The sequence below is a fragment of the Balaenoptera physalus genome (assembly GCF_965194825.1).
Source record: "Balaenoptera physalus genome assembly, chromosome: 20".
NCBI classification, from domain to species: Eukaryota; Metazoa; Chordata; class Mammalia; order Artiodactyla; family Balaenopteridae; genus Balaenoptera; species Balaenoptera physalus.
In genome coordinates this window covers 35217096-35278043 of record NC_138901.1, presented here as the reverse complement: position 1 = coordinate 35278043, position 60948 = coordinate 35217096, and the positions used below count along the sequence as shown (strand labels likewise).

Below are 60948 nucleotides of genomic sequence, written 5' to 3'. Positions count from 1 at the left end.
AGTGAGAAATGTATCAGAAGCTCTTGAAGGCTTTTGGACAAGTGATTAATAGATTTGTTTTTAAAAGACCACCTTGGTTGCAGTGTGGTAAATATACTGTAAGGGATGGGACAGCAGCAGAAATGTGGAGAGAGAAGACTGTGGAAGAAGTTTCCATTAACCAAGGCAGGGAAGGGATTGAATTGAAAACTTGAGGGGCCCCAGAGGAGGAAGGCAGGAAGAGACTTCCACTTGGTCCCTCTGTGTGCTCTTCTCTGAGAGATGCAGGACAAGGCCTGCCTTAAGCCTCTCTTGATCCACAACTTCCAGATGGTTCAGGCATAAATTCATCTGTGACCATTCAAGATCAGGCAGCACAGCAGCATAATATTCTTCACCTCATTAAGGATGAATAAACAAACACAGATCAATATGAGGCAATGAAAGTACTCTCTGCAGAAAAGAATATATTTGTAAATTAGAAAGCAATTTGAGAAAGCACATACTTTCTGTTCTCAACAAAGTACCAGAAACAGGGAATGAGAGGTGCAATGGGAGGAGAATTTCCTACAGTCACGTGGTCATGTGGACAGGTGATTTCTTTAATAAGTAGGTGTTTGTTACTTTTGTTTGTGTGTTTTGTTTTTAGATTGAGGAAGGCTTTATAATTTAAGCACTTGAAACTTGAGGACTGACCATTTAACATGAAGTACTGGAGTCAGAAAGACCAGAATACATGTTCTCCCATCACCTGCACTTACTACCTATGTAATTTTGGACAAGTCACTTGACTTCTTTTTTCTTTACTCACTCAACTGTAAAATAAGAATTATATTAACCACCATGTAAGTACACGGAATTTTGTAAAGATCAATGGGATCATGTGACTGAAAGCTTTCTCTATTGTAAAAAAAAAAAAAAAATTGCTGCCTGTCAATATTATCACCTCCATCATTATAATTAATTCTAGGATTAATCATCTTAATGAGTATGAAAATTAAAAATTCAAAACTACAATGAGGTATCACCTCACACCAGTCAGAATGGCCATTATCAAAAAATCTGCAAACAATAAATGCTGGAGAAGGTGTGGAGAAAAGGAAACTCCTGCACTGCTGGTGGGAATGTAAATTGGTACAGCCACTATGGGAAACAGAATGGAGGTTCCTTAAAAAACTAAAAATAGAGCTAATATATGATCCAGCAATCCCACTCCTGGACATATATCTGGAGAAAATCATAATTCAAAAAGATACATGCACCCCAATGTTCATTGCAGCACCATTTACAATAGCCAGGACATGGAAGCAACCTAAATGTCCATTGACAATGAATGGATAAAAAAGATGTGGTACATATATACAATGGAATATTACTCAGCCATATAAAAGAACAAAATAATGCCATTTGCAGTGGAGTGGATGGATCTAAAGATTGCCATACTGAGTAAAGTAAGTCAGAGAAAGACAAATATTATATGATATCACTTACACGTGAAATCTAAAAAAAATGAACTTATTTACAAAACAGAACTAGAGTCACAGATGTAGAAAACAAATTTATGGTTACCAAGGGGAAAAGTGGGGGAGAGATAAATTGGGAGATTGGCATTGACATATACACACTACTATATATAAAATAGATAACTAATAAGAACCTATTGTATAACACAGGGAACTCTACTCAATACTCTGTAATGGCCTATATGGGAAAAGAATCTAAAAACAAATGGATATATGTATATTTATAACTGATTTGCTTTGCTGTACAGCAGAAACTAACACAACATTGTAAATCAACTATACTCCAATAAAAATTAATTTTTAAAAATGTAACATTGATGCAAATCATCTGGATGAACCAGCCAAGGTAACCAAAAACACTTTACATTTGTGTTTCTTCTGGAATGGATTTGAAAAAGTATATTTTTAGAAAAGTACTTTGCAAATAAGAGAACTTAGATGAAAATCATTTATGCATTCCAAAAACACTACTGAGTGAATACTGGGTGCTGGACACCATGCTAGGAAAGTAATAGTCACCAAGAAAAAACACGTGAGGATTCTTTATGATAGGGTGTACTCTGGTAGAGAGGTTGAGATACGTACATGAAAGAACAACATATAAGACATTGATGGTTGCCCTAAGTGAGGTACTGATATGAGTTATGCAGTAAGGTCCCATTGAATTGTGGCTAATTACAGACATTAGTACACACAGTGGGTCAAATACTATTCTTTGAAGTATGCTGTCTTCATAATTAACATGAAATTAATAAAATATATTAGTCCTTTTTCCTAATGCCTACAGTTTATTATTATATTACAGAAGACTCAGTAATGCTTGTTTGAGGACCTCAACATTGGTATTTTAACATATGTCATTTTCCCTATTACCATAGATTAGTGAAGACTCATTAGGACACACATACAATAAAAGAGTGATGAAAAGAACCAAAAATAAATAGATACCATGTGAAAAATGGATAATAATTTGAATAAAATATAGTTTTTTGAATGAAAACATCTAAAAAATTACAGATGTTTTTGCTTTCCTCCAATTTCCTCCAACTTCATCATCTTTTATGAGGTATGTCATCTTTTTCTCCACTAACTGAAATTCTGATCCCACAATCAAAAATAATAAAAATGTTTATTGACTTCAGCATTTAATGGTAGAGAAGGAAACTCTAAACTGAGTAAGTGGTGAATTGGAGGCTCACTGCTTCTTACAACAGAAAATAATGATAATGGCTCCTGAAGTTTCAAACTTTTAAAAAAATTTCCTTTAATATGAAGGTGGTCATCTGAATGGAAGTTTTTCATTCTCTACTAAATCATCTTTAGATAGAAAAGTCAAGGGAACTCAGAGAACTTTCTTTCCACTTTATTTTAGAACTGATAGGCACATACAAGACATCCTACTCTTGGCAGAAATCTCATTTATCAAGGCATCTACTACAAGCAATCAGAATATCAACTATTTCTTTCAGATCCTTCTCTTTCCTTGGATAAGAAGACATCCCAGGTACACGGAATTATGCTTTTTCTAGGGGCTTGGCCTTTTGTTCATCAGTTCCTGGTTCTCAGATCATCGTAATTAAAGTTAGGCATAAACAAATTCAGAACACCAGTATCACGAAGAGAGGACTATTCTTATTTGACTATTGCTAGTCACAGGTTGGCTTTGCTCACCAATCACCAGAGCTCTTGAATAGCTCAAAATGGAATACAACCTATTTCTCACAGAGGGAAATTTTGCATTTTGACTGTTTTTTTATTCTGACTATGGAACATAACTCAGTTTTTGTTTCCTAGCCATTAAGTTTTCTAAGCTTTAGAAATTGGAATTTCACATTGCCTGAGAATACACAATTTTGATAATGTGCAGAGAGTTGCTGTTGTCTCTCTTTTTCATTTTTTGTAATTTCTAATTTTGTTCCCTCACTTTCCAAGCACAGCTGATTTAAGATTTGGGTTTGTCTGTCTAATGGGCCAATACATCTAGTTTGCACTGAAGCTAGATTTGAAAGTTAATATGAAGATGGTATGGAATAGTAGGTGTATCCAAATAAGAACCTTCTTAGAGGGCAAGCATAAGTGTAAATTAATGTATAGAATTACTACTAGTTGTTTTTAACCAGAAAAAGCAAAAGAAATAACATTTTAAATGCATCATAAGAACTTTTTATGACATTGAATATTTTCCTAAGATAGAGGGCAAAATTCCCATATTTATTTCACTTAAATTTTCAGGACTTATGATTTGAAGATGATTAAATAAAGAAAGACATTTTTACTATTTCTACAAACTTCTCTCAAAAATTACCCAAATCCAACAGAGAATGATAAACAAGAACAGCCTAATCTTCAGTGAAACTGAGGTAAGAGGTAGATGGGCCCCTGGGCTGAACAGCTGGAGTTTGTCAAGCTGAGCAAATTGGAACTTGTCTCTCCCTGACATTTCAAGGAAAAGTTAATGGCAGGAGGAGAGAGGAACTAAGCTCTGCTGGAGTAAAAAGATAAGATGACCACATCTATCATTCTTGAGGTAAAGGAAACCTCCCTGATTGCACATGCAAAGAAAAGATTCTCAGGTTTAAAAATGGAGGGGGCATTATCCCATAATATGTGCTGTTAATCTCCCAGAGACCCTCATGCTGGAATCCATCTTGGTTAAAAGATGTATGTGCATATTGGGAAGGGCCCTGTGTCCAATCAGATATGGGAAATGAAACAAGATGATTGGCCAGAGGAAAAGACCCGGAAAAACTGCTCTTATACAAATGACTTAACCACCTCTCTAGCATACTCCTCATTAGCAAGAGTGCCCACCCTCTTCTCTGGGTGTGTATTTCTGCTTTGCTTCTGTTTAAAATAAACTGCTTCTCTGTGTGCTCTCCCACAGGTGCTGTGCTTCTAATAATAAATTCTGTACATGTTTTACAGCTTTGGTCTCTTTGTAAAGAATTGTTTTTTCAAAGAAGATAAGAGCCAGGGCTCTGCTTCTAGCCATTCACCACTGGTGGACTAGTGGTTAGGATTCCAGGTTTTCACCCAGGTGGCCAAGGTTCGATTCCCAAGCAGGGAACTGAGATCTCGTTTCAAGCCGCTCTTCACTGCTGTCACCCGGAGATCAAAACTTGGAGATATTGGTAAATCTGAAAGATAGTGTATGAAGATGGAAAGTACTTAGAGGAATGATAAATGATTTAAGAGGGAAAAAAGGTTAAAATATAATGCTTGTAATGATGAGAAATTCACATTGTAGCATCCGAGGACAAACTTAGGAATTGGAGGTACCTTGTAATTGAAGACTTGGATATAGATGGGGCTGGGGTTAAAAACAGGAAGACTGCAGATAAAGTTCCCTTGTGCGATCCAGGCTGCCAAGTGACTTTTCTTTCCTCGCCAGAGGTTTTCCAGAGGGAGGTCAGACCCAGCAGAAGGTGAGTTGGTGCCACTGTACTTAAACAAAAGAATGAGGTGAAAATCTGTATTCTGAGAGCTGATACACACAGCATCAATTTTAATTTATGGAAGCAGGCTGATTTTCTCCAAATAGTTTGATAGGTTAATATAGTGAGAAGCCCATCTTAATGTGGGTTCTCCTTTAGGAAGTTGCTTCCATGCTCTAGAAGAAATACTCAGGATTCTTTGGTCCAGGTGACACAGCAGTTGTTATGGTAACTACACTGCATTGAATGACAGGCAGTAAGTACACAGATCTAGCTTTGGGCAGATCCGCCTGTTTTCTTTTCCCCCAAACAAATGATCAACTTTCTTAAGTAAATAAATACATTTTTTTTTCACTAGAAAAATGCAAAATACACAAATAAAATCCACTTTCAGTTCAAAAATTTTCAGCAGGCTGAGTCTAAAAGCCTTCCAGAAGGGAATATTTAGTGAAACTTGGTTTGAATAAAAATACAATGTTCATAACCTAACAAACTCAATTTTTATCAACATTCACCAATGTCCAATGTCCTCATCTACTCTGCAAATATTTACTGAGCACGTACTCTGTATCAGGCATGACATATGCACATTCAGAGAAAATTGAGGCCAGGGGAATGAAAGAGAATTCCTTTTTGCAATATTTAGACTATAGCTACAAATGTCAGATAAATCTGCTTAATATTGTCTTAATCAGTTCATCATTAAAAATTTCATACTGATACTACATTAGTGACTAGAGCTTTTTATTAATTTATTTGAAATGCTTTATCTGTTTAATGTTTAATGAGATTTCAAGCAATCATACCAGCCAGATTATATTTTTTCAGTTCTTTATTACTTTATCAAAGAAACACAATCTTTGCTCTTTTGTGTAAACTTCTGTGTTTCCACAATTTTAGGATAAGAAAAATGGATTATGGGCCAGACGTAAGAGATCTTCTTAATGGAATCCACAAGATGCTGCACTGGAGATACTTTCATGGTGTGATGAGTCCTTAAGCACTTTCTTCAGTTTCATCTCTGACCTTTTCAGATTGTGATAAATTCTGATGGTTTATATTTTTTTATAAGGTAACATTTCCATCCTGAGAAAAATAAAGAAGAAGGAAGATAATTGATTTGAAAAGCACATCTTTCATCAAACCTGGAAATGCGTTGTGGCAAGGATAACTCAGAAAAACTGACGTGTCACAGGAAAGAGGTTATATCACAGCTTCCAAACACAAAACAAATGTCAAAAAATGCTGAGCCAAAATGTTAAATTGTCAAAAGAATGGTTTTGCTCTATGTATTTGAACCACGGGGAAAGCAGGCGCATTGACAACTACTGGTAGATAACATTATCTTTATTAATTATAAGCTACAAAAGAGATAAGAGTTTTAGCAGTTGATGGCTAGGAAATTTATTATAATTTTTTAGGGGCACTGAAGGATATTTTCTGTAGGTGAATCAGAGTATTTTCAGACCCCAGTTTACTCTAAAAATGCCTAACACATGACACAGTAAATCATGCCCAATTCTTTCTCTTTCCTCTCACCTCCCCACACATAGGAATAAGCATCGTTAACATTCAGTGTAAACTGAGCTTGCCTGAATCCAAAGAGTACTTGAATCCTTTTCTAAGTCAGTGGTTATCCTAAAGTGTGGTCCTTGGACCACTAGCAGTAATATCATCTGGGAACTTGTCAGAAGTTCCCAGAATCTCCTGGGAACTCAGGCTGCACACCAGAGTTTTACAATCAGAACACATGGGGTGGGATCCAGAAATCACCCCGAGGTGATTCAGGGTTATGCTAGAGTTTGAAAACTACCATCTAGGGAACTTGAGAATGAGCAAAAATATAAAGGGGGAACACAATTCAGCATTTCCAACTGAGACTCTGTCTCAGTCAGTGATCTTTGCAGCTCTCAGAATATTCATTTCCATGGCCTAAAAAAGTTATAATTGATCAATAATTAACTACATTGATTGGATAATTGAACACTACCTTTGAGTAAATTTTTCATAGAATTTATAGACTCTTAGACATGAACAATAGGAAAGAGCTCATTTAAGTTAACCCATTTCATTTATACGGTGTCCCATTTTTAGTGGTTCCAAATACCTTAGTACTTGCTTTACAGAGACTTTCATCCAAGCAAGGGAAATTGTCATGTTTTCTATCCATTCTTAGTGTTGAATCTACATAGGAATTTGGTTTTAAAACACTGTATAAGTTTCTAAAATCATCTTGTAAATTGAAAACTCAGATGTAAAACTTATGCTTAAATATCTTTTATGAAAGTACAGCAATGGAGTTCAACAGTCCATCTCAGAATATTCCCAGCACAGCCAGTTTTTTCCTCCATCATTAATGAAAATTTTGTTTGGACACTGGCTGACGCATTTGGCTGGAAGCCATGTTGTATGAAAACTAAACATATTTAATGCAATTTAACACAGCTAGATGCTTAGATTATAAGAGTATAAGAAAATTGATGCTAACAAAGAAACTAGGATATTGGCATTTCCATCATGCTTGTTTCAGGGAATATATTTATTGATTGAATAAATTCTTTCCTAGTGGGAAGAATTTATAACACAATTGAAATTATTATTTTTCTCTCTTGTCCATTTTAAACTGAGTGTGTATAGTTTAATTCAAATAAATAAACTGCCCATATGATATATCATTTTGGCCATATTATTTAACTATATGCTATATTAGAGTAAAATCTCTTATTAAGAATAGATTACAAATTAAAAAAAAAACCCTGAGACCCTGGGAAACTAGTGATAATTATAGTTTGAACAACATAACTAACTCCATGATTTGGGACAACATAAGGCCTCAATTTTCTCATTTATATTCCTCTACGAATGAATCTTGAGAACTGGTTTGGAGGTCAGTGTAGTGTGTGTGTGTGTGTGTGTGTGTGTACGTGTGTGTGTGTGTGTGTGTGTGTATAAAAGATTGTTCTCAGTGTAGAAAGGTTTTAGTCTTGCAAGAACATGAGCTCTGTTTTAGGAAGGATGTAATGTCTAACAGTGATTGGAGTTGGAGTCAAGTCATTTTCATATAACTTGTTTTGTGTATGAAAGATAGAGCCAGGATGATTCAACTAAATGACATCTGATGTATAACCTTCCATTTTTTTATAAAAACAAAAAGAAACTAATCATCTAGATAGTGTGAATTCATGATATAGAGCATCCTGGTATTTGCACATCTCTTAACAATTTGCTAAATATTTTCAACTGAATACTTGGTATTCTAGAGATCTTGAATTAAATTAATCAGATTTCAATTTAACATGCATTTGTTGAGCACCTATGAAATGACAGATTATATACTAAGTTCTGGGATTAAAGTGCTACAGGAGATAGAAATAGATTCCTAACTTCTTGGAGTTTGAATTCTAGCAGTTCAAGCAGACACTAAATCAATAATAACCAAATGGGTTAATTTTTAATTTAGATAAGAATCTGTAAAAAATGAATTAATAGAAAATTCCACTTTCCAGACACACAAGATTGAGAGGAGTATCCATCATATGCATCCTCAAATACCCTTAATTTATGCCATTATAACACTTACCACAAAGTATTACAGTCTCCTGTTTATTGGTATGTATGTCTCTCTCACTAGATTAAATGTCTTTGAAGGTAAACTCAAATGTCCTATTCATTCTTTGCTTTATAGGCTTTTTGTTTCCAGCTTTTATTGTAGTTACTGGTGAGATACTGAAAATATAATACTAGTAAATATTTATGTACACAGAAAGAAATAATGAAAAAAAAAAAAGAAGAAGAAAAATTGTCTTATCCCTATGTATCTACCCATACAATGAATTCTTGCAACCATCAAAAGTGCTTTTTTGAAGGGGGTCAAAAGGTAAAAACAAAAACAAAGCAAAAACAAACCAAAAATCTGCTTTCTTGGTGATCAGATCTTACTATGTTTCTGTTTCTTGGGGTTCTACTCTCAATGGCACTAACTGGCTTAATGTTAATGGAAATAGTAAAAGTACCAGAAATGGAGGTCAATGACCACATCTTTCTAGCCAAAGGCAAAATGAAGACAGTATTAGAGTGTGAGACACAGGAAGGACTTTTTCCTTTCATTTCAGTTTTTCTCTGTCTATAAGTTTTTAGCTCTGAATTCAGAGGACAAGGAAGATGATGAAATGGGAATGAGAAAGGAGGTGAGGGGTAGGAGAAAAAAATGAGTAAAAGTAAGATTTTTAAGGAAAAAAAACCCATAATAATTATAAACCAGTTAAGGAAAATGAAAGCATGAAGAAGTGGTCTACAGAATTCATGGAGATGGCCAACAGAACCCAAGCTGGTGACTTGAAATAATTAATCAATTAGAAAAACTCTAGGAATATGAAGTCAGAAAAAAGCAGATGGTGTTTCAAAAATTAGAAATTAGAGTACACAATAAACAAACTTTTTTTTAATTGTTTAAGTTAAATCTTGGGAATGCCACAAACAACTTTAGCACAATACATACAAGAATTTAGAACACATGAATCAAAATGGCGAAATCAACTTCAGAAGTAGAAATACTGAATAAGTCAATTATCATTGAATTAGTAATCCAAGCCTTTCTCAAAGGGATAAGAAAGTTTTACAAACATTTAAGTAACAAAAAAATCCTTTATCATAACTGCTTCAGAGAACAAAGAAAGAAGGAATACTACCCAACTTACTTTATGAAGCTAATAGAAACTTGATAGCATAATTGATCAAAAGCAGTGCAAGGAAAGTATAAACCAATTATATATATGAAATGTATAGATGTAAAATTCTTAAATGCAAAATGAGTGAATTAAATTTATGCATAAACTAAAAAAAATCCTGACAAGCAAGGTTTATACAAAGAATATGATCATTGAATTTTTGAAAATATATTTTCATATTAACATCACATTAACAGTTAAAAGTAAACAGGAAAATTTGCTTGCCTAAATACATGCAGAAAAATTATTTAATAAAAATTCTTAACAAACTGGGAATAGAAAAAAAAGCCATTTTGGTTTTTAACCTTATAAAGCGTTTCTGTGCAGGAAAAATGATAGCAAATATAAACTAAATGGTAAAACTTTGAAGTACCTCAAGTAAAAAGACAAATATATCCACCATTATTTCTAATATTAATATTGTACTAAAGGTTTTAGACAATGAAAAAGACAAGAAAGATACAAAAGAAAAAGAATGGAAAAAATGGAAAGTTGTAAAAATCTTCTTATTTTCAAATAATGAAGTTGTATACATAAAAATTCTAGAGAATTTGTAGGCAAATTATTACAAATAATATCAAGATCTTCATATACTAGATCTACATACAAAAACTAAAAGTATTCCTAATTCCAGTAAAGTGTAATAGTTAAAAACATTCTCATTCACAATAATAATAAAAACTTAAAAAACAAACCTAGGAATACACCTCTCAAATGATTTATATGGAGGGAAAATCACAAAATAGTGTTAAAAGAGACAAGAAAGAACTAAATAAATTGAGACATACTATGTTCATATATGGGAATCCTCAATATCACAATGATATTAATTATCCCAAACTTAATCCATAATTTACTGCTATTCTGATAAAAATCCCAAAACAATTTTTGTGGAACTTGACAGAGTCATGAAAATTTTGAAAAAAGAAAATGTATAGGAAATCGTTGTGACCAATATCAAGATTATTATAAATCTATAGTAATTAAGAAAGTATTATAAGTGACACAGAAATGGATAATTAGACAAATAGAACAGAGTAGAAAGCCCAGAAAAAGACCCAGACATATGTGGAACGTGATATATGGCAGCAATAGTATTTTACATAGTGGCAAAATATGGGTTACTCAAAAAATGGCCCTAGGACAGTTTGTTATTCATCTGGAAAAATATTTCAAAATCAGATTGATACTGCATATCACAATACAGTTGTAAATATAAAAAGCAAAATTTTATATATTCTGGAATAATACAGCAAAATTTTTTATTAGTACAGATTAAGAAAACATTTCTTAATGTAAAGAGAATAAATCAGATGTGAAAACACCGCAAGTTTTGAAAAATTAAAACAAAATTTCCATACAAATTACCATAAACAATGTGAAAATATGTCAACGACTAGAAAAAATACTTGTATATGGAGAATATACTAATAATTCCTAAAACGTATTAAGAAAAACACAATAGAAAACTGGGCAAAAGATATGAAGAGAAAATGTGATTTCCTATCCTCCTCCACGAAAAAGAAAATCTCAAAGAAAATATTCATGTCTGATTCTCATGATACTGACAAAATTAAATGCTTAGCTACATAAATTCTTGGTAAGAATATGACATAACAAGAACTCTTTATACATTCTAGTTGGGATAAACATTGTTATAGTCACTTTGGAGAACAATTTAGCAATATTTAATACATTTTTAAAAACGTACATGCATTCAACAACCTACAATGGATCACCACATGGAAGTAGAAATGGGTGAATGAGACCCATGTGTACTAACAAGGACAACTCTCACAAATATTAAATGAAAAGAAAGCTATATTTTGTTTAGGAACACATAATTATGTGGAGAAAATATAAGGAAATATGTGGGAATAAAACAATCTAATGGGGAGAGGATGTAGTCACCTTTGAAAACCCCTCTGTGTCATTATCAGACCCCCTGCCTCCAATCTCACTTCTCTCCAAACAATTCCAAACACCAGAGCCAGACCCATCTTCCTGAAACTGTTCTTTCCTCCTTAAAAACCTTCCATATTTTCCCTCTGACTCAAAATAATGCAGAAGCCACTGCACTGTAAAGTTATTGGGGGCAGAGAGAGTCAAATTCTCTCTGCGTTCCCAGCCCTCGAAACAGTTGCATACATGCAGCAAATGCATTATGATTAAAAAGCCCTGAAATGATTGGGTTTTGCTCAAATTATTCAGTTTTTGAGTTTTTTCAACAGTAAATCTAACTTGAATTTTTTTTTTGCAAATAACGTCAAATGCTTTGGAGGAAAATTAAAGTTATATCTTAAATTTAGCAAGATTAGATACAGAACATGAAGCATGAAGTAAGGCTAAAAGTATAATTTAAAAATTCCATATCTTATATGAGTATGTGGTTTAACACAATGTGTTCTACCAATAATGTACTAAGAGACTAGTCAGAATTGCCACAGGGAAATAAATAAAATGAAATAACATTTGAATAGCTATAGCAGACAAGATACATTAATTATAACATCAATTAAAAAGAAAGAACACTTGATGAACTTGGGATAAAAGTATTTTTCTCTTCCAACAGTATAAAGTAGCTTACATCCCATTAATGGATTACCAACTTTTGAGTGAATTTTTTCCAGAATGAGACAGACTTGTGGAGTAGTGACCTTCATCTTCCAGATGTGTGGGGATTCCAAGAGCAAAGCCAGAGACATCTTGGGTCTGCTCCCTTCAAAGGATCTGGCAATTCAGAATCATCTTCCCTGGCAGTGATATATTCATTTGACTATAAGGTGCATACAGAATGCAGAGGAGATATTTCCTGGTTGTTAGAATGGCATAGTAATGTAGGTGGTAAGAATCACAGGTGTGCAAGACACAAAACTTTAAAAAACTTTCATTAACTCAACTTCTTTTTTGACTAAAAGTCTCTATTAAGCTAGACCTTCAGAAAGTTGTCTCTGGGGATGTCAGTTCTTTCTGGGGTTTCTTCCTCCACCTTATAATCGTGCCAGAGTTCTAACATTTTAACCATTTGTCCTAGGAGGATAGGGGGAGAAATACGCAAAATAGCTCTTAATATACCAGTTGTGGCTGAGATATCCGGTCATCTTTACCCATCGTCTTTCAGCTCCCAGGAGCTTCTGCTCTCTGTGCTAAGCTGGAAGTACAGGAATCGTTTGCCATATTGCCTATGGTTTGGTCAAGCTGGATACATAAAGCAGACATACCTGTCTTGAGTCAGAAAATATCGTGGCAGCAAAACTTCCAGGAAAGGAAGAAGGTACTCTCAGTCCCCTGGATCCACAGACTTCTCTTTCTGTCTTGTCGAAACACTGCAGATTCTCATTCTATTTAGCCACTCTCCCTATTGCCTGAATAGCCTTGTTACCTCCTCCTGAGCATTTCTCACATTCTCCTACAAGCTCAGGCATGGGGAACTTAGAATCCTAATGACTCGCAGGCTTTTTCTCCTTTCTTCTCTGCACATCACTCCCCTGAGGTAATGAACCCAGAGCATTCTATCTTCTTGAATGAGAGAAAGGAAATGTGGCAAAAAAAAAGGAGAGAAATATAAAGAGTAATAGGTTAAAATAGTATCCTTTAAAAATACAGCATGAGACAGATATGAATTTGCTCACCAGTTCCAGTGATGTAGACAACTTGCCATACAGCAGTAATTCTCAAAAATTATTGCACATTAGAATCACCCAGGGAGCTTTGGGGAAAAAAATACTATTGCCAGACCCAGATTAATTAAGTCAATATATCTGGCAAATGGAGACCAGAAAATAAGGATATTAAAAGTGTTCTGGGTGATTCTAACATGCAGACAGACTTGAGAACTATGGCCTTTGAATCATGCTACTCAAAATGTGGTCCCCAGAGTAGCAGCTCAACATCACCCAGGAGCTTTTTAGTAATGCAGAATCTGAGGTCCACCTCAGACCTACTGAATCAGAATCTCTGTGCTTCAACAAATTCTCCAGGTGATTCTTATGTACATTCAAAATGAGAATCTTTTCATATTATTTGTATTTTTAGATTTATTTTTTATTTAAAAAAATTTTAATTTTATATTACAGTTGATTAACAATATCGTGTTATTTTCAGGTGTACAGGAAAGTGACACAGAATATTGAGCAGTGTTCTCTGTGCTATATAGTAGGTCTTTTTTGGTTATCTATCTTAAATATAACAGTGTGTAAATGTTAATCCCAAACTCCCAATCTATTGCTCCCCCTCTCTTCTCCCCTGGTAACCATAGTTCATTCTCTAAGTCTGTGAGTCTGTTTCTGTTTTGTAAATAAGTTCATTTGTACCATCTCTTTAGATTCCTCATATAAGTGATATTGTGTGATATTTGTCTTTCTCTGACTTACTTTATTCAGTATGATAATCTCCAGGTTGACCCATGTTGCTGCAAATGGCATTATTTCATTCTTTTTAATGGCTGAGTAATATTCCATCATATATATGTACCACATCTTCTTTATGCATTCCTCTGTTGATGGACATTTATGTTGCTTCCATGTCTTGGCTATTGTAAATAGTGCTGTAATGAACATTGGGGTGCATGTATGGTTTTCTCCAGATATATATCCAGGAGTGGGATTGCTGGATCATACGGTAGCTCTATTTTTAGTTTTTTATGGAACCTCCATACTGTTCTCCATAGTGGCTGTACCAATTTACATTCCCACCAACAGTGTAGGAGGGTTCCCTTTTGCCCACACCCTCTCAAGCATGTATCATTTGTAGACTTTTTGATGAAGGCCATTCTTACTGGTGTGAGGTGATATCTCATTGTAGTTTTGATTTGCATTTCTCTAATAATTAGGGATGTTGAGCATCTTTCCATGTGCCTCTTGGCCATCTGTACGTCTTCCTTGGAGAAATGTCTATTTAGGTCTTCTACATATTTTCCGATTAGGTTGTTATCTAATGCTGAGTGGCATGAGCTGTTTGTAAATTTTGGAGATTAATCCCTTGTTGGTCTCATCATTCATAAATATTTTCTTCCATTATGTGGGTTGTCTTTTTGTTTTGTTTATGGTTTACTTTGCTGTGCAAAAGCCTTTGAGTTTAATTAGGTCCCATTTGTTTATTTGTGTTTTTATTTCCATTATTCTGGGAGATAGATCAAAAAAAGATATTGCTGCGATTTATGTCAAAGAGTGTTCTGCCTAGGTTTTCCTCTAAGAGTTTTAGAGTGTCAGGCCGTACATTTAGGTCTTTAATCCATTTTGAGTTTATTTTTGTGTATGGTGTTAGGAAGTGTTCTAATTTCATTCTTTTACATGTAGCTGTACAGTTTTCCCAGGACCATTTATTGAAGACACTGTCTTTTCTCCAATGTATATTCTTGCCTCCTTTTCATAGATTTGGTGACTATAGGTGTGTGGGTTTATTTGGGGCTTTCTATCCTGTTTCATTGATCTGTATTTCTGTTTTTGCACCAGTACCATACTGTTTTGATGACTGTAGCTTTGTAGTATAGTCTGAAGTCAGGGCACCTCTAGCTCCATTTTTCTTGCTCAAGATTGTTTTAGCTATTTGGGATCTTTTGTGTCTCCATACAAATTTTAAGATTTTTTGTTCTAGTTTTGTGAAAAATGCCATTGGTACTTTGATAGAGATTGCATTGAATCTGTAGATTGCCTTGGGCAGTATAGTCATTTTGACAATATTAATTTTTCAAATCCAAGATCATGGTATATCTTTCCATCTGTTTGTGTTATCTCTGATATCTTTCATCAATGTCTTATAGATTTCAGTGTACAGGTCTTTTGCCTCCTCAGGTAGGTTTATTTCTAGGCACTTTATTCTTTTTGATGCAATGGTAAATGGGATAGTTTCCTTAATTTCTCTTTCTTATCTTTTGTTCTTATTATATAGAAATGCAACAGTTTTCTGTGTATTAATTTTGTATCCTGCAACTTTACCAAATTCATTGATTAGCTCTAGTAGATTTCTGGCAGCATCTTTATGATTTTCTGTGTATAGTGTCATGTCATCTGCAAACAGTGGCAGTTTTACTTCTTCTCTTCCAATTTGGATTCCTTTTATTTCTTTTTCTTCTCAGATTGCTGTGGTAGGACTCCCAAATCTATGTGGAATAAAAGTGGCAAGTGTGGACATCCTTGTCTTGTTCCTGATCTTAGAGAAAATGTTTTCAGCTTTTCACCATTGAGTATGTTGTTAGCTGTAGTTTTGTCATTTTTGGACTTTATTACGTTGAGGTAAGTTCCCTCTATGCCCACTTTCTGGAGAGTTTTTATCATAAATGGGTGTTAAATTTTCCAAAAGCTTTTTCTGCATCTATTGAGATGATCATATGGTTTTTATACTTCAATTTGTTGATGTGATATACTTCACTGGTTGATTTGGGGATATTGAAAAGTCCTTGCATCCCTGGGATGAATCCCACTTGATCATGGTGTATGATCCTTTTAATGTATTGTTAAATTCTGTCTGCTAGTATTTTGTTGAGGATTTTTGTGTACATGTTCATCAATGATATTTGCCTGTAAGTTTTTTTGTGTGTATGGTATCTTTGTCTGGTTTTGGTATCAGGGTGATTGTGACATCATAGAATGAGCTTGGGAGTGTTCCTTCCTCTGTAATTTTTTGGAAGATATTCGAAAGGATAGGTGTCAACTCTTCTCTAAATGTTTGATAGAATTTGCCTTTGAAGCCATCTGGTCCTGGACTTCTGTTAGTTGGGATTTTTTTAATAACAGTTTTAATTTCAGTACTTGTGATTGGTCTGTTCATATTTTCTGTTTCTTCCTGATTCAGTCTAGGGAGATGGTACCTTTCTAAGAATTCATCCATTTCTTCTAGGTTGTCCATTTTATTTGTATATAGTTGCTTGTAGTAGTCTCTTATGATCCTTTGTATTTCTGTGGTGTCCATTGTAACTTCTCCTTTTTAATTTCTAATTTTACTGAGTTGGGCCCTTACCCTTTTTTTCTTGATGAGTCTGGCTAAAGTTTTTTCAATTTTGTTTATCTTCTCAAAGAAACAGTCTTTAGTTTCATTGATCTTTGCTATTGTTTTCTTTGTTTCTATTTCATTTATTTCTGCTCTGATTTTTATAATTTTTTCCTTCTACTAAGTTTGGGTTTTGTTTGTTCTTCTTTCTCTAGTTACTTTATGTATAAGTTTAGGTTGTTTTTGTGATTTTTCTTGTATCCTGAGGTAAGATTGTATTGCTATAAGCTTCCCTGTTAGAACTGCTTTTGCTGTGTCCCATAGGTTTTGATCATTGTGCTTTCATTTTCATTTGTCTCTAGGTATTATTTTGATTTCCTTTTTGATTTCTTCAGTGATCCACTGGTTGTTTAGTAGCATACTGCTTAGCATCCACGTATTTGTGTTTTTTACAGTTTCTTTTTCTTGTAGTTGATTTCTAATCTCGTAGTGTTATGGTCAGAAAAGATGTTTGATATGATTTCAATTTTCTTAAATTTATGGAGGCTCGCTTTGTGGCCTAACATGTGATCAGTCCTGGAGAATGTTCCATCTGCACTTGAGAAGAATGTGTATTCTGCTGCTTTCAGATGGAATGGTCTATAAATAACAATTAAGTCCATCTAGTCTAATGTGTCATTTAAGGCCTGTGTTTCCTTTTTGATTTTCTGTCTGGATGATCTGTCCATTGATGAAAGTAGAGTGTTAAAGTCCCCTACTATTATTGTATTACTGTCAATTTCTCCTTTTATGGTTGATAGTATTTGCCTTATATATTGAGGTGCTCTAATGTCAGGTACATATATATTAACAATTGTTATATCTGTTTCTTGGATTAATCTCTTGATCATTATATAGTGTCCTTCTTTTCTCTTGTAAAAATCTTTATTTTAAAGTCTATTTTGTCTGATATCTGTATTACTACTCTAGCTTTCTTTTGATTTCCATTTCCATGAAATACCTTTTTTCCATCTCTTCACTGTCAGTCTGTATTAGCCCTTAGATCTGAAGTGGGTCTCTTGTAGACAGCATACGTATGGGTCCTGTTTTTGTATCCATTCAGCCAGTCTATGTCTTCTGGTTGGAGCACTTAATCCCTTTATGGTTAAGGTAATTATCAGTATGTATGTTCTTAATGCCATTTTGTTAATTGTTTTGGATTTGCTTTTGAAGGTCTTTTTTCTTCCCTTCCTCTTTTGTTCTCTTCTCTTGTGATTTGATGATGACTAACTTTAGTGTTGTGTTGGAATTTCTTTTTCTTTTTGGTGTGTGTATCTATTGTAGATTCTTGGTTTGCAGTTACCATGAGGTTTGATATAGCAGTCTATATATAAACTAGATTGTTTTAAGTTGTTGGTCTTTAATTTCAAATGCATTTCCAATATCCTGCATTGGTGCTCTCCTAACAATTGCTGGTTTGGATATCATATTTGTGTGTGGATGATTTCCTACCTTTATTGTATGCTTGCCTTTACCAGAGGGCTTTTCCATTTGTAATTTTCTTGTTTCTAGTTGTGGCCTTTTCTTTTCCACCTAGAGAAGTTGCTTTAGCATTTGTTGCAAAACTGGTGTGGTAGGGCTGAATTCGCTTAGCTTTTGCTTGTCTGATTTCTCCACTTAATCTTGATGAGAGCCTAGCTGGGTAGAGTATTCTTTGTTGTAGGTTCTTCTCTTTAATCACTTTAAATATATTGTGCCACTCCTTTCTGGCCTACAGAGTTTCTGCTGAGAAATCAGCTGATAACCTTCTGGGAGTTCCCTTGTATGTTATTTGTTGCTTTTCCCTTGCTGTTTTTAATATTTTTCTTTGTCTTTAATTTTTGTCAATTTGATTACTATGTGTTTCAGTGTGTTCCTCCTTGGGTTTATTCTGCTTGGGACTCTCTTCACTTACTGGACTTGGGTGACTATTTCCTTTCCCATGTTAGGGAAATTTTCAGCTATTATCTCTTCAAATATTTTCTCAGGTCCTTTCTCTCTCTCTTCTCCTTCTGGGACCCTTATTATGTAAATGTTGGTATTTAATGTTGTCCCAGAGGTCTCTTAGACTGTCCTCATTTCTTTTCATTCTCTTTTTCTTTATTCTGTTTCATGGCAGTTATTTCCACCATTCTATCTTCCAGCTCACTTATTCATTCTTCTGCCTCAGTTATTCTGCTCTTGATTCCTTCTAGTATATTTTTCATTTCAGTTATTGTATTGTTAATCTCTGTTTGTTTGTTCTTTAGTTCTTCTAGGTCGTTGTTAAACATTTCTTTTATCTTCTCAATCTGTGCCTCCATTCCTTTTCTGAGATCTTGGATCATCTTTACTATCATTATTCTGAATTCTTTTTCAGGTAGATTGCCTTTCTCCACTTCACTTAGTTGTTTTTCTGGGGTTTTACCTTATTCCTTCATCTGAGATATATTCCTCTGTCATCTCATTTTGTCTAAGTTTCTGTGCTTGTGGTTTCCATTCTGCAGGCTACAGGATTTCAGTTCTTGCTTCTGCTGTCTGCCCCCTGGTGGATGACATTGTCTAAGAGGCTTTTGCAGGCTTCCTCGTGGGATGGAATTGTTCCTGCACCCTGGTCAGTGGAGCTGGTTCTTGTCCCTCTGGTGGGCAGGGTTGAGCCAAGGGGCATGTTTACAGGGCTCTGGGCTCAGGAAGACTTTATGCAGTCTGTCCTGCTGATGGTTGATGCTGTGTTGCTGCCCTGTTGGTTGTTTGGCCTGAGGTGTCCCAGCACTGGAGCCCACAGGCTGTTGGGTGGGGCCAGGTCTTGGTAAGAAAATTGCAGCCTCCTTGAGGGCTCACACCAATAAGTACTCCCCAGAACTGCTGCCCCCATTGTCTTTGTCCCTGCAGTGAGGCACAGCTCCAACCTGCCTCCACAGGAGACTCTCCAATACTAGCAGGTAAGTCTGGCTCAGTCTCTTATGAGGTCACTGCTATTTTCCCTACATCTTGGTGCACACGAGACCTTGTGTGTGCCTTCCAAGGTGGAGTTTCTGTTTCCTCCAGTCCTGTGGAATTCCTGTGATCAAACCCCACTGGCCTTCAAAGCCAGATTCTCTGGGGGCTCCTCCTCCTGCTGCCAGACCCCCAGTCTGGGGAGCCTGTGTGGGGCTCAGAATTTTCACTGCTGTGGGAGAAATTCTGGGGTATAACTATTTTCCAGTTTGTGGGTTGCCCGCTGGCACGTATGGGATTTGATTTTATCATGATTGCGCCCCTCCTACCATATTGTTGTGGCTTCTTCTTTGTCTTTGTATGTAGGGTATTTTTTTGGTAGGTTCCAGCATTTTTTTTTTTTGTCAATGGTAGTTCAGCAGTTAGTTGTAAGTTTGGTGTTTCCATAAGAAGAGATGAGCTCACGTCCTTCTACTCTGCCATCTGGTCTCCATCTCAAAATTGAGAATCTTGATCACTGAGGAAGTTAACAGAGGTCAGATGTACAGCTATTACTTCCCTTGCGATTGATTTAGAGTCATGCATAAGGGTGTGATCAAAATGATAAAGAACGTGATTGACATAATCTTGTGTGGTTAGAGATATTTAGTAGCACAAAAGTGTTCCAGAGTTAGGTAAACTTTAAACTTTCTTGGATGCCTCATTCTTCCTCACAGATTTTTCATACTGTGCATCTAATGTTCTTCCATTACCTAGGTATGAATTCCTAGCAATAGGCAGTGTTGGCAACTGCAGCAACTAGTGTTGAGATAAGATATTTCCAATATCCCAGCTGTCACTTAGCAATTATGCATTTTGTCTCATAATAATGTCTCCTTACTTTCCCCTTACATTTCCTAGTGCTCTACGGTATAAGTTGCTTTGTATACATGATCTCATCTAAGCCTCAATACATCACTTAATAGATATTGGAACTGAGGCTATAAGAATCTAGTGACTCAACTTCTCTAAGACCTAGTAGTTGGTAAGACTCAACTTCTGAACCTAATTATAGAATTTTATCCCCCTCAACATACAAAAGTATTTTTGAGTTTAGCTAATTTCAGTTGATTCCTCTTGTTCCATTTTTATGAAATGAAAAAATCTTAAGTAAGGCATTCTTAGGCTGTATTGTTCATACAAAATACAGATATTTAGTGGAGTCCCACCTGATGAAGCCACTGAAAACAAATAAGCTTTCATTACGTGAAGAGCTCTGAACAAGGCAGCTTTGTTTTGTTTTGCTTTTAAAATGGTGGGAGCTTTGAGGGGGAAAGGGTTTGCCAGAAAAAGAAGAGGGAGCAGCATAAAAAATAGGCAAAATAGGTAAAAACAGGCAAAATAATTTTGAGATGAATAATTTTTAAAATTGAGATTGAGACTTATATACAAACATATGGAAAGAAGACCTGAGAATATTTCAAACCAAATATTAAACAGTGTCAATTAATACTATAGAACAGTACTACTAAGGTGCATTTAACAATAGGACAAAACAAAGAGTTTTCCCCAAAGTAGTATACACTCCCATGAAAGCTACCTTTTCCAGGTAAAAAAGCTCTATACATACCTGAAAGTAGAAAAAAGAAAGAAAAATACATTTTCGGGTTGGGAAGTCATTAGGATACCACTTGCTAAACTACTTCATATGAATTATTAACCTTAGGACACAGCTTTGAGCTTTTTCCACACAGAATATTGCATGTTAGATCTTTTCTTCAGGTCATTCACTTCAACTATATATTTGTTTTCTTTTTAAATTCACTGCCTTTGACAACTTTATATATTACTTGATTATTAAACTAGTATAGAGCATACAGTAGAAAGATATTGTGTTCTCTATCATTTGTTAATTTCTTCTGTGCAGCTTGGGTACTTTAAATCCTTCTAGCCTGAGGAATCTTCTTGGTTCTGTGTTACACAGGCACTTTCATAAAAATATAAAACCTTACAGGTTTTCAGAAAGCAGGTGTGTCAGAAGATAATATGCTGCCCAAAAGTACCTTAAATCACCCATCAGCTTAACTTTTAAAAATGTACTATACATTCACACATCAGGATATTTTATGATCTAAGACAGCAACTTTAATATTTAAAGTGTTACTTTTACTCTGGGAAGTCTAATCTAGTGTGGTGTGTTACTTCTTATTGCAGTGTTTCAAATTGTGTGTGAGTAGGGGACTAAATTTTCAGTTTGATTTATTATCTTGTGAGTCAAGTACTTTTAATTGCTCTCCTATAAGATAAAGGTTTACTCGTTTCATCTTCACAAATAATTCATGAGGGCTCATGAATATGCATATCCTGTCTTATGTAACATAACATTATTAATCAGCTTTTTCCTTAGATGAGAGTAATAGATTAAATAAAATGTGATTTAGAGTGAATAATGGATTATAAACAAAATGATTTACAGAAAATAACTTTCATCTTACTTGATTGTTTTAGAAAACACATTCTGATTGTCAAAAGAATGGTCAATTCTCTAACCTTAGGCATACTATATTATTATCCATCATTTTTCCCAACAGTACTTGTTGATTTGTGTACATGATAAGACTAAAGATATAAAATGGTCAAATATATGAGCCTAGAAGAAAATGAACACATTTATTAAGCATAATATTATTTAAACATCTATTTGTTTCATCTAAAATATACTACTACTCTCCAAGGCATCTATATTTACTACGGTATTAACATGTGTTTGTATTCCTAAAATGCATATTTGGAACTCAAAATTCACTTTTGAGTGAATTAAGTCATACTGACACCTGTAATTATAACATAAAACTCTTGCTTAGAGATAAAATTTGAATAATTTTTAGTGGAAAAAATTATTTTGGTGTTCTCTTGTGCCCTCACTGACTGTTCAGAGGTAAACAGTAGTAGAAAATTATTTTAGTTATTTTGCTTACTATTAGTTCTAGATACACCAACTTAAATGCACATAATAACATACAAACAGATTTGTTCAACAGTGCTGTTATTATACTTCAATAATTAGGAGAGTATAAAAATATTTCAATCTAATTTTCTGAGATGATAATTATATGAAGTTTATTTTATCTATGTTGGTGACCTTAATTTATTACCTTCTTTGAAGAACACTGCATTAATATCTTCTGTTCTGTCATAGGATAATGTAGTTGTGTTATTTATAGAAAACCCATTACTAGTTTACTTCTTAAGAAGTTAGTCTGTTTTACTAATTGGCCAAAATGGAATTATACAACTCAAAGGAGCTATCTTACATCTGTTTGTTCCTGAAATGAGAGAAATTTACCAGATAACATCAGCCATTTGGCCCTTCTCCTAATTTTTACCAGGCAAAGGAAGTTCTCCCAGTATATAACTCCTCCGTATGCAATGGTTAATAAGAAGTTCCAAGCAGAATCGCTGCCTGAGAACCTTAAAGGGCTAAACTCTCAGGATTCTTCAAAGTGTAAGATAAATAGGAACATAGAATTTTGTTTACATAACTAGTAAAATAAGGACCCTGTAGATAAATACACATGCACAACTTTCTTTTACTTTTTCCCTTCCCTTCTCCCTTCCTTTCAATCTTTCTTTTGTAAATTTCTCAAAAAACCATCAAAGGGTCACACATTAAAAAGCTGTTGCTTAATAAATGTCTTTAGGATTTTTTTAAAAGCATGGATTTTTTTTTTTTTTTCTGAACTTCCCTGGAATCTTTCTATGTTTTAGGATACAAGTAATGATTAAGCCAGTAGGTATTATTTTCAGGAAACCTTGAATACTAATGGCCTGTTAGAGGATTTTAAAAATCTGTGATGAGTCTACATTCAATATGTACTAGAGTCCTGGGTATTTATGTAAGAGTAAAAACAACCTTTGAAAAAGGTATTTAAAATACAAAAATAAGGCACACAGAGATTTAGAATAACAAGTATTAAGGAGTCAGTTTGTGGGAAAAAATAGCAAAGTCATCATTAAACTGAGGAATGCACAAAACCCAGAAAGGAATTCCTATATTCAAAGAGAATAACTATATTATTAAATAAATATCATATTAGAATTTTAGAACTGAAAGAGAACTTAAAGATTATCTGACCCTTAATTCTGGTCCTTGGAACACAAATTCTGCAGGGTTTCCTATTCAATTTGAAAAATATTGGCTTAAGAAAAAGCTAAAAAAAGTGTTTTTGTTTTGTTTCATTTTGTTTTGTTTAAGCTGTGGGACTCCTTAGCATCTGTAAGTTTCTCACAAGCATTGTGAATTAACAGAGTAAATACTTCATTAGTTGAAGATGGATAAATCTTTTATGAAACATCTCATAGGTCCTGTTAAATTTTCCTCCCACAGAACACTAGTTTGCTTGTTAATTAAGTCTAAATTCTCCTTGTACTTTTTTCTTTTTTTTTTTTTTTTTTTTGAGATTTTGTGATTTTCAATTTGAACCTCCAAAACTTTCTAGATAACATGGTCAATGTGCAGAGATAATAAATAAAATCTAATGTCTTCTCAGTTGACCATACTTTAGACAAGTTTCCTCCAAATCATAGGCCTCTGACCTCCCTCTTCTTAGTGCATTACTTTAGAAAACCTGCAGTTGTGATTTCTTTCTCTGCCCCTTTAAGATGTAAATATTCTCTTGCCAGTTTTACAACACAGAAATGTCTTTATCAGGGACCTTGGAGCCATCTCCTTGAAATTTAATCATTAAGAAAGATAGCAACCCTATCCTCCAGTCTCTGAAGAGGGTAGGAACCTACATTTGACACGAGTCAAAGAGCAAACACAGATGCCCTAACCACATGGACCAATTTCCTCCATACTGTTCTCCCTTACTCTTCCCACTAGCTCACCACCGTGGTTAAAACTCTTCCACTTTTCGCTTCAATGGATTTGAGTTAAATTTCTCTCCCCTATTGCAATAGTCTTGCCACTCACTGCAATAGTATTAAATAAAAGTCTTCCTTGCCTGTTTAATTTGTCCAATGCAATCTTCTTCGACAGTCCTCGAGGATCACACAAAAACATGCACAGCCATGACTAGACATTAAGATTCCTGAATACCAATGGCATGCTTTTCTTCTTAAATGGGTTAATATGAATGGTGCATCAGTTTGCTAAGAAAGAAACATTAAAGATGACAGTGGTTTCTCATAAGTTTGGTTCAAGAACTTTTGCTCTATTCATTAATTTCCTGTGAAGAGGGAGAGATGGAGAGGAGGAGAGGTGTATACTAGCAGAATACAATACCTGAATGCTTTATTCACATAATTATATTCATTAGAACTGTTTTAAAACTCAGCCTTAGAAAGGTTCTCTCATGCCTTTTGTAGTAAAGAAAGGTTTGTTTCATTTTGTTTCTTAGTATATGGTCTGTTGAGAAACAGAAACAGTTTTAAAGTAATTGTCCAATTAAAATCAGAAACGAACCCTGAAGGCACACAGCCATACATTTGATTTCAATAAATGGTCTTCTCTAGTTTAACAAGCAACTTCATGTTTTCTGCAGCTATTTTCTTTTTATGACCTAATTGGACTATTTACTCAAATTCATTCTCCCTAAATCAGAGTTTTATTATCAGCCCTGTTTGGAGCATTGTAGAAATTTTCATTCAAAGACACTGAACTTCTTGACTGTATTATTTATAACTTCTGCAAACAAGAAAACTAAGTGATTACTAGGTGATTATGATAAATCATAGAATACCTTGGAGATACTTAAAATTAATACATTTCATTGTTTTACTTTTATTATATGCCCTTACAAAACTATGTTGATATTCTGCCCTTGATTTTTAAAAATAAATTTGAGAAATTTTTAAATTGGCTATTCATAGAGGAAAAATGAGAAGTTGGATCTCTCTCTTTTATAACATACTAAGCATCCAATTGCTAAGTATGTATTATGTGAAATTTTATTATCCTGTTGTTATACATACTAAACTATGGTTTAGTTGATACTTTACATGATGAAACATTGAAGAATTCATAATCTGTGAGATGGGACACAACTTTTTTTTTTCCATTTTCTAAATGAAGAAACTAAGTCTTCATAGAGTTGAATTTCCTAGGATTATTCAGGCAGTGCCATCATCCAAAGGCAATCCTCCAACTCTGCATTCTTTCCATGTTCGATTATTTCCTTATGAAGTTCTATGACAATTTATTAGTGCAGTTCCATAAATTATTGAAAATTGCTAAGCATCTTTTTCAAATTTTAAGGCTGGGAAAAATTACAGAATGGCTTACCTCACCTTCATCACTTTGGTATAAACATATTTATTTATTTATCTATTCATTTAATAAACTGTTGCTACCACTCAACGTTTTTGAATGTAAGTGGAATAGTAATGTAATGCATGGGAGAAAAATAAAATGGAAATAGAAAATGTGTGTGTGTGAGTGGGGGAAGAGGAATAAGTTTATATCTTCTAAGGATTTTATGTTCCAGAATAAATAGATTCAAAACCAAGGCCATCAAAGAAAATGGGAGGGCCTTCTGTTCCTGAGTAATAGATATTGGAAATGCCTTCACATTGTAACAAAAGAGAAAACTGGACACGAGGCAGCACAGGACTGTAATTCCTGACAGAAAGGAAACAAATGAAGAAACCTGTAATATCAGCCCAGCATTCCTAAAACAGGCACACCTTGGAGATATTGTAGGTTCAGTACCAGACAATCTCAATAAACCAAATGTGACAATAAAGCAATTTTTTTGACTTCCCAGTGCATAGAAAAGTTATGTTCACACTTCATATGTAGAAACTATATGTTTATTAAGTGTGCAATAGTGTTATGTTTAAATATATCTATATATCTATATATATCTTAATTAAAAGGTACTTTATTGCTAAAGAATTCTAACCATCATCTGAGCCTTCAGTGAGTCATAATCTTTTTGCTGGTAGAAGGTCTTGCCTCAGTGTTGATGGCTGCTGACTGATCAGGGTGGTGGCTGCTGAAGGTTGGGGTGGCCGTGGCACTTTCTTAAAATAAGATGACAATGAAATTTTCTGCATTGATTGACTCTTCCTTTCACAAACAAGTTCTCTGTAGCATGCAATGTAGTTTGATAGCATTTTACCCACAGTAGAACTTCTTTCAAATTTGGAGTCAATTTTTTTAAACCCTGCTGCTGCTTTGTCAACTAAGTTTATGTAATATTCTAAATCCTTTTTTGTTATTTCAATAATTTTCAAGCATCTTTACCTGGAGTAGATCTCACCTCAAGAAACCACATTCTTTGTTCATCTGTAAGAAGCAACTCCTCCTTCTTTAAAGTTTTATCATGAGATTGCAGCAATTCATTCACATCTTCAGGCTCCACTTCTAATTCTAGTTCTCTTGCTGTTTCCACCACATCTGCAGTTACACTCTCAATGAAGTCTTGAACCCCTCAAACTCATCCATGAGGGTTGGAATCAATTTCCCCAAAACTTCTGTTAATATTTTGACTTCTTCCCATAAATCACAAATGTTTTTAATGGAATCTAGAATGGTGAATACTGTCCAGAAAGCTTTCAATTTACTTTTCCAGTCTCTCAGAGGAATCACTGTCTGTGGCAACGTTAGTCTTAAGAAATGTTTTTCTTAAATCATAAGAATTGAAAGTCAAAATGACTCCTTGATCCATGAGCTACAGAATGGACGTTGTGTTAGCAGGCATGAAAATAACATTAGTCTCGTTGTACATCTCCATCAGAGCTCTTGGGTAACCAGGTGCCTTGTCAATGAGCAGTAATATTTTGAGAGTAATCTTTCTTTTTTCTCCCTCTGAGCAGTAGGTCTCAACAATTGGCTTAAAATGTCCAGTAAACCATTTTGTAAACAGATGTGTTATTATCCAGGCTTTGTTTTTCCATTTATAGAGCACAGGCAGAGCAGATTTAGCATAATTCTTTAGGGCCCTAGTATTTTCAGAATGGTAAATCAGCATTGGCCTCAACTTAAAGTCACCAGCTGCATTAGCCCCTAACAAGAGAGTCAGCCTCTTCTTTGTAGCTGTGAAGCCAGGCCTTGACTTCTCTCTAGCTATGAATGTCCTAGATGACATCTTCTTCCAATAGAACGCTGTTTCATCTACATTGAAAATCTATTGTTTAGTGTAGCTGCCTTCATTAATTATCTTAGTTAGGTGTTCTGGATAACTTGTTGGAGCTTCTACATCAGCAATGGCTGCTTCACCTTACACCTTTATGATATTGATAGGATTCTCTTTCCTTAAACCTCATGAACCAAGCTTTGATTGGTTTCAAACTTTTCTTTTGTAGCTTCCTCACCTCTCTCAGTCTTCAGAGAATTGAAGAGAGTTAGGGCCTTTCTCTGGATTAGGCTTTGGCTTAAGGGGATGTTGTCACTGGTTTTATTTTCTGTCCAGACCACTCAAACTTTCTCCATTATCGGCAATAAGGCTGTTTTGCCTTCTTATCGTTCCTGTGTTTACTAGAGTCACACTATCAATTTCTTTCAAGAACGTTTCCTTTTCATTTACAACTTGGCTAACTGGTGCTTAGTTTTCAGCCTATCTGGGCTTTCGAAATGTCTTCCTCACTAAACATAATGCTTTCTAGCTTTTGATTTAAAGTGAGATATGTGTGACTCTCACTTGAACACTCAGAGGCCCTTGTGGGGTTATTAATCGGCCAAATTTCATTATTGTGTCTCATAAAATAGGGAGGGAGACAGGGGAATGGTTGGTCGATGGAGCAGTCAGAACACACATAACATTTATTGATTAAGTTCACTTTCATATGAACTGTGGTGCCCTAAAATAATTACGATAGTAACATCAAAATTCACTGTTCACAGATCACCATAATAAATATAATGATAATGAGAAAAGTTTGAAATATTGTGAGACTTACCAAAATGTGACACAGTGAAATAAAGTGAGAAAATGCTTTTGGAAAAGTGGCACTGATGGACTTGCTTGATGCAAAGTTGCCACAAACCTTCAAGTTGTAAAAAATGCAATAGCTGCAAAGTGCAGTAAAGTGAAGTGCAACAAAATGAGGTGTGCCTATAGAAGCACTTTCTAGATTGAAGCACTAGGAAGGGGAATACCAGTGCAACATTACGGTTCTACTGAGTTGAGGACACAAATATCAGAGTTCAGGGAGTCTGCTGTGGCTGTAACCTGGAGGGAAGACTAACACAGTGGGCAACTGAGCAGAGAAACAGCATCTGTCTTTGGCTGAATACTAAGCTGAATGTGAATAGAGTAAGACTCTGGGAGGCCACACGAGGTCAGACAAAGCAAAAGTGCTGGGAAAGAATAACTTCTGGTAGATTATAAACTGAAAAGTTCCCAGAGCTTATACAGGGCTGGGAGATAGTGAAGTACTCACCAGTCAGAAAGACTTTATAGAACAGTTAGGGAATTTAGTAGATTAAATATTGCAGAGCAAAATATCAATAGAAATCCAAACTGAAGAAAAGAGAACAAAAAATTTAAAATAAATAAACAGAGCTTCAGTGACCTGGGACTTTAGCAACTGGTTTAACATATGTATAATTAGAGCTACATAAGGAGGCAAACTATGGCACAAAATATGTTTGAATGTATAATGACTAAAATTTTTCATAATTTGACAAAAAGTATAAACCCACAGATCTAATAAACTCAACCAAACCCAAGAATGGAAATAAAATGAAAACCATACCAATATACAATCTAATCAACTTGCTAACAACCAATGACAGAAGTAAAATCTTATAAGTGATTGGAAATTCTGATCACATTGCAATGATCAGAATTATCACTGAGTATCTAAAAAAAGACAATGAATTGACATCTTTAAGTGCCAAAAGAAAAAAAAAAGCCTGGAATTCTATATCCAATTAAAGCAAAATACATTCTCAGACAAACGTAAGTTGAGATAATTCTTTTGCAGAAGATCTACATATATTAATCACATTTCTTTTTTAAAATTTTATTGGAGTATAGTTGATTTACAATGTTGTGTTAGTTTCAGGTGTATAGCAAAGTGATTCAGCTATATACATATATTCATACTTTTTCAGATTCTTTTGTCACATAGGTTATCACAGAATATTGAGTAGAGTTCCCTGTGCTATACAGTAGGTCCTTGTTGGTTATCTACCTTATATATAGTAGTGTGTGTATGTTAATCCCAAGCTCTTGATTTATCCTTCCCCACCATGTTTCCCCTTTGGTAACCATAAGTTTGTTTTCAATATGTGTAAGTCTGTTTCTCTTTTGTAAATAAGTTCATTTGTATCATTTTTTACTATTAGATTTCATATATTAGTGATACGATATATTTGTCTTTCTCTTGTCTGACTTACTTCACTTAGTATGATAATCTCTAGGTCCACCCACGTTGCTGCAAATGGCATTATTTCATGCTTTTTTTTTAATTGTTGAGTAATATTCCATTTTATTTATGTATCACATCTCTTTATCCATTCATCTGTCGATGGACATTTAGGTTGCTCCCATGTCTTGGCTATTGTAAACAGTGCTGCAATGAATATTGGGGTGCAGGTTTTTTTTTTTTTTTCTTTTTTGCAGGGATGTTTTTGAATTAGAGTTTTCTCTGGATATATGCACAGGAGTGGGATTGCTGGATCATATGGCAGTTCTATTTTTAGTTTTTTAAAGAACTTCCATACTGTTCCCATAGTGGTTGTATCAACTTACATTCCTATCAACAGTGTAACAGGGTTCCCTTTTCTCCACACCCTCGCAAGCATTTATTATTTGTAGGCTTTATTTTTAACATCTTTATTGGAGTATAATTGCTTTACAATGGTGTGTTAGTTTCTGCTTTATAACAAAGTGAATCAGTTATACATATACATATGTTCCCATATCTCTTCCCTCTTGCATCTCCCTCCCTCCCACCCTCCCTATCCCACTCCTCTAGGTGGTCACAATGCACCGAGCTGATCTCCCTGTGCTATGCGGTTGCTTCCCACTAGCTATCTATTTTAAATTTGGTAGTGTATATATGTCCATGCCACTGTCTCACTTTGTCACAGCTTACCCTTCCCCCTTGCCATATGCTCAAGTCCATGCTCTAGTAGGTCTGTGTCTTTATTCCCATCTTACCACTAGGTTCTTTGTGACCTTTATTTTATTTTATTTTTTCCCCTTAGATTCCATATATATCTGTCAGCATACTGTATTTGTTTTTCTCTTTCTGACTTGCTTCACTCTGTATGACACAGTCTAACTCCATCCACCTCACTACAAATAACTCCATTTCATTTCTTTTATGGTTGAGTAATATTCCATTGTATATATGTGCCACATCTTCTTTATCCATTCATCCCATGATGGACACTTAGGTTGCTTCCATGTCCTGGTTATTGTAGATAGAGCTGCAATGAACATTTTGGTACATGACTCCTTTTGAATTATGGTTTTCTCAGGGTATATGCCCAGTAGTGGGATTGCTGGGTCGTATGGTAGTTCTATTTTTAGTTTTTTAAGGAACCTCCATACTGTTCTCCATAGTGGCTGTATCAATTTACATTCCCACCAACAGTGCAAGAGTGTTCCCTTCTCTCCAAACCCTCTCCAGCATTTATTGTTTCTAGATTTTCTGATGATGGCCATTCTGACCAGTGTGAGGTGATACCTCAATGTAGTTTGGATTTGCATTTCTCTAATGATTAGTGATGTTGAGCATTCTTTCATGTGTTTTTTGGCAATCTGCATATCTTCTTTGGAGAAAGGTCTATTTAGGTCTTCTGGCCATTTTTGGATTGGGTTGTTTATTTTTTTGTTATTGAGCTGCATGAGCTGCTTGTAAATGTTGGAGATTAATCCTTTGCCAGTTGCTTCATTTGCAAATATTTTCGTCCATTCTGAGGGTTGTCTTTTGGACTTGTTTATGGTTTCCTTTGCTGTGCAAAAGATTTTAAGTTTCATTAGGTCCCATTTGTTTATTTGTGTTTTTATTTCCATTTCTCTAGGAGCTGGGTCAAAAAGGATCTTGCTGTGATGTATGTCATAGAGTGTTCTGCCTATGTTTTCCTCTAAGAGTTTGATAGTGTCTGGCCTTACATTTAGGTCTTTAATCGATTTTGAGTTTATTTTTGTGCATGGTGTTAGGGAGTGTTCTAATTTCATTCTTTTACATGTACCTGACCAGTTTCCCCAGCACCACTTATTGAAGAGGCTGTCTTTTCTCCACTGTATATGCTTGCCTCCTTTATCAAAGATAAGGTGACCATATGTGTGTGGGTTTATCTCTGGGCTTCCTATCCTGTTCCATTGATCTATATTTCTGTTTTTGTGCCAGTACCATACTGTCTTGATTACTGTAGCTTTGTAGTATAGTCTGAAGTCAGGGAGCCTGATTCCCCCAGCTCCATTTTTCATTCTGAAGATTGCTTTGGCTATTCGGGGTCTTTTGTGTTTCCATACAAATTGTGAAATTTTTTGTTCTAGTTCTGTGAAAAATGCCAGTGGTAGTTTGATAGGGATTGCATTGAATCTGTAGATTGCTTTGGGTAGTAGAGTCATTTTCACAATGTTGATTCTTCCAATCCAAGAATATGGTATGTCTCTCCATCTATTTGTATCATCTTTAATTTCTTTCATCAGTGTCTTATAATTTTCTGCATACAGGTCTTTTGTCTCCTAAGGTAGGTTTATTCCTAGATATTTTATTCTTTTTCTTGCAATGGTAAACGGGAGTGTTTTCTTAATTTCACTTTCAGATTTTTCATCATTAGTGTAAAAGAATGTAACAGATTTCTGTGCATTAATTTTGTATCCTGCTACTTTACCAAATTCATAGATTAGCTCTAGTAGTTTTCTGATAGCATCTTTAGGATTCTCTATGTATAGTATCATGTCATCTGCAAACAGTGACAGCTTTACTTCTTTTCCAATTTGGATTCCTTTTACTTCTTTTTCTTCTCTGATTGCTGTGGCTAAAACTTCCAAAACTATGTTTAATAATAGTGGTGAGAGTGGGCAACCTTGTCTTCTTCCTGATCTTAGTGGAAATGGTTTAAGTTTTTCACCATTGAGGACGATGGTGGCTGTGGGTTTGTCATATATGGCCTTTATTATGTTGAGGAAAGTTCCTCTATGCCTACTTTCTGCAGGGCTTTTATCATATATGGGTGTTGAATTTTGTCGCAATCTTGCTCTGCATCTATTGAGATGATCATATGGATTTTCTCCTTCAATTTGTTAATATGGTGTATCACGTTGATTGATTTGCGTATATTGAAGAATCCTTGCATTCCTGGAATAAACCCCACTTGATCATGGTGTATGATCCTTTTAATGTGCTGCTGGATTCTGTTTGCTAGTATTTTGTTGAGGATCTTTGCATCTATGTTCATCAGTGATATTGGCCTGGAGTTTTCTTTATTTGTGACATCTTTGTCTGGTTTTGGTATCAGGGTGATGGTGGCCTCGTAGAATGAGTTGGGGAGTGTTCCTCCCTCTGCAATATTTTGGAAGAGTTTGAGAAGGATAGGTGTTAGCTCTTCTCTAAATGTTTGATAGAATTCACCTGTGAAGCCATCTGGTCCTGGGCTTTTGTTTGTTGGAAGATGTTTAATCACAGTTTCAATTTCAGTGCTTGTGATTGGTCTGTTCATATTTTCTATTTCTTCCTGGTTCAGTCTCGGCAGTTTTGCATTTCTAAGAATTTGTCCATTTCTTCCAGGTTGTCCATTTTATTGGCATTTAGTTGCTTGTAGTAATCTCTCATGATCGTTTGTATTTCTGCAGTGTCAGTGGTTACTTCTTTTTCATTTCTAATTCTATTGATTTGAGTCTTCTCCCTTTTTCTCTTGATGAGTCTGGCTAATGGTTTATCAATTTTGTTTATCTTCTCAAAGTAACAGCTTTTAGTTTTAGTGTTCTTTGGTATTCCCTCCTTCATTTCTTTTTCATTTATTTCTGATCTGATCTTTATGATTTCTTTCCTTCTGCTAACTTTGGGGATTTTTTGTTCTTCTTTCTCTAATTGCTTTAGGTGCAAGGTTAGGTTGTTTATTTGAGATGTTTCCTGTTTCTTGAGGTAGGCTTGTATTGCTATAAACTTCCCTCTTAGAACTGCTTTTGCTGCATCCCATAGGTTTTGGGTCGTCGTGTCTCCCTTGTCATTTGTTTCTAAGTATTTTTTGATTTCCCCTTTGATTCCTTCAGTGATCACTTCGTTATTAAGTAGTGTATTGTGTAGACTCCATGTGTTTGTATTTTTTAAAGATCTTTTCCTGTAATTGATATCTAGTCTCATAGCGTTGTGGTAGGAAAAGATACTTGATACGATTTCAATTTTCTTAAATTTACCAAAGTTTGCTTTGTGACCCAAGATATGATCTATCCTGGAGAATGTTCCATGAGCACTTGAGAAAAATGTGTATTCTGTTGGTTTTGGGTGGAATGTCCTATAAATATCAATTAAGTCCATCTTGTTTAATGGATCATTTAAAGCTTGTGTTTCCTTATTTATTTTCATTTTGGATGATCTGTCCATTGGTGAAAGTGGGGTGTTAAAGTCACCTACTATGATTGTGTTACTGTCGATTTCCCCTTTTATGGCTGTTAGTATTTGCCTTATGTATTGAGGTGCTCTTATGTTGGGTGCATAAATATTTACAATTGTTATATCTTCTTCTTGAATTGATCCCTTGATCATTATATAGTGTCCTTCTTTGTCTCTTGTAATAGTCTTTATTTTAAAGTCTATTTTGTCTGATATGAGAATTGCTACTCCAGCCCTCTTTTTTTTTCTTTTTTTTTTTTAATTTTTTAATTTATTTATTTATTTTTGGTTGTGTTGGGTCTTCGTTTCTGTGCGTGGGCTTTCTCTAGTTGCGGCAAGCAGAAGCCACTCTTCATCGCGGTGCGTGGGCCTCTCACGATCGCGGCCTCTCTTGTTGCAGAGCACAGGCTCCAGACGCGCAGGCTCAGTAATTGTGGCTCACAGGCCCAGTTGCTCCGCAGCATGTGGGATCTTCCCAGACCAGGGCTCAAACCCGTATCCCCTGCATTGACAGGCAGATTCTCAACCAGTGCGCCACCAGGGAAGCCCTCCAGCTTTCTTTTGATCTCCATTTGCATGGAATATCTTTTTCCGTCCCCTCACTTTCAGGCTGTATGTGTCCCTAGGTCTGATGTGGGTCTCTTGTAGACAGCATATATATGGGTCTTGTTTTTGTATCCATTCAGCCAGTCTGTGTCTTTTGGTGGGAATGTTTAATCCATTCACATTTAAGGTAATTATCGATATGTATGTTCCTATTCCCATTTTCTTAAATGTTTTGGGTTTGTTATTGTAGGTGTTTTCCTTCTCTTGTGTTTCTTGCCTAGAGAAATTCCTTTAGCATTTGTTGTAAAGCTGGTTTGGTGGTGCTGAACTCTCTCAGCTTTTGCTTGTCTGTAAAGGTTTTAATTTCTCCATCAAATCTGAATGAGATCCTTGCTGGGTAGAGTAATCTTGGTTGTAGGTTTTTCTCCTTCATCACTTTAAGTATATCCTGCCACTCCCTTCTGGCTTGCAGAGTTTCTGCTGAAAGATCAGCTGTTAACCTTATGGGGATTCCCTTGTGTGTTATTTGTTGTTTTTCCCTTACTGCTTTTAATATTTTTTTTTATATTTAATTTTTAATAGTTTGATTAATATGTGTCTTGGCGTGTTTCTCCTTGGATTTATCCTGTATGGGACTCCCTGTGCTTCCAGGACTTGATTAACTATTTGCTTTCCCATATTAGGGAAGTTTTCAACTATAATCTCTTCAAATATTTTCTCAGTCCCTTTCTTTTTCTCTTCTTCTTCTGGGACCCCTATAATTCGAATGTTGGTGTGTTTAATGTTGTCCCAGAGGTCTCTGAGAATGTCCTCAGGTCTTTTCATTCTTTTTTCTTTATTCTGCTCTGCAGTAGTTATTTCGACTATTTTATCTTCTAGGTCACTTATCCGTTCTTCTGTCTCAGATATTCTGCTATTGATCTCTTCTAGAGTATTTTTAATTTCATTTGTTGCGTTATTCATTGTTGCTTGGTTTCTCTTTTGTTCTTCTACGTCCTTTTTAAATGTTTCTTGCATTTTTTCTATTTCCAATATTTTGGATCATCTTTATTGTCATTATTCTGAATTCTTTTTCAGGTAGACTGCCTATTTCCTCTTCATTTGTTAGGTGTCGTGTGTTTTTACCTTGCTCCTTCATCTGCTGTGTGTTTTTCTGTCTTCTCATTTTGCTTATCTTACTGTGTTTGGGGGTCTCCGTTTTGCAGGCTTCAGGTTCGTAGTTCCTGTTGTTTTTGGTGTCTGTATCCAGTGGGTAAGGTTGGTTCAGTGGGTTGTGTAGGCTTCCTGGTGGAGGGGACTATTGCCTGTGTTCTGGTGGCTGAGGTTGGATCTTGTCTTTCTGGTGGGCACATCCCCGTTTGGTCGTGTGTTTTGGGGTGTCTGTGGCCTTATATGATTTTAGGCAGCCTCTCTGCTAATGGATGGGGCTGTGTTCCTGTCTTGCTAGTTGTTTGACATAGGGTGTCCAACACTGTAGCTTGCTGGTCATTGAGTGAAGCTGGGTCTTGGTGTTGAGATGGAGAGCTCTGGGAGATTTTCACCGTTTGGTATTACGTGGAGCTGGGAGGTCTCTTGTGGACCAGTGTCCTGAAGTTGGCTCTCCCACCTCAGAGGCACAGCCCTGATGCCTGGCTGCAGCCCCAAGAGCCTTTCATCCACATGGCTCAGAATAAAAGGGAGAAAATATAGAAAGAAAGAAAGAAAGAAAGAAAGAAAGAAAGAAAGAAAGAAAGAAAGAAAGAAAGAAAGAAAGAAAGAAAAAAGAAAGAAAAAAGAAAGAAAGAAAGAAAGAAAGAGGATAAAATAAAGTAAAATAAGATAAAATAAAATAGTTGCTAAATAAAATATAATTATTAGGAAAAAACTTTTTTAAAGTAAAAAAAACAAAAAAATAAAAAACGGATGGACCGAACCGTAGGAGAAATGGTGAAAGCAAAGCTATACAGACAAATTCTCACACAGGAGCATACACATACACACTCACAAAAAGAGGAAAAGGGGAAAAAGTAATATATCTTGCTCCCAAAGTCCACCTCCTCAATTTGGGATGATTCATTGTCCATTCAGGTATTCCACAGATGCAGGGTACATCAAGTTGATTGTGGAGCTTTAATCCGCTGCTTCTGAGGCTGCTGGGAGAAATTTCCCTCTCTCTTCTTTGTTCACACAGCTCCTGGGGTTCAGCTTTGGATTTGGACCCACCTCTGCATGTAGGTCACCTGAGGGCATCTGTTCTTCACTCAGACAGGACGGGGTTAAAGGAGCAGCTGATTCGGGCACTCCTGCTCACTCAGGCCGAAGGGAGGGAGGGGTACGTATGTGGAGCGGGTCTGCGGTGGCAGAGGCCGGCTTGATGTTGCACCAGCCTGAGTCACCGTGCGTTCTTCTGGGGAATTTGTCCCTGGATCACAGGACTCTGGCAGTGGTGGACTGCACAGGCTTCCAGGAAGGGGGGTGTGGTTAGTGACTTGTGCTCGCACACAAGGTTTTTGATGGCAGCAATAGCAGCCTTAGCATCTCGTGCCCGTCTCTGGGGTCCACACTGATAGCCACAGCTTGCGCCCGTCTCTGTACCTCCTTTAAGCAGCTCTCTCAATCCCCTCTCCTCACGCACCAGGAATCAAAGAGGGAAGAAAGAGTCTCTTGCCTCTTTGGCAGGTCCAGACTTTTTCCCGGACTCCCTCCTGGCTAGCTGTGACGCACTAGCCCCCCTTCAGGCTGTGTTCACGCAGCCAACCCCAGTCCTCTCCCTGGGGTCTGACCTCCGAAGCCCGAGCCTCAGCTCCCAGGCCCCACCCTTCCTGGCGGGTGAGCAGACAAGCCTCTCAGGCTGGTGAGTGCTGGTCGGCACCACTCCTCTGTGCGGGAATCTCTCCGCTTTGCCCTCCGCACCCCTGTTGCTGTGCTCTCCTCCGTGGCTCCAAAGCTTCCCCCCTCTGCCACCCGCAGTCTCCGCCCATGAAGGGGCTTCTAGTGTGTGGAAACCTTTCCTCCTTCACAGCTCCCTCCCACGGGTGCAGGTCCCATCCTTATTCTTTTGTCTCTGTTTTTTTCCTTTTTCTTTTGCCCTACCCAGTTATGTGGGGAGTTTCCTGCCTTTTGGGGGGTCTGAGGTCTTCTGCCAGCATTCAGTGGGTGTTCTATAGGAGCAGTTCCACATGTAGATGTATTTCTGATGTATCTGTGGGGAGGAGGGTGGTCTCTGCGTGTTACTCTTCCACAATCTTCTCCTTGTGTTTGTAGACTTTTTGATGATGGCCATTCTGATTGGTGTGAGGTGATACCTCATTGTAGTTTTGATTTGCATTTCTCTGATAATTAATGATGTGGAGCATCTTTTCATGTGCTTTTTGTCCATCTGTATGTCTTCTTTGGAGAAAAGTCTATTTAGATCTTCTGCCCATTTTTTGTTTAGGTTGTTTGTTTTTTTGATATAGGGCTGCATGAGCTGTTTGTATATCTTGGAGATAAATGCCTTGGTGGTTGCTTCGTTTGCAAATATTTTCTCCCATTCTGTGGGTTGTCTTTTCATTTTGTTTATGGTTTCCTTTGCTATGTAGAAGCTTTTAAGTTAAATTAGGTCCCATTTGTTTATTTTTGTTTTTATTTTTATTACTCTAGGAGATGGATCCAAGAAGATATTGCTATGATTTATGTCAAAAGGAGGTCTGCCTATGTTTTCCTCTAAGAGTTTTATAGTGTCTGCCCTACATTTAAGTCTTAGGTCCATTATGAGTTTATTTTTGTCTATGGTGTTAGGAAATGTTCTAATTTCTTTCTTTCTTTTTTTTTTTTTACTTGTAGCTGTTTTTTTCTCCATTGTATATTCTTGTCTCCTTTGTCATATATTAACTGACCATAGGCGTATGAGTTTATTTCTGGGCTTTCTATCCTGTTTCATTGATATATATTTCTATCCTTGCACCAGTACCATACTGTTTTGAAAATTGAAACAGTGATTTAAAAGCTTCCAACTAACAAAAGCCCAGGACCAGATGGCTTCACAGGTGAATACTAGCAAACATTTAGAGAAAAGTTAACTCCTATACTTCTGAATCTCTTCCAAAAATTTGCAGAGGAAGGAACACTCCCAAGCTCATTCTATGAGGCCACAATCACCCTGATACCAAAACCAGACAAAGATACCACACACATACACAAAAAATACAGGCCAATATCATCAATGAACATAGACACAAAAATTCTCAACAAAATATTAGCAAATAGAATCCAACAATACATTAAAAGGATCATACACCATGAACAAGTGGGATTTATCCCAGGGATGCAAGGATTCTTCAATATACACAAATCAATCAGTGTGATACATCACATTAACAAATTGAAGAATAAAAACCATATGATCATCTCAATAGATGCAGAAAAAGCTTTTGAGAAAATTCAACACCCATTTATGATAAAAACTCTCCAGAAAGTGGGAATAGAGGGAACTTACCTCAACATAATAAAGGCCATATATGACAAACCCACAGCTAACATCATTCTCAATGGTGAAATGCTCCAGGCATTCTGTCTAAGATTAGGAACAAGACAAGGATGCCCACTGCAACCACTTTTATTCAACATAGATTTGGAAGTCCTAGCCATGGCAATCAGAGAAGAAAAGAATTAAAAGGAATCCAAATTGGAAAAGAAGTAAAACTGTCACTGTTTGCAGATGACATGATACTACACATAGAAAACCTTAAAGGTGCTACCAGAAAATTACTAGAGCTCATCAATAAATTCGGTAAGGTTGCAGGATACAAAATTAATACACAAAAATCTCTTGCATCTCTTTACACTAACAATGAAATATCAGAAATAGAAATTATGGAAACAATCCCATTTACCATCACATCAAAAAGAATAAAATACCTAGGAATAAACCTATCTAAGGAGACAAAAGACCTGTACTCTGAAAACCATAAGATGCTGATGAGAGAAATCAAAGATGACACAAGCAGATAGAAAGGTATACCATTATCTTGGACTGGAAGAATCAATATTGTCAAAATGACTGTACTACCCAAAGCAATCTACAGATTCAATGCAATCCCTAACAAATTACCAATGTCACTTTTCACAGAACTAGAACAAAAAATTTAAAAATTTGTATGGAAACACAAAAGACCATGAATAGCCAAAGCAATCCTGAGAAGGAAAAACGGAGCTGGAGGATCCCTGACTTCAGACCCTACTACAAAGCTACAGTCATCAAAACAGTATGGTACTGGTGCAATGATAGACATATTATGTCACTTTCTTACTTACTGTGTTTTATGATGCTTTGATATCTTGAGCCTTGCAGACCCAGGGAGAGATCACCCCTCCTAGAGGTTAGCTAATTCCTATAGATAGAAAATAACTCGCCTGTAGCACACCTTTGATGTGCAAACCCTCCTATGCCCACCTTGTTTTTATCTGGCATGAGCAGTCCAGGACACTATCCCCCTTTCCTATGTCCATGTACTGAACAACTAGTGACGATTCCCACAGCCCAGACCACACCAAAACTTTCCAAACTATCCAATGCTAAACTTGCTCAGCTTTGTGCTCTGCCTCACCCATTTCTTCCTGCAAAAACTACAAAAAAGGCTTTTGCCCACACTTTCCCCTCACTCATTCCACCTTCTGACTGACCCTGGTGCTACATGCCCCTGCATGGTATTGTGCCCCTTCCTCTTAGGAACTGAGTAACAAACTATCTTTATAGTGGCAGTCATCTCCTGCTCTGTTGTCCTCACCACAACCTAAATAAAAATGAAATCCTGGGTATGTTTTAAAGTACTATAAGAAATTCTAAGGTAATCTAATAAAGTATGAAGAGAATGTTTCCAGATGAGTCCTCAGATCTATAAAAAGGAATAAAAAATATACCAAAAATGGTATGTGTGGGTATATATAAAATAAGCTTTATGTTTTAAATTTTATTTTAAAGATGTTTGACTCTTTAAACATAAATAATAACAATGTATTCTGTGGTTTATAGCATATGTGGAAGTAAATGTTTGATGGATATAGCATAAAAGGAGGGTGATATGAAAGTATCTTACATTATACATGAAGTAGTATAATATTCATTTAAAAGTAGATTACGATGAGTTAGGGATGTATATTGTAAATCTGAGAACAAGCACTAAATAAAATTAAAATGAAGATGCACATCTAATAAGCCATTGGAGAAGATAAGATAGAATCTTTAAAACATATTCAATTAATAGATAAAAAGAAGGGAAATGAGGAACAAGAGGATAAAAAAATGAAATTATCAAAAATAAATAGCATAATGTTGGAAGTAAACCCAACCACACAAAAATTTATTTTAAATGTTAAAGATTTAAGTCCTATTAATAGGCAGGAATTATTAGACTGGATATAAATACCAAGTCTCAACTTATTTCATTTAATAAGCTCTAAACAAAAAGATAAAGGTAGGTTAAAAATGAAAAAAAAAATCATTCAAAAACTAATATAAGAAAGTCAGTATCACTATTTTAATAACAAATAAAATATAATTCAGGACAAGGAATATTTCTAGGGGTAAAGTGAGATACTTTGTAATAATAAAAATATTCAACGTATCAAGAGGACGTGACAACCCTAAATGTATACACACTTAAAAACAGAGTTTCAAATATATCAAGAACTTTCAGAAAAGAAAAAAAAATCAGAAAAAGATGCAAGATTTCAATACAACTCTCTCCCTAATAGAAAGAACAAGTGGAATATTAATGCATATGTAGAAGATTTCAATAACACACTCATTTATAGAACACTACAGACAATAACAACAGAATACACGTTCTTTTCAAATGTACACAAAACATTCACTAAGATCACATTTAGAGATTTAAAAAGTCACAATGTATTTAATAAGATTGAAAATGTAAGAATTATGCTCCCTTACCAAATGGAATTGAATTAGTAATCAATAACAAAATTAGGTCTTAAAAAACCCAAATATTTGGAATTTAAGGTCAAAGAAGACACCATAAAACATTAGAAAATTGTTTGAACTAAATTATAATGATAATACAACATATCAAAATTATGGAATGCTGCTTAAGTAGTGCCAAGAGGGAAATTTATAGTTTTAAGGCTTATACTAGGAAAGAAAAAAGGCAAAAAAATATAATGATATGGGTATACTTCTGCTTCTGGGAAGATAGAGTAGACCTACTTTTTCCTATTCTTCCTACTAGTAATACCTGAGATCCCTGGATATTATATATAAAATAAAAATAAGAATAATCTATTAGGTGGGGAGAAGGCAGATCAACTAGGGAATTTGGGACCCAAATAACAACTTGGTGTAGTTCTCTGGGTTTCTTTTCACCTTATATATCTCAGAGTTGATGCTGAAGAAGACAGCAAATCAAAGTATCAAAGAGCACAGAAGGAAAAATCTGCAAGATGAGACTGCTCTCTCTAACCAAAGGACCAGAAAGTAGCAACCTAACAAAACAGAAATCTTTAGACAATAACCACTCTACTCAAGCCAAATATCATAGGAAAAAAATCTGTTGTCAAATACCCATCCATGCCAGCTAAGGTAGAATGGGTAGCCTAGATAGACTTCTACCCATGCAAGACTGTATGGAGGTACCTATCCCAACACACCTGTAGGGGTTGTGTCAGAAAAGGCCAAGGAGGAAGCTGGGATTTTCATTCCCTACTGACCTTTAAAGAGGCTCCCTGATTACAGTGTCAATGAAGACCAGATGAGGAGCCTGAACATGCACCCGCACTCAGCAGTAACAAGGTGTCCCTCTACCTTCCTTCTGGAGTGGTATTGGAGGAAGCTACTTGGAGGGAGAGTCAGGACTTTACCATTGTCTGGTTGGAATAAGACCTCCTCCATAAGAGTTTCAGTGGAGACAACATGAAAAGCCAAGACTCTCATCCCCACATGGCAGTAACAAGTAGTGGCCAAGCCTCAGGTGTCAATAGAAGCCAAACAGTGAACCTGAACTTCTACCTCTACCAGGTACAAGGTGGTGCCCCTCTTCCCCTACTGGAATGGTGTCAGAGAGAATCAGTTAAAGCAGGTGTAAATAAGATCCAGAATCCAACACAATGCAAATATGACCAGTTTTATTGAAATGATTTTTCTTACCAAGAACCAGAAAGATCTCAAATTGACAGTCATTGGATGACAATACCAGGATGACAGAGATATTGGAATTATCTGATAAATATCTTAAAGAAGTAATCATGAAAATGTTACAATAAGCAAATGTTTTTGAGACAATCAAAAAAAAATTGAATGTCTTAGGGGAAAAAAAGAGGATATAAAGAAAAACCAAATGGAAATTTTAGAATAGAAAAATACAATAATACAAATAAAAAGCTCAGTGGATAAGCTCCACAGCAGAATAGAGGAGACATAGGAAAGAGACAGTGAACAGGAAGATAAAACAATAGAAATCCTTAATATGAACAGTAGAAAAAAATAAACTGAAAAGAAATGAATGGAACCTTAGGGGCCTGAGAGACTATAATAATATATGTAACATTTATGTCATCAGTTCAGGAAAAAGAGGGCAGGCTTTTAAAAGTATTCTAAAAAAATAATGGCTGACAATTTCTCCAAATTGGAAAAACACATAAACTTAAGGATTCAAAAGCCAAGAACATTCTAAATAGGATCAACAGAGAAATCCATTCCAAGACACAACATAATTACACTTCTGAAAACTAAAGAGAAAAGAAAAATCTTGAAATCAGCCAGAGAAAAATCTTGCCCATAGGAGAAAATAATTCAAATGACAGTGGGTTTTTCATCATAAACCATGGAAGCCAGAAGGAAATGACACAATATTTTTCAAGTGATAAAAGAAAATAACTCTCAATCTAGAGTTTATACAAAACAAAAATATCCTGCAGGAATGAAAGAGAAATTATAACATCTTTAAACAAAAGTAACCTAAGAGAATTTGTTATCAGCAGACCTACCTTAAAAGAACGCATAAGGGAAGCTCTCTAAACAGAAAAGAAATGATAAAAGAAGGACCATCAAAACATCAGGAAGGAAGAAAGAAGATAGTAAGCAAAAACATGGTAAATAAAATAGAATTTCCTTCTCCTCTTGAGTTTTTCTAATCATGTTTGATGGCTGAAACAAAATTACAACACTGTCTTCTTGCCTCTAAATATATGTAGAAGAAATATTTAAAACAAATATATTATAAATGTAAAGTGAAAGGGACATAAATAAAGTTAAGATTTCTGCGTTTCTCTCAGGGTAGTAAAAAGATCATAGCATACTCTGATAATTTATGTATCAATAACATAATACCTAGAGAAACCACTAAAAAGCTATACAAAGATATATACATTAAAAATAGTATAGAAAAATGAAAATGGAATTTTTAAAAATGTTCAAATAACACACAGAAAAGTAGGGATAAAACCAGAAATGAAAAACAGTGAATAAGCAGGAAATTAAAATAAAATGGCATAATTCAGCCTTATTATACCAATAATTAAATTAAATTAAGTATAAATGATCTAAATAGAGATAGACTGATTTTTTTAAATTACACAACTATATGCTATCTATAAGAAATTCACCTCAAATAAAAAGATATAGGCAGATCGAAAGTAAAAGAATAAAAAAATGTATATCTTTGTAAGTATTAATCAGAGGAAAGCAGGATTGGCTATATTACAATCAGATAAAGTAGACTTTAGAGCATAGAAAATTACGATAGACAGAAAGGGACATTATATAATAATGGATTTGTCAACCACCAAAATGACATAGCAATTCTTTATGTGCCTGCGCCAAACAACAGAGTTGCAAAATAAGTGAAGCAAAAAGTAATACAAATGAAAGGAGAAATAGACAAATTCACAATTTTATCTGAGCACTTCAGCAACACTCAACATTTGACAGAACAACTACACAGAAAATCATTGAAAATGCAGAAGGACTCCACACCACCACCAGTAGGATCTAATCAATATTTATAAAACATTCCATCCAGTAATAGTAAAATACACATTCTTTCCAAGTTCCCCCAGAACAAATATGTCAAGATCAACAATATCCTGGGCCATAAAACTTTTAAGAAGACTTAAAAGAATTGAAATTGTATGAAGTATATTCTTTAAACACAATGGAATTAAATTAGAAATCAATGAAAGAAAGATAACAGAAAAATCTGCTAACACTTGCAATAAATACCACAGTTCTATTCCATGAGTTTATGACAATGTCTCAAGGGAAATTAAAATATAGTTTGAACTAAATGAAAATGAAAATAAAGCATATCGAAATTGTGGGGCACAGTTAAAACTTTCCTGAGCACTAAATGCATACATTAGAAAAGAGAAAATGCTCAAATCAATAATCTGAGCTCAGGGACCTAGAAAAAGGACCTAAAAATGGACCTAGAAAAAGAAGAGCAAAATAAAGCTAAAGCAAGCAGAAGGAAGGATATATTAAAATAAGAGCAGGGAACAATGAAATTGAAAACCAAAAATAGAGAAAATAGATAAAACAAAGAGCTGGTTCTTTGAAAAGTTCAGTACAATTGACAAACCTCTAGAAGGACTGACAAAGGGGGAAAAAAAGAAGTCACAAATTTCAGTATCAGGAATGAAATATGAGATAACACTAAAGGCTCTGCATATATCAAAAGGACAACAAAGGAATACTATGAACAACTCTACACATCTACACATAGAAATTTGACAATTTAGATGTAGACTAATTCCTCAAAAATCACAAACTATCATAATTCACCCAATATGTAATAGAATATTTAAATAACCCTATAACTATTATGAAAATTGAATTCCTTATTTAAAAACTCACACAAAAAGAAAATGATGAACCCAGATAGTTTCACTGAATTTTATGAAATGTTAAAGAAGAATTAATATTGGTTCTACCCAATCTTTTCCAGAAAATAGACGAGGGAACAAATTTTAATTTATTTTGTGAGGCTAGTGTTACCATGATTCCAAATTTAGACAAAAAAAATACAAAGAAAGAATATTAAAACAAATATCCCTCATGAACACAGATGCATGTCCATAACAAAATATTAGCAAATAGAATTCAGTAACATATAAAAAGAATTATACATTATGATCAAATGAGATTTATTCCAGGCACATAAATTTGGCTCAGTATTTTAAAAATCAATCAATGTAATTTACCATTATAAAAGAGACTATAGAAGAAAAATCATATGGTTATAGCAATTGATGTAGAAAGAGCGCTTGATGAAACTGAAGACATTCATGATTAAGTTTCTTGAAAAAATAGAAATGGAAACTTCCTCAGTTTGATAAAGAACATCTAAAAATATTTACAATTAACATATTTAATTGTGAATACTCAATCAATTTTTCCAAAGATTGTGGAGAAGGCAAGGATGTTCACTCTCACCACTCTTATTCAGCATAGTGCTGGAAGTTCTAGCCAGTGCAATAAAGTAAGAAATAGAAAGAAAGTCATACTGATAGGAAAAGAAGAAATAAAACCATCCTTATTTGCAGATAATGGTTGTCTATGTAGAAAACTCTAAGGAATCAACTACAACAACTAAAAAAAACCACCAAGAATTAATAAATGAATTCAGCAAGATGGCAGGATACAAGATAAATATACAAAAATCAACTATATTTCCATAAACTAGCAATAAACAGTATACTATAGATTTAAAAATACAGTATTGGGCTTCCCTGGTGGCGCAGTGGTTGAGAATCTGCCTGCTAATGCAGGGGACACGGGTTCAAGCCCTGATCTGGGAAGATCCCACATGCCGTGGAGCAACTAGGCCCGTGAGCCACAACTACTGAGCCTGCGCGTCTGGACCCTGTGCTCCACAACAAGAGAGGCCACGATAGTGAGAGGCCCGCGCACCACGATGAAGAGTGGCCCCCACTTGCCGCAACTAGAGAAAGCCCTCACACAAAAATGAAGACCCAACACAGCCAAAAATAAATAAATAAATTTAAAAAAATAATAAAGATAAAAATAAAAATACAGTATTGCTTACAATTGCAAAAAAGAGAAATATTTATGTGTTTATCTAACAAAAGCATGTTATAAGCTTTATGCTGAAAACTCTATGATGCTCATAAAAGAAATCAAAGAAGCTCTCAATAATAGAGGAGACATACCAGTTTAAGGATTGTAAGATTCAACATAGTAAAAGTGTTAATTCTCCTCAAATTTATATACAGCTTTAATGCAATATCTATCAAAATCCTAGAAAGTATTTTTGTGGATATCAACAAAGTACGTGCAAGATCTGTACACTAAAACCCACAAAACACTGTTCAGAAGAAAAGAAATCTTAAATAAATGGAGAGACATGCCATAGTCATGGATTGGAAGGCTTAATCATTTGTAGATACCAATTCTTCCCAAGTTGATCTATAGATTCAGTACAACCCTCTTTTGCAGTTCTATCCCTGGCATGATCAGAGCATTAATGGTGATAGTGGGTATCAATATCTTATTTCTGATCTTTTAAGAAATATTTATATTTCACCATAAAATATGATGTTTGCTGTAGATTTTAGTAAATACATTTATCATGTTAAAGACTTCTCCTTTTATTCCAAGTTTAAGAGTTCTTATAATAAATTGAATGTTTAATTTTATTAAATGATTTCTATTTCATTATGTAATCAAATGCTATTTCTTCATTAATCAGTCAATGTGGCTAATTATATTAATGGATTTTCTTATCTTAAACCATTTTTGTATTTCTGAGTATTACAGGTTGAGTTCTCATGGGAGTAGACCTTTAGAAATAGTGTTTAAGATATTTATTAGGGAGTAGCCTTGGGACCAACACCTATGGAAGGGATGGAGAATCATCAGGATTGGTGAAGGGATAACACAAGCTTTCATGTAAATCTCATAGTTTCGGCTGTCCATGAGATATAGGCCATTCCTGTAAAGGCATGACCTTACAAGATGTCTCTCTGAAACGGGGTCAATTCCTGAAGGGGATGCCAGGTGAAGGATGTCTACTGACAATACTCCAAACAGCTGGAAAGCAACAAGTTTTTTCTTGAAAGGCAATGTGGGGTTCATACTTCTAGGTTCACCATGCTGAGGTATATCTGGTCATGACAAGTTTTTTTTGTTTTTGTTTTTTAATACATGGCTGGATTAATTTACTAATATTTTATTTGGGATCTTTGCTTATGTAGTCATGAGTGAACTTATTTATTAATTTTCATTTCTTATACTATACTTGTCTGTTTTTAGTAATTGAGGTTATACTATCCTCATTAAATAAGTTACAGAGTATTTCAGTTTTAAAAATATATTTTCTGAGATAATTTGTGTAAGAGGGATCTGTTCCTTAACTGTTTGCTAGAAATTACTGACCAATATGTGGCAGAGACTGCCAGTTGCACTCCAATTTTCTCCTTTTTTAAAGGAGCCTAATTCCTGACAATGACTAACTCCAGCTAAATGCCTTCATTTCAGTGTCCCTTACTTCTACGAGTGGCGGTTATCACTCAATTATGGCCAAAGATTGAGTGGAAGTGTTATGTGGAATTCTGTGGAAGTTTTCTTATGAAAGCAAGGCTTTGTGTGCCTTCTTTTTTCCTGCTGCCTGGAATGTAGGTATATTGCAGGCAGAAGCATGGGTATGGCAAATCAGCAAGATAGAAAGAGACTAGATTTTTACGTGAGAGAACAGGCCAATATGAGCTTAAGACCACTGCAGCTGGGTTTTCTAACTGATGTCAATGTTGGCTTATATTTATCTTTGTATTCAACTAACTGTTTGCTCTACCTATTTGTCTCCCACATATTGTTTTGGAGTCCATTTCTTCAATCTTTTTTTTTTCTTTTTTTTTTTTAAAGACTATCCTATTCATTTTAAATTTATTTATGTATTTATTTATTGCTGTGTTGGGTCTTCGTTTCTGTGCGAGGGCTTTCTCCAGTTGCGGCAAGCAGGGGCCACTCTTCATCGCTGTGTGCGGGCCTCTCACTATCGCGGCCTCTCTTGTTGTGGAGCACAGGCTCCAGATGCGCAGGCTCAGTAATTGTGGCTCATGGGCCTAGTTGCTCCGTGGCATGTGGGATCTTCCCAGACCAGGGCTCGAACCCGTGTCCCCTGCATCGGCAGGCAGCTTCCCAACCACTGCGCCACCAGGGAAGCCCCCCATTTCTTCAATCTTGAAACTGATCCTTTTTACATTACTTTAATGAGAGTTTATTGTTAGTATAGTCTCAGTATTTGTTTAAAAACATGAAAATATCTTTCTCTTTTTTTTGAGAGAGAGTTTTATTAGCTAGGCAAACACTTCTAGGTTGGTAGCTATGTTTCTCTCAGCACTTTAGGGATGTTATTCCATTCTCTTTGCTCTTTGGATGCCTTTGTTGCCTTTATGAATCTTCTATCAACCCTTTTGTAGAGAAAATGTGCTTTTCTGCAGTTGCATTAAGGACTCCACTTTGTTCGTGGTATTCTTTGGCTTTATATGATGTGCCTAGGTGCAGATTTATTTTTATGTAGCTTGTTTGGTATTTATTGCATTTTCTGAATCTGAGAGTTCACATTTTTATTAATTTCTGAAAATTCTTAGCCATTGTTTCTTCAAATCCTGCCTCTCTCATTCTGTCTCATTTCTCTTCAGGAACTCAAAATATAGGTGCATGTGAGACTTCCTCACTCAGTCTTCCATGGCTTTTAATCTCTCATATGTGAAAGATGATACCTCTTGTGTCTCTTGACAGCTTTTGAGTAATATCTTTATATCTTTCTCCTAGTTTCCTGCTTATCTCTTCAACTCTGTTATTCAATTCATCCTGTGTATGTGTGCATGTGCATGCATGCATGCATGCTTGCGTGTGTGTGTGTGTTTTAATTTCAACAATACTAGTTTTCATTTGAGGAAGTTCTATTTTGGTTCTCTTTCATATCTGCCTGGTCATTTTCTATAATCTTGTCTTCTTCACTCATTATTTTAACTCATTTTATTTCTATAAATTTTAAAATATGCTTAATATTCTATCTTTTTAATCCTACTGTCTATACTTCCTGGGGGTCCTGTTCTGTTTTGTTTCTGCAAACTTTCTTTCTGTGACTTGTTTCCTGTATACACAGTGATTTATTTATTGTGATATCATATTTGTCTGGTCTTCATGTTAGGAATCTTAATGGACTTGGATCCAATGCATACTAATGCAGAGAGGATTTGCATTTACTTCACTAATAGCTCTGAACTGCTATGAATATGAAGGCACCTAACTAATTAGTCAGGTTAAAGTTTCTTGAACCATGCAGGTACTATAAATGCAAACCCCAAATCCACATGACAGCAGGATTATAATTGTGTGTTCTTAAAAAAAAAATCTCTACTCAGTTCCCCAACCCAAATTTCTCTTGTACCTTTCTTTTGTTTGTAGACAGATTTTTTCCTAGTCTATCCTTTCACTTAGGATGTATAAAACTTAAGTTTTTCCTTTATAGGAACAACTGCAAGTTTATGGGTCCTAGCTGAAACTTCTCATTTTAATCAGAGCCTTGTTTCCTATCCCAACATGAGGTCATGAAAAACTGAGGCTTTCGAGAATCAACAGATATCCCTAAGGCAGCCTGTGGCTCTGCTGGTTCTACCTATACTCCACATGAACTTTCCTTAATTTTGCATAAGTGTAGCTTTGCATTTGAATGGAGGTTTCCAGAATTTCTGGGTATTTGTACAGTTTTCTAGAACATAAATTTTTTGTAGAATATAAAATTGTCTAAATTTCCAGAAGTAATCCACTTTGACTTATATTACAGTCTCTATGTCCCATATTGCCCTATATATTCTACCATTTCACTTATCATATGTCATTCTTTTTATTTATTTATTTTTTGTGTTATAATTTCTGTGTTGTTTTCTCCCCTGTTACACTGTGAACTAATTCAAGGAGTGAAATTCGAAATCTGTTTCCATATCCCTCAGTTTATTGATATTTTCAGTGAAGAAGATAGGAAATGTATGCAAACTCTCTTTTCCTACAAGCCCTAACTAAGGGATGGCCAAGGGATCCCTAGTGAAGGGATGGCTAAGGATTGGCGTGAGTACAGATCCACACTGACCCTGTTGCCTCTCTTCATCTGTCCAGCTCCTGTAATAGTGTGCATGCCAGCTCTAGAAACATTGCTGTGTTCAATGAGATTAAGCACACAGCAGAATGAGGAAAGGGTAGCAGATGGTATATATTTCCTGGGTAAAGTTTATTTCTGCCTGACTTGTTCAGCTCTTCCCTTGTCCTGTTTCCCCAATCAATTTTGTTCATTTACTCTCTGTAAGCCTGGTGGCAAGAGTTGTGAAAAGATATGAAAACCAACCATCTGCATCCAACTGAATAATGAAACAATATCTGCTCTGGCAGGATAAGTAGAGTTTGTAAGGGCCTAAAAAAAGCCATGCCTGGAAATTGTCAGTGAGTATATTAGCAGACGTAAGTTAAATCCCTGCGAAGTGTTGTGTACTCTTTGGTGTCTAACAAAACATTTATATTCCTATTTTTAAAAATTATATAAAATTTTAGTTTTTGAAAACTAAGTTGGATTAACAGCCTTACTACATTTAGGAATTGATTTCATGTGACTGCCACTGACTAGCAAGAGACATAATTTGATTGAAATGAAAAGGAGAGGATTAACATTTTTGAATACTTAGTGTGTGCCCATATTCTCCTAAGCATTTTACATACTTTACCTTAATATCTTCACAACTTTGTCAGTTGCTATGTATTATTATCCTATTACAAATTGGGGAAAGTGAAAATCTGATATATTAAGAAACTTTCTAGGATCCCACACCTTACATATGAGATGTTTTATTCCCAAGTTGATACTTGTATTGCACTATTATGAGATTTCCATCTGGTGGTTTATGAAAGCTCTTTGCATGAACTGAGACAATTCGTTCTGGATCTTCCTATTCAGTCACGTACAGCCACGTGGAAGATCACAGCCCATAAAATCTGTCATTTTTTTTTTTTTCTTTTTGCTTCCTTCCACTGTCCATTCTTTCCTTCTTCCCTCAGGCCTCCCTACCTGCACCCTTAGAAAGCTCATAATAACAACTTAATAATTATCCTTACAAATTTTTGGTTATAGTCCTATGATAACATGTAAATGTAAATTATTCATACACAGACATGGAGGTTATTGTTTTCTTTCAATATGAGACTGTAAGTAAAAGTTCTGCACTCTGCTTTTTAATCACTCAAGAATAACTCATGGAAAGTCCTTCAAGTCAACAGTTACAATCCTCATTTCTGTCTTTTTATTGCTGCATAGTATTTCATTTCTCACTCTCACCAATACTCTAATAGTGTATTTATATTTGAATACTTGTGTTTTTATTTTTGTAGATATAATCCTTGAAGGGGGATTGATAGCTCAAATGGTATATTGATTTTTAATTTTAATAGATGTTGCCTGATTGCTTTCCAGAAAAGCTGTAAACAATTCCAGTTTTATTTCTTCCTGTGAGGGCATCTTTACCAGTATCCCCTCCAACAATGTGCTATTGCTCTTTTTTAAGGTGTGGCTATTTAATGGTGGTAAAGTGACATCTCAGTTTTAATTAATTTGCATTTCCCCAACTATCAGTGAGTTTGAATATATATTTCTTGACCTTGGGATTTGCTTTTGAGGAATTGGTTTTCTCATATCTCTTGCCCATATTTTGGGGGTTATTTGCTTTTTTTCTTGTCAATATTTAAGTGCTTTGCATTTTGTTAAAGAAAAATTATGAATGTCAAAAATTTCTATGTCAAAAACATGTACATAGAGGTAACTCAGTCTATGCAGCATGAATCTTTGTAGAAGAAGTTTTATGGAGAACAAGGAGAAATAACATTAAGCTTTTAAACAAGTTATAGGACTGAATGCTTCATAATTAATTAAATGTTACATTGACCTAACTGGTCATGGGCTTTGTGCTCAGACTCTAAAGACAGCGTACATTCACACTGTTCTGTGGTTGTTGTTTAGGACTTATTAGTTAAGTATATATTAAGTATGGATTATGGGAAATTATTTTACTTTTGCAAAATTCTTTCCCAACTTAATGATAGCAAATCTTTTTCTGTTGAACATTTTTACAATTTTCTTTCCAATCCAGTATTTATTTATTGCCTTGGCTTTTAGCACCTTTGGCCATACAAATGTTTAAAATATTTTATAGGCAGGAATGGCTACCTTTTATTGGTACATTCTGCTTTCCTATCTTTGTTAAGAAGGTATGCTTCTCCTCACCACCAAGGTATTGGACATGTCTCACAAATATTTCTTTAACATTTAAACCTATTTTTCATGTGTAATTTTATTTTGCATATGGCATAATATTAGGGCACAATTTTACTTTTTTTCGAAGAGCCAGTGTGACACAATCTTATAAATAATTTATTTTTTCATTATACTGAAATATCAGTATCAGTATATAAGAAATTCTCATGTGTACTCATGCCCATTTCTTTCTTCTACATCCTATTTCACTCATCCATGCATCTATTTTTATGCCAATGACATATTGATCTAATTTATAGGAATTTTTTTTTCTTCTTTGACAAGCAATAGTTTCTTTTTTAAAAAAAAAATTATTGAGGTATAATTGACATTAATATTATATTGATTCAACATTTATATATATTGTGAAAGGATCACCATGATAAGTCTAGTTAACATCCATCACCACACACAGTTACAATTTTTTTTTTTCTTGTGATGAGAACTTTTAAGATCTACTCTGTTGGCAACTTTCAAATTTTTGATATATCCTGACATCTTTTAAGGCAACTCCCTCTTCATTATTTTCACTGTCTTTCTTTTTCTTAATCTTAGATAGTTCTTTTTTTTTTTCCACGTGAACTTTAGGATCTATTAATGAAATTCAACTTAAACATCTGTTAGCATTCCAATTGGAATTGCATTAAACTGCTATTAATTTAAGGAAAATAAGTTTGTGATAGCAAATTCTCTCTTAAAGAGCATGGTATGTGTTTCCATTTGTTCAGATATAATTTTATCTTCTACAATAGATTTTATTGTTTTTCTCATATAATTCATGTTTCTTTCTTGTTTTATTTCTAAGTATTTTAAAGTTTTCAGTGTATAGTGAATGAAGTATGTTTCCCATTTCCATTTTCAGATTTATATTTACTTTAGTTCTGATACACATGTTTCTATGATGAGTTTACGGATATAATACATTTTTTCCTTTGTGAAATATATGAAAGGATGAAAGTGGAAACCAAAGTATACTCTTGCTTTTAAAAACTAGATAAAGTAATTTTAAGAGTGTATTTTTATTTTCTCACTAAAGGGCAAATCTACAATTTTAACTTACTTATGCAAGTGTGACAACCTTTATGATGTCTTTCCTCCATACTTTTTTTTTTTTTAATTATTTGTTTATTTATTTATGGCTGTGTTGGGTCTTCATTTCTGTGCGAGGGCTTTCTCCAGTTGTGGCAAGTGGGGGCCACTCTTCATCGCTGTGCGTGGGCCTCTCACTATCGCGGCCTCTCTTGTTGGGGAGCACAGGCTCCAGACGCCCAGGCTCAGCAATTGTGGCTCACGGGCCCAGTTGCTCCGTGGCATGTGGGATCCTCCAAGACCAGGGCTCGAACCCGGGTCCCCTGCATTGGTAGGCAGATTCTCAACCACTGCGCCACCAGGGAAGCCCCATACTTTTGTTTTTTGTATGTTCACATACACATGCAGAAATACTCATAAACACACCTCTATTTTAACTATAGCTCTTTATCAAGATTTCAAAATGGCAGCCTAGTTTGAAATTTTCAGTAATATACAGAACATTGTAAATAAAATCCTCTAACATGCATCTCTGCACATTCTTCCAAGTATTTCTCTAGGATAATTTCGAAAAGTAGAATTCCTGGGTTAAAAGGAATGCAATAATATTAATAGCTAAGTTTATTGCATGATTCCTCTGTGTAAGGGAGAGATTCCCAGTGCTCCTGCAAATCTGCTTCTCCTTTCCATCCTAAGTCCAAAGATGACGATATTTCCCAGACTCCTTGCTTGTACATGGAGTAATGGCCAATGGGCTGTGAGCAAATGGTTTGTGTCATTCTGGTCAGTGAATATCTTTCTGACCCTCCATGTCACAAAGACACTGGAGGAAAAGTGTGGAGATAGTGAAGCCAGGAGATGCTGGACTCTCACCATTTGGCAGGAGAGCCAAACCTTGGAGAAATTCTGGGCTACAGGAGATTTTCCAGTGAGGGTAGACATAACTTGCCTACGTTTACACAATTTGTAAGCTGACATGCCATGATTCAAACCCAAGCAGTCTTGCTCCAGAACCCATTCTGTGAATTCCTACATTATTCAGTCTCATATTATGTTTCATGGTTAATGTTTAGAATATCCTTTAGAAGTATTATCCCAAACTATAGCCCCACCACAATTTTCAGAGAGTGTCCAGTTCTCTACTCAAACTCTGATAATAGGTATTATTATTAAGTTTAAGGGTCTAAGAGACCAGATGTCTAGGGGATTTCCTGAACGGTGATCTTGGTATCCTTCCACTGAATCTGAACCAAGATTAAGATTTGATATAGAAGGGATTCAAAGAGAATTACCAAGCTCATATCAATCTACAGGCCCTACGTGCATTTTTCAGTTCTAGAGTGTCCATTTGACTGATAATCATAGATCCCAGTTCTTTGGTGAAGTTCCTTACCATGACATCTATGTTTCTGAATATATCAATCACATTTATTTCAATATCTGTTTCTGAAAACTCTGATTTCTGTATTATCCATAAATCTGTTTCTATTTTCTCTTGTCCTTTCTCATAATATGCTTGAATTTATTTTGATTGAATGGACATTTAATGTACACAGTGTATTAAGAGCTCTGGATTAGCTGTTAGTTTCTGCCAGGAAATTAAAGCAAAGGCAAATAACAAGATTCCAAACTAAAATCCTGGAGTGTTTATCATAGTCCTTCTTCCTTGGCAAATCATAAGATCCAATTTTTCTCTCTTTAGCACCGTGAGACTGCCAAAAGTTCATTTAGGTCTTCACTCTCTTCACTGCCATTTTTTCCTTGGCTTCTCTCTGCCCTCATTGATTACCTATGAATCATTAATACTTTAGACAAGAAAATCAGTTCAGACTGTCTGGCTCACTTCTCTACACTTTTCTTCTCCATGGAATGTTGGTTCTTAAGTTTTTGTTATTATTAGCCCTGAAATCCAGTTTTTATCTAGGTCCCATGGAATTGCCAAAAGTTCTGCACATAATCTCAACCTCTTCAAATTCTCTTTCTGCTTGACTTTCCAGTCTCTCTCAAATCAGGAATTGGTGAATGTTTTAAGGGAAAAGGCCATAGAACGTCAGGTTACTGCAATGAGTTTCCCATTTATCCATGATTTTGCTCCCTTAAATCCTGGCTATCTCCTTGAAGTCATCAAAAGATTTTCTTGGTTTTTTTTGTTTGTTTTGGTTTTGGTTTTGGTTTGTTTGTTTTTTGAATCCAGATGGTCTAGTTGTTCTTTGTGGAAGATTTGGTCTGCTACAAGTTATTTTACCGTTATCAGAAATGAAACTCCTATTCATTGACATTTAAAACAAAATTTCCAACTAATCTTGTGAACCAGGTTTCTGTATTTAGAAAGGATTGCTTGGAGTATTGCTAGTTTCCTTTTTTTATCAAGGGTCAGATTTGGAGACCTGGTTCAAAATTTTTACAGGTTAGGTCCAGACAGGAGGAGGAAGAAGAAATTCAGGCCCTTTTCTGGCTAATTGGTGTGGGAAAGGAAAGAAAGAGCTGGAGAGAGGGAAGCAGGGGAAGCCACAGAAATGTCTTCCAGTTTCTTCTCTCTTATCTTATCTCCTCTCTTATCTGGCAGCAAGGAACTCTTGCCTACTCCCCATTTAGGACTGAAGTAAAAGTGTACCTTGCAATGGCTTTGTCACTGCAAAGTTAACTTGAAAGTATAATGTTTCCAGGAAAGGAGGAACCCTGAGGTGCTTGTTTCCCTGGCAGCCCCTTGCTTCCCTAAATCCTATATAGGACTCCAAAGTAGCCAAGGAGCTTGCCAGAAGAGTATAGTATTCATGGCAAAGAATACTATGTAGTGAAAGCTGAAGAAGAGATTTCTCTAGGCAGAAACAATTGGAAGTCAAAGTAGGACTTTGATCCATAGTATCCAAAGAGCCAGGGTCAGGAGAGGTTAGCCAGGGATGCATGGCAAAAATGGTTTGATGCATCAGAGAATAGATAAAAAATAGAATTTATCTCACAAAGGTATTGGGACAAGCAGAAACCGTGTGGGTAAGGGACAGTGCCTCAGAGACTAGAGGATATCAAACTCAAACACTGGCCTAAACCAGAAAGTCCCTTCCTCCAATGATGCAAAAAGGGTCAACTAGGATTCTACAACATATATAAATAGATGACTCTTTTGGGAAAGAAGCAAAGGGAGGGGGGATTCCTAAGAGATAAAACATTGTCATCCAAAGAAGAGCTTGACTTTGCCTAAAGCAATTGCTTCAATTATCAGTTCAGGTTATGTTTTAAATCATATTGGACATTTAATTAAAAGTCATACCTACTGACTAGTGGATGGGCATGCAAGAGGAAGATGAGAAGAGCTACAAATTCCCTGGACATTGGGTAGATAGTTCCACAGAATGATTGCATGAATGAACAAACCAATGAATGAAACCAAATATTCTCATTAAATAAAAGAATACGGAGCTAAGACTAAGGCAGAGAGAAACAGAATGCAAAAAGTCTATTTAAGCTTTGTATGGCCTTTCTGCATTTTTTTCAGGATCAAGCTGGTCTTTTAAATTTTCTCTTATTGTGCAGTTGAGTCTTAGACTTCTCTACTCTCCCTTTAGCTTCATACTCTAGGTAAACTGGAAGTCTATACGTGGAATTAGCTAATAGTGGGTCACAATGCATATTGCATGTGACAAACAATGAGGTTCCTGATTTGGGGGCAGCTTCTTTATGATCAACTTCATTAGGTTATGGCAGAAAATGTTCCCAGAGGTTCTTATTAATAAATAGCTTCCTATGAGATCTCTCAGATGTATATTTAAAAATCACTATCTACTCTTAAAATTATGTCCTTGATAGACATTTTGAAATGTTACAGTGCTCCCCATTCTTAAATAAAGTCATTTATCTATAGGAGGCAGACATTGAAGTAATGAAAACAGAAATCTCCTCCAACTCCCAATGAAATGCTTATAATAATGCTCCTAATTATTGGCAGGAGATCACAAGCTTCTGCTTTGTGCTTCATGAGTGGGCTGACTGGCCACCAAAAAATGCGGCAATAACTGATTCCACTTGACTCAGAAAGCCACAGCAGCAAGAACCAGTACAAGACAAGGCAGAAACAAAGTAGGTCAGAACTTCCTTTGAAGACCTGTGCATTCTGCAGCATGCCGAACCATATGTCTCACAGGTGTCTGTACCTCTGTAGGAGGAAATCTCCTGCTGGGCTCAGCATATTGCTTAATAAATGCAATTTGAAGCTGTTTTCCTTAGAACAGTTTTGAAGGTTTATTTCCTTCCCCCCACAAATACCATATATATTTTAAGGTATCAGGTAATTAGATCTCTGTATTAATTGTTTTGGGCTTGGGGAGTTTATTTTTTCTTTTGACTTTAAAAAATGAACTACAAAGGCAGGGGATATGAAAAAGAGAATGCAATCGCAAAGCCCCTCACCAACATCAGTCCATTAGGACCGTATAGTCACACAGCCTAAGAAAAAAATGTCCTTTAAGCAAAAGGGCCAGAATACCTAATGAAGCTAATAGAAAATCAGTGCTGTAAATTATATCATAGTGAACAGTGTGAGAAAGCAAAGTCATTCCAGAAAAAAGCAAATGAATATATAATTATAACAATAAAACTGTTCCAGCAATTGCATTATTTTTTCAATGTGACGCTGATGGACAGCAAATGTCAATGTGGCAGAAATTCTAACAAAGTAATCCAAGCATCCAGGTCAGTCACCTTTTGTTCTGTAGCTCAGGTGTCAGCATTTTCTCATTTTTGTGAGATTTGATTCGAGAATTCTGCGCTTACCCTGTAATGTCTGGGATGCTGAAATAAGCACTTGGTTAAGTTATGCTAAGGCACTCACTCACATTGAAAGCTATAGTGAACAATGAAAAATCCTTCTCTTCCTTTTTTCCTCTCTTCCTTTGGTTTCCTTCCTTTCCTTCTTTCTTTTATTTGAATAGATAAAGCATTTAATGCTCAAAAATTCAAGACATGGTGATGTCATGGAAGATGGTGGAGTAGGAAGTTCCAGGATTTGGTCTCCCCACTAAAACAATTATTGAGTTGGCAAAACCTGTCAGAATCAATTATTTCAGAGTTGAGTCAGATTCTTGCAGCAGTCAGGGTAGTGCCTGGTGAAGAAAGAGGCTGGTAAATTTTGGTATTTTATATAGTGACTATAAAGTAGTGACTATAGCAGATAGCTCTGAGGATGGTGGTACACAACTGTGGAGTTTCTTCCTGGTGCCAGGGTGGGTGATAGTGCCCTTGTCCTCCAAAAATTAAGGTTTTGATCAACCTGACAGATTGCTGAGGGGCTAGCACAGGACCTGACGATTGTTTGAATTCTCACAGACAGAAGTAGCTTCCCAACACTGTCAGTTGAGGGTACTTAGAGATATAAAATCTTTTTTTCTTACTTTATTATTGGCATTTAAGGAAGTTTCTGTCAGGTCACTGGCTGACTGTGTAGATAACAGAACAGAGACTTCAATGGTCACACGTGGCAAAGAATATAGTCCTGCAAAAATAGTTTGGAAGAAATCAATAAACAAAGGGATGGCTGAGGTCTTCATTAAGCAACAACAGCAATTACTGGAGAGGGAGAAGAATTTGATTTCCTGGTTTACCACATTATAATATTTAAAATGTCCAGTTCTCAATAAAAAATTACAAAGTATACAAAGCAACAGGAAAGCATGGCTCATTCATAGGCAAATAAGAAAGAAATTGACAAAAACCATCAATGAGGAAGCCCAGATATTGGATTTAATAGACAAAGACTTTAAATTAGCTGCCTTAAATATGCTCAAAGAGCTGAAGAAAACCATGACCAAAGAACTAAAAGAAATCAGGAAAATGGTGTATGAATAAGTAGGGAATATCAATAAAGAGATAGAAACTAAGTAGAAATTCTGGAGCTGAAAAGTACAATACCTGAAATAAAAATCCAGTAGGGGGTGTAATAGTAGAATCAAACTGGAACAAGAATGAATCAGCATTGTGATGAGCAGAAAGAGAAAATAATGAAGAAAGGAGAACAGAACCTAAGGGACCTACAGGGCACTATCAAGCTGACCAGCATACATGTTATTGGAGTCCTAGGAAAAAAAGAAAAAATCAAAGAAATGATGGCTAAAATCATCTCAAGTTTGATGAAAAACATGAATCTACACATTCAAGTATCTCAACAAACTCCAAGCAGAATAAACTTGAAAAAGAGATCTATACAGAGACATGTTATAATCAAACTATAGAAAGACAGAGAATCTTGAAAGCAACAAGAACAAAGTGACTTTACATACATAGGATCCTAAAAAAGATAACAGCCTCTTATTATCAATAACCATAACAACAAAAACTAAGGAAGTTCACTGCTTGTAGACTTGTCCTATAAGTGCTAAAGGAAAAGAAAAGAAAATGCTAAAAGGAGTTCTTCAGAAGATGATAACTTGAAGCTATAGACAGAAATAAGGATCATTAGTAAAGATAACTACACAGGTAAATGTAAAGTCCCATATTACTGTATTTTGGTGTGGAACTCCTCTTTTGTTTCCTATATGATTTAAAAGACAAATGCATAAAACAATATTTATAAATCTTTGTTACTGGGCACACAATGTATAAAGATATAATTTGTGACAGTTACTCCATAAAAGAGAATGAAGTTAAATAGGTGCAGGATTAATTGTATGCTATTGAAGCTAAACTGTTATAATTCAAACTGGATTGCTATAAATTTAGGATTTTAAATGTAATCTCCTTGGTAACCATTAAGAAACTAATTATAAATATACAGAAAGGGAAATGAAAAGGGAATCAAAGTGGTAACTAGAAAAAAATCAAACATAAAAGAAGACAGTACTGGAGGAATTGAGGAACCAAAAAGATATATATATATACACACATATATGTATATTATATATGTAAAAGAGATATATATATATGTATATGTATACATATATGTATATATATGTAAAAGCACAATGGCAAAAATATGTCTTTTATTCTCAAAAATCACTTTAAATGTGAAGGGATTAAGTTTACCAATTAAAGGCAAAGATTAGTAAAATTAAGTAAAAAATAAAAAATA

The 60948-nt window shown here is 35.3% G+C and overlaps 1 protein-coding gene and 1 long non-coding RNA gene across 4 annotated transcripts; one reads left to right on the top strand and one right to left on the bottom strand.

The window, feature by feature from the left end:
• Positions 1-264: 264 nt before the first annotated feature.
• On the bottom strand, positions 265-13073 carry LOC309650628. Of its 3 annotated transcripts, none has more exons than XR_014257653.1 (4): positions 12885-13062; positions 5743-6022; positions 4782-4941; positions 265-377 (listed from the first exon to the last, which is right to left on the bottom strand). It is a non-coding gene; the product is annotated as an uncharacterized lncRNA (long non-coding RNA). The 3 variants fall into 3 exon arrangements; XR_014257652.1 differs by lacking the exon at positions 265-377 and adding an exon at positions 3856-4639 and having other exon boundaries at positions 4782-4946; positions 12885-13073; XR_014257654.1 differs by lacking the exon at positions 265-377 and adding an exon at positions 3856-4639.
• On the top strand, positions 6029-19654 carry LOC309650626 (uncharacterized protein; the record flags this gene model as incomplete). The annotated part of the gene is made up of 5 exons (XM_082442236.1): positions 6029-6138; positions 12294-12446; positions 13768-13818; positions 19095-19201; positions 19480-19654. The coding sequence occupies exons 1-5, from the start codon at positions 6088-6090 to the stop codon at positions 19652-19654; spliced, it is 537 nt and encodes a 178-aa protein (XP_082298362.1). The 5' UTR covers positions 6029-6087.
• Positions 19655-60948: the final 41294 nt, after the last annotated feature.